The sequence below is a fragment of the Octopus bimaculoides genome, chromosome 26, assembly GCF_046866305.1.
Source record: "Octopus bimaculoides isolate indiv1 chromosome 26, ASM4686630v1, whole genome shotgun sequence".
In the NCBI taxonomy this organism is placed as follows: Eukaryota; Metazoa; Mollusca; class Cephalopoda; order Octopoda; family Octopodidae; genus Octopus; species Octopus bimaculoides.
This window is the reverse complement of record NC_142953.1, coordinates 30,159,035-30,231,123: the sequence shown is the minus strand read 5'-3', so window position 1 is coordinate 30,231,123 and position 72,089 is coordinate 30,159,035. Positions and strand designations below refer to the sequence as shown.

The 72,089-nt window shown below is 40.0% G+C and overlaps 4 protein-coding genes across 6 annotated transcripts in view; 1 reads left to right on the top strand and 3 right to left on the bottom strand.

Moving 5' to 3' along the window:
* LOC149131034 (germinal-center associated nuclear protein-like) overlaps nucleotides 1–8,220 on the bottom strand; it is a 67,783-nt gene extending 59,563 nt beyond the window's left edge. For both annotated transcript variants that reach the window (XR_016238514.1, XM_089342628.1), the window contains exons 1-4: nucleotides 7,804–8,220; nucleotides 7,078–7,235; nucleotides 6,510–6,719; nucleotides 1,293–1,407 (exon numbers count right to left, since the gene is read on the bottom strand). Coding sequence is in view for 1 of the 2 variants with exons in the window: in XM_089342628.1 (XP_089198754.1) it covers nucleotides 1,315–1,407; nucleotides 6,510–6,719; nucleotides 7,078–7,235; nucleotides 7,804–7,912 (570 nt within the window). In the remaining variant the exon portion in view is untranslated. The remainder of the gene's footprint in view (nucleotides 1–1,292; nucleotides 1,408–6,509; nucleotides 6,720–7,077; nucleotides 7,236–7,803) is intronic.
* Nucleotides 8,215–17,747, bottom strand: LOC149131033 (uncharacterized). Of its 2 annotated transcripts, XM_089342626.1 has the most exons (5): nucleotides 14,104–17,747; nucleotides 12,724–12,952; nucleotides 12,263–12,463; nucleotides 9,332–10,220; nucleotides 8,215–8,351 (listed from the first exon to the last, which is right to left on the bottom strand). In XM_089342626.1, the coding sequence occupies exons 4-5, from the start codon at nucleotides 10,180–10,182 to the stop codon at nucleotides 8,222–8,224; spliced, it is 981 nt and encodes a 326-aa protein (XP_089198752.1). In that variant the 5' UTR covers nucleotides 10,183–10,220; nucleotides 12,263–12,463; nucleotides 12,724–12,952; nucleotides 14,104–17,747; the 3' UTR covers nucleotides 8,215–8,221. The 2 variants fall into 2 exon arrangements, with proteins under 2 accessions (XP_089198752.1, XP_089198753.1); XM_089342627.1 differs by lacking the exon at nucleotides 12,263–12,463.
* A 1,287-nt stretch (nucleotides 17,748–19,034) lies between these two features.
* On the bottom strand, nucleotides 19,035–35,114 carry LOC106876720 (uncharacterized). Its single transcript, XM_014925391.3, has 8 exons — nucleotides 34,655–35,114; nucleotides 33,128–33,364; nucleotides 28,949–29,052; nucleotides 26,503–26,663; nucleotides 25,725–25,821; nucleotides 23,810–23,866; nucleotides 21,592–21,711; nucleotides 19,035–20,314 (listed from the first exon to the last, which is right to left on the bottom strand). Exons 1-8 carry the CDS (start codon nucleotides 34,923–34,925, stop codon nucleotides 19,175–19,177), a joined length of 2,187 nt encoding a protein of 728 aa, XP_014780877.2. The 5' UTR covers nucleotides 34,926–35,114; the 3' UTR covers nucleotides 19,035–19,174.
* A 10,401-nt stretch (nucleotides 35,115–45,515) lies between these two features.
* On the top strand, nucleotides 45,516–69,863 carry LOC106876719 (serine racemase). Its single transcript, XM_014925390.3, has 10 exons — nucleotides 45,516–45,750; nucleotides 50,576–50,617; nucleotides 51,671–51,837; nucleotides 53,856–53,940; nucleotides 55,169–55,295; nucleotides 56,360–56,410; nucleotides 57,613–57,740; nucleotides 59,809–59,859; nucleotides 61,422–61,592; nucleotides 69,618–69,863. The coding sequence occupies exons 1-9, from the start codon at nucleotides 45,571–45,573 to the stop codon at nucleotides 61,587–61,589; spliced, it is 999 nt and encodes a 332-aa protein (XP_014780876.1). The 5' UTR covers nucleotides 45,516–45,570; the 3' UTR covers nucleotides 61,590–61,592; nucleotides 69,618–69,863.
* The last annotated feature ends 2,226 nt before the right edge of the window (nucleotides 69,864–72,089 follow it).

Sequence of the window (72,089 nt, the reverse complement as noted above, 5' to 3'; positions counted from 1 at the left end):
AAAGGAAAATTGAAAACGTTGAGGCAGAGGAAGCAGATTTGGAACAATTGTGGTTCAAGAAGGCAGGAAAGGCAAAAGAATATGCTGTAACCACAGTAACCTACATATCTTGGAAGAAGGACTTCCAGGATTAGGGTGGAGAGAATCCCACCAGAAACAGATGTGGCTTGGGTTGTGGCGGCTGTTCTTCTCGGAAGTAAAGAAGAAATAGCCGTCCTGCAGGCCACGAAAACAGAAAATTCTGTATGGAAAGAGCAAACATTGGACCTGATCATATTGGGTATTGGCAGAACCACTGAAAATATGGTGGAAACGGTGACCATTGGAGATGTAGTGTTGAGAGTGGGGGTGGGGGTGGAGGGCAGAACCCCTCGTTGCTTTAAATGTTGCTAAAAAAGGCCTCTGCAGAGGAAGAAGTTAGAAAGGGGCCGGAGAAGGTGCAACAGGAAGAAAAGAGAAACAAAGAACAGTGGATGGTAGCTGAAGGAAGAGGAAGAAAGGACAGATTGAATTAGAACCCCAAGCCATACACCCCGTCCCACCCCGTCCCACCCCACCCCACCCACCTTCTCAGACACCCCCTCCACCCATTCCCCTCCGATACAAAGCAAGAGAAAAAAAAACAAATACAAAAAAACACAAGGCTCAACAGGCTCCCCCTCCTCCCACTGGAAATTGTTTCGCGCGTGTTTGAAAGGCGTAGACCAAGAAAGGATCCTGAAGAGAACAAAATGGAGGACTGCAAGATTTGTGCATGTCGATGGATGGACAAACACTGAGGTGTCCGAAAGCCAAAAAAACGACGAAATATTGAGATTCAGGAGGGGTTATAAGTGTTGGAAGGTGAAATGTGATTTAAAGACGATATCAGACAATATAAAGTACGACGAACTGACCCAGAGATACTCCACAGCCATTACAAGCCTTCAATTCCATTACAACTTTCTCTCTCTCTCTCGAGCTATAGAAAGACAAATACACACGTTATATACCTACAGACATCTATATAAACACACATGTAATAATAAACAGACACGTTTCCTTAGAAACCTTTCACTAAAAAACACATTTTCGAAGGTGAGGGGCGTGACTGCATCCGCACCCTTTTTCTTTAAACATGTTTTATAAATGACATTTGGCAGAAATACGTTTGAAAACAATAATAAACGAATGCTGAAATTATAAAAATTAGTAGTACCGAAGTCTGAACAAAAGCAAAAGCATGTTAGTGTTTTGTTTTGTCTTTATTGAAACAAGCGAAAGCGAATTAAAAGGAAATCTCTTTGCCTTACCTTGTTCGAAAATGTCTGCAATTCAGCAGAAGACATCAGCTGTGAAATGGTTTTGGCTTCTTTTGCAATTTCTGGCGCAGAATTTTTCAGCGAATAACTTGTATTTTTCGATTTTCTGGAGATAGAATTACAGAATAAAGGTGAATTTTGTGGTTTATGCTTTGTCGGGTGTTGAACGAGAGAAATGTTGAAATTTACCTTTTTTTCACACATTCGAATTCACCGCCGTTAATTGGCGAACACACCTGCTATCGCGCACGCGCACGCGAGTCGTGACTAGTCGATCCTACAATAACAATCTATTGCCAATGCATGTATGCACAAAACATGCAGGACGGTTTGTTTTGGTTTTTTTGAACAAAGTAAATAAAACACATTGTAAACAAAACGCAAACACCCTCATACATGTTTTGTGCGTGACGCGCGCTGGAGAGTCGTAGGATCCACTAGTCACGTCTCGCATGCGCGGATGCGCGACCTGGATCCAATCTTCTTGAATCGTACCTTGATATAATGTTTTCATTTCAAAATAAAACCAACAAAAATAATCTCCCATAATCTTTACCTCCGCTGATTTTTACATACCCCGATGACCGATCTAAGAAATTTGGGGAACGATTTACCGTCTGGTGAATGGAACCGAGTATATGCAGATTCCAATAGCTTGCCAAATTGTCAGTCATAAATTTTCTGCAAGAACGTTTTGTCTGATAACATTCTCCAACATCTCTGCACTCCTATCGGGTAGACGTTGAAGAAATCCTTTTTCTGGTTGTGGTGTCATAACATCCAACAACCCAAGTTTTGCGACACATTCGTCGTCCATTGTTCTTCTTTTTGAAGAACAAACTTTCATGGAACTCCACTCTATGGTCCGGACCAGCAATTGGAGTTTTGTCCGGCACCAGTTTTTTGCCAAACAAACATCTCTACAGAACTGGTGCCACTGAACGGCAGTTCTTATATCAATGCAATTTATTCTTGCAGATATCGTGACAGTTAATTCGAAAATGAAAAATAAAATTAAACACTAAATAAAAAAAAAAATTCCATATAATGGCAGCTTGGAGTTTTCTCCAAAGGTTCCTTTCTTGATGGAAAGAGGAATTGTATCTTTTTTACTTTTAGCTCACTTTCTTTTGACAAAATCCCGTCAATAGAACGACTAGAATTTTGAAAATTCATTGAACAGCCATGCTACATGGCAGTGAAACATGGGCTGTGACTGCTGAGGACATGCGTAAGCTCGCAAGGAATGAAGCCAGTATGCTCCGCTGGATGTGTAATGTCAGTGTGCATACCCGTCAGGGTGTAAGTATCTTGAGAGAAAAGCTGAACATAAGAAGCATCAGTTGTGGTGTGCAAGAGAGACGATTGCGCTGGTTTGGACATGTGGTGAGAATGGATGAGGATAGCTGCGTGAAAAAGTGCCACACCCTAACAGTTGAGGGAACCCGTGGAAGAGGTAGGCCCAGGAAGACCTGGGCTGAGGTGGTGAGGCAAGACCTTCGAACATTGAGCCTCACCGAGGCGATGACTACTGACCGAGACCTTTGGAAATGTGCTGTGCGTGAGAAGACCCGGCAAGCCAAGTGAGATCGCTGCCAGTGCCCCTGGACTGGCTCTTGTGCGGGTGGCACATAAAAGACACCATTTTGAGCGTGGCCGTTGCCAGAACCGCCTGACTGGCCTTCGTGCAGGTGACACGTAAAAGCACCCACTACACTCTCTGAGTGGTTGGCGTTAGGAAGGGCATCCAGCTGTAGAAACTCTGCCAAATTAGATTGGAGCCTGGTGTTGCCATCCGGTTTTACCAGTCCTCAGTCAAATCGTCCAACCCATGCTAGCATGGAAAGCGGACGTTAAACGATGGTGATGATGATGATGATGTATGAGCCAATGAAGGAGGCCTCTACATGGTAGCTAGACCTGCTAGAAATAGCAACCAAATCTCCCTCAAAATCACACCCTACTCTCTTATCTATGTATATATGTATGTATGAGCCAATAAGGGAGGCCTCTACATGATAGCTAGACCTGCTAGAAATAGCAACCAAATCTCCCTCAAAATCACACCCTACTCTCTTATCTATGTATATATGTATGTATGAGCTAATGAGGGAGACCTCTACATCGTAGCTGGACCTGCTAGAAATAGCAGCCAATTCTCCCTCAAATCACACCCTACTCTCTTATCTATGTATATATGTAAGTATGAGCCAATGAGGGAGGCCTCTACATGGTAGCTGGACCTGCTAGAAATAGCAGCCAAATCTCCCTCAAATCACACCCTACTCTCTTATCTATATATATATATGTATGTATGAGCCAATGAGGGAGACCACTACATGGTGGCTAGACTCAGGATATGCTGTGTCATGTGGTTCTGGATTTGTTAATGACAGGATGGTCATGGCTGTGATACTTTTGATCATGGATTTTGCTCAATCTGGACTAACCTGAGGTTAAACAACACCAACAACAACAGCCACCACACTCCCCCCTTAATCCTTCAGCATCCTCACAACATCAGAAAAGAGGATGGTGTTCAACCACATTCCCATCTGGCAAACAAAACACTTCACAACCACTTGAAGACAGAACCACAGCGCAGAATGAGGGCAAACCAAAGTGTCGAGTGGTCCAACACCATCTAAAAATGCTGTTGGTCAATTAGGATTGTTCCGATCACTGGAACAGCCTGCTCGTGAAATTAACAAGCAAGTGGCTAAGTGCACCACAGACATTTTTTACTGTTTTCTATATGCTTCAGCCATTTGACTGTAGTCATGCTGGAGCATCGCCTTAAAGGGTGTTAGTCGAAGAAATCAACCTCAGAACTTATTCTATTGCTTTCTTTTGTTGAACCACTAGGTTACAGGGACACAAACACACCAGCATTGGCTGTCAAGGAATGGTGGGGGGACAAACACAAAGACACACATATATGTGATGGGCTTCTTCCAGTTTCTTTCTACCAAATCCACTCACAAGGATTTGCTTAACCTGAGACTATAGTAGAAGACAAGATGCGACTGACATGCATACGGTAGATGTAGTTCTCAGGGAAATCCAACACAGAACACAGAACATGATAAGCTGGTCCACTGAATTACAGGTATGACTCATTTCTGCCAGCTGAGTGAGCTGAAGTAAAGTGTGGGAACCAAACCCACACCCTTACGATTATGAGCTGAATCTCCTAACCAGGAGCCACACACCTATAAAATAACAACATAACAGGATAATCAACCGACATCTAATCCGTTGTCCCCCAGACATTGCCAGGCAACTATTTCAACCCTGGATAAATCACCAAGAAAACTGGTTCCAAAATAACAGACTGCCAAACCCTATCTGATTTCTTAGCAGCAAACCCCATGGAACATCAGACAACTGACCCCGCTACACTTAAACCCACAGAGATATCTCACATGCAAGAGACAAAACTACCAGGAGATACGTACAAGTGCAGGTGTGTAGCTTAGTGGTTAGAGGGCTTAGACGATTACAATTAAACACACGTATATTATCATTTATTAAATTGCATTCAATTTGCCATGCATTATTCGTTTCATTATCCATCATCTTTTCCTTCAATTTTCAGGTACATTGAAGACCCTTTATTTGTCATTGCTTCAATCGACGTGAACAAAGTGTCTGGCAAAAAGTTCTGCTGAGATCGAAAGGAAACTTTATCCACAAAACACACAGAGAATGTGCAGCAATGAAGGCCAAACAGTGGTGGACGAACATAATCCCTTAAAGACTGACACTTTCAAAGGTGGCTCTGCATGTATGTGTGTGTGTTTGTGTGTGTGTGTGTGTGTGTAACAGAGTTTTGTTGAGTTGAAGTGGGATTTAAAGGGTGTAAACGAAGAGGCTACCAAGCGCAAGTTGAACCAAGACAGAATTAACTACAACTGTAGCTATTAAGACTGAACACTATACTATACATTACACAATGTAGTCCTAGATACACTCTGTCTGAATAACAGAAGGGATGGTCATTGCTGGAACATCTTTGATTGTAGAGCTGCCCGGATCAGGACTGACCTGGGATTAAACAACAACAACTGGCCTATACGTTTTGGCTCGAACTGCTAGAAGTAGTAACCAAATCTCGATTAAAATCCCACACAACTACTTCAAGCAGAGACGTAGGAATAGGATGGGATGGTCACGGCCAGAGTGACTTTGAGCACGAGCCTGCTCAGTCAGGTTTGACCCTGGGTTAAATAACAACACGCACACTATAATACAAAAGTAGCCTATACGCCTCTTTTTTCGAACCGACAAGTTACAGGGGCATAATCGCATCAACATTAGTTATACGGCGATGGTGGGGTGACATACAGACACACAAATACATACATTCGTATATATATGCGTGCGTGTTTGTGTGCTTACATATGTACCTACCTACGTCTCTCTCTCTCTCTCTCTCTCTCTCTCTCTCTCTCTCCACACACACATATATATATATATAGAGAGAGAGAGATATATATATATACATATGTGATAATATACGGTAAAACCATATAACCGGAGGAGAGCTTACTCTCCAAGTAGAGAAGTGGGTAAATATAAATAGACCTCGTAACGATACCAGCTACCAAATGGTTTCACGGCGAATTGGGGCCCCAAGTGACCTTTGTAAAGTCATTGGGGAGATTCCCGAGCCGATTATCGAGGTCTATTTAGATTTATATATATATCGTATATTTATAAAGAGGGCAAATTTAGCCATTTCTCCGTAGATTGAAAAAAAAGATGAACAACTGTAATCGATTTCCGAACATTATTGGGTTCTCATCAAACATGAAAAATAGAATTTATGTTGAGTCAGTCTCAATAAGTATAGATTTATTCATTGGAGAAAGTTACATAGTGACTGAAGGTTCGAGAGTTTCGTGCAGAGGCACTTATCAAACTAATTAAATCAACGTTTTCTATATAAAACGAAAAAGCAGGACAGTATCGGAAACAGATATGACTTCTAACCCTAACCTTTAAACCCTAACCCTAACCCCATGTGTGTAAAAAATTTGTGCATATTTAGGTGTGACCTTTTGGTAAGTAGTTACAGGAGAGGTCAGTAGAATAGGCTTAAAAATAAAATGCCCTGAGGTTGACTAAACCCTTCAAGGTGGTGCTCCAGCATGGCTGCAGTCTAATGAGTGAAACAATTAAAAAGAAATGTGTGTATTTACTTACCTCTTTATCATCGTCTTTACTCAAGAGAGGCAGCACAAAAAGCAGGCCACTGGTGCCACAAAACAGTCTCTTATTCTTAATGTGCTGTATGAGGTCAGGGGTCAATGAGCCAGTGACCTCACGGAGACAGAAATGTAACATTGTGTCCCCTTGCTGTCTACCTATGGATGACCCTTCAAGATGACATTTGTAAAGGCTCAGAATAGACATCTGAAATGGAAAAAGACAGAATCTCATTTTAGCGGGGAACAGAGTGATTGTGGTGGTGTATGGAAATGGCAGAGGGAAACTGTAAGGAAACTCAGCTGGAGAAACCATGCCAAAACAGACGATACAGCTCACGGAGCTGGCTCACCAGCTCCTGTCAAACAATGCAACCCATACAAGCATGGTAAACACACATTAAATGATGGGGAGTCATGAGACCATTTTCCCTTTCAAAGTTAAATGGCAGGGGAACCCCCCCCCCCAAGTCCTCACTTGATAAAACAAGTGAGGGTTAGTGGAAGGGAGATCACCCAGTCATAAAATACTGCCTCTCTAATAAGTACCTGTAAAACAGACTTACATTATCGAGATCAGACTGTGGTTTTGCTCCTTTGCTCAACTTAGCCTTCAGCCAGTCACTCAACTCCAGGCTGTACATGGTTGCATTGTCTGTCTGTTGCTCATCTAGTTCTGGTAATGACATTATCAGCTTCCAGTAGAGGGAGCCACTGTTTTGACCTGAAAACAAACAAGAAAAATTGAGATCAAAAGTTACAAACATTATAAATAAATATCAGAAAACAGGTGAAGGTGCGGTAAGAAGTTTGTTTGCCAACCACATGGTTCCAGGTTCAGTTCCACACCATGGCATCTTTAGCCTAGAGCCAACCAAGGATTTGTGAGTGGATCTGATTGGTAGAAACGGAAAGAAGTCCATCTCTCCCTTGGCCAGGTAACCATGTCCCCACCTCTACAGCAACACACCTGTTTCTGCCTCTCTTATGTCTTTATTGCCCACAAGGGGCTAAACATAGAGGGGACAAACAAGGACAGACAAACGGATTAAGTCGATTACATCGACCCCAGTGCGTAACTGGTACTTAATTTATCGACCCCGAAAGGATGAAAGGCAAAATTGACCTCAGCGGAATTTGAACTCAGAACGTAACAACAGACGAAACTGAATAAAAAAAGAACAGGTCAGTTACAGGTGGAAAGCCTCTGGTCATAAGATCTGGATTGACCAGAACACTGACACAGCCCCACCCAATGAGAAAAAAGGATGGACAGTGTAGAGGAATCTTACCTGAATGTATCTGTGTGTCGTAACTGCTGGTGCTGAGAAGGTTTGGCCCAACTGTTGCTGCTAAATCGAGCGGGTACCAAGCCTTCTGCTGTATCAAATGACGCCTCATGTGGCAGAGGGTCAGGGCCAAGGGTAGATAGTCGTCCCGCCGGCTGATGGCGACGGGGTCTCCATGGAGAGGTGAGCGGTTTGGTTGATTCCCATGACCAGCGTGTCCCCTACCACACCTTCATGTTCCTTCCCACAGAGTGTCTTCAGCTGCTTATCAAGTGGAGCCAGTGACGGCCATGAAGGGAACATGGTCATATCACGCTCATGCTGGCGCTGCAATTGTCTCTGCTTCCAACATTCCAGGACTTTATTCATCTTGTAGAGTCGCACACAATGCTCAGCCTTGCGCAGGGCCTCCAGGCGCAGCTCAACATCGTTTCTGTAGAAAGCATGGCCCTCCGTCACGCAGTTCCCCAACCACTTCATTCATGATATCTTCTGTTGCTCTCTGGCAACATTCTCTCACAAGTTGATCATGGAGCTCCTTTTCAATGTCACTAGAATAACAGAAAAATTAACAATAATAATAATAATAATAAAACATACAATACAAACTGAGAGAAAAATTGACTCCAATCAAACAGACACTGTGATCAAGGAATACAGAGGAACTTGTCTGTCCGTCCCACAAGATCAAAATGTCTCAAGAAAGGAATACGAAAAGCTTTCTCATTCTAAAAATCTGAAAATAGAAATCACAAAAATGTGGAAGCTGAGAACTACGCTAATACCAGTAGTAATTGGTGCATTGGGAATGATAAAGAAGGGAGCTGAGAAGTATATTCAGCAACTCCCTGGTAATTCCAATCTCAATGAACTACAAAAGATAGCTTCGATGGGTACAGCCCTTATTCTACAGAAAGCACTCCCCATCTAAAATGGAATAAATGCAGTGATAATTTTAGCTTTCACAACAAAACAAAAGTGCCCTTGCTACTCTTGGCCTCCAGAGGATGCCTGGTACTAAGGAGGCTGAAATAAAGTTATAATGAAAGGAAACAATAATAATAATCCTTTCTACTAAAGGTACAGGGCCTGGAATGTTGGAGTAGGGGAATAATCGATTAGATCAACCCCGAAAAGATGAAAAGCAGAGTTGACTTTGGCAGAATTTGAACTCAAAACAAAGTGACATGCAGAAATCTGAACTCAGAGCATAGCAACGGGCAAAATACCACGAAGCATTTTGTCGAGCATACTAACAATTCTACCTTTGCTAATAAATATAGTTTCAACATTGGGTAATAAGGCCAGGAATTATTAGGAGAGGGTAGGGGTTATTTGAGAGCATCAACGACAGAATGAAAGGTAAAGGGTTAGGGTTAGTCTTCTATTACAATTCCATTGATTTTAAGGATTTTTTTAGGAATATGAAATCTACCCCTCAGTATTTTAAAATGTTTTTCTGATAAGGAAAAAATTAGTGGCATTAACTGTAATAATAAAAGTGGAGTAAAAAAAAGTCCAGTTTCCTCACCTCATCTGCTGACTGACCACAGACTGAACCTCAGTCAATACATGTTCCTCTACCATCTGTTCAATCATCTCTTCTGCCAACCTCTTTCTTCTCTGCTCCTCTTCTGCAGCCACTCTCTTCTCTTCTTCCTCTGCAGCAGCTTTCTCAGCTCTCAGTCTTTCTCGCATTTCTTTCTCCTCTGCTTCACGTTTTGCTTTCAGCAGAGCCACTTGTTTCTCTTCATCCTGTCGCTTCTTTGCTTCGTGTTCTGCAATGGCTCTGGCTCTCATGGCACTTTCTTGTTCACGCATTCGTTCAATCATGGCCTTCTTATATTTCTCCTCCTCCTCCTCTTTCTTCCTTTCCTTTTCCAACTCCTGGGACCTTTCTTCCAGCTCCCACCTCATAAAAGGCCTATCCCTCGTCTCCTGCATTGACAATATCTCTGCTACCCGTTCCTGCCTCTTCTGTTTCTCCTCCACCTCTGCCTGCTTCTCTTCTTCCTCCTCCTCCTCATCATCATCCTTCAATAACTTGGCCTCATCAAATTCTTCCTCTTCCTCTATCTCCGTCACTTCACCTTCATCATCTTCATGACTCAAACTCTTCAGCTCTTTCGTCTTCGCTTGAAGAAACCTCTGCAGTCTCTCTTCTTCATCTTCATCTTCTTCTAGTTGTTCTTCATGTTTTTTCAAATTGGAAACCTGCTTCAGCCACATGTGTTGCTGCCCCATTAGCAGTCGACACAGTGTGCCCTTCCTGTGTGACCTCACTCCAAGAGAAAGGTGAAGATGAGATGAGAGAGGGGCGTTCTTGAATTTCAAACTTAAAACCTGGTTGTGCCACATGTGTTGGTGCTGTTGCTGTACCATCAGCAGTGGACTCAGTGTGCACCTCCTGCGCGATAACACTGCAAGAAGAAGGGAGAGAGGAGATGAGAGCAGGGCAGAGGTTAGAAGGACGAAAGGAAAAATAAGAAAAAATAACAATTAGATATAAACATTGCATTCATGCACAAATATATACGTGCAAACGTCCATGTTATTACATGGACACACAAACATAAACATGCATATATTTATAACGAAAATGAGCTATGATGTGTGTGTGTGTGTGTATAAATATGTGTGTGTGTGTGTGCATATATATATATATATATATATATATATATATATATATATATATATATATATATATATGGGGGCAGAGGTGGCTGTGTGGTAAGAAGCTTGCTCCCCAACCACATAGTTCCAGGCTGTCCCACTGCATAGCACCTTGGGCAAGTGTCTTCTCCTATAGCCTTGTGAGTGGATTTGGCAGACAGAAACTGAAAAAAGCCCATCGAGTGTGTGTGTGTGTGTGTGTGTGTGTGTATATATATATATATATATATATATATATATATATATATATATATATATATATACACACATACACACACACATATACACACACACATATATCTACGTGTGTGCATAACAAATGCCAATTACCACATCTCTCTGTTCACAACATCATCACTCAGACTTCGCTGGACATCGGAGGCAGCATCTCGAAGCTGCTCAGATTTTTGGTAAAATTCCTGTGAGGTTTCTCTTGCAAATGTTGCAATGACCTCCAAAAACAAATCCTTGGCAATTTCCTTGATAGTTTTAAAAACAAAAATTTAATTGGTGTACATTACCATCATCATCATAACCATTTAATGTCTATTTGCCATTCTGGCAGGTCTTGGATGTTAAGACCAGGAGCTGGTATGGACAGGAGAGGCACCAGGCTACTTTCTTTTGGTATGGTCTCTACACATGGATACCCTCGCTAACACCACCTACTTTACTGAGTGTACAGGGTACCTTTTACATGACATGCAGTACACTCCAGAAGGTGGTTGACATTAGAAAGGGCATCCAGCCGTAGAAACCAAACCAAAAGAGATTAGAGCCTGAGGCAGCTCTCAGCTTGACCGTTTCCAGTCAAACCACCTAACTCATGCCAGCATGGAAAGCAGATGTTAAATGATGATACACATGCATACATATAGGTTTCAAATTTTGGCACAAGGCCAGCAATTTCGAGAGGGAGGGTAAGTCTATTACATTGACCCCAGTACTCAACTGGTACTTATTTTATCAATCCCAACAGGATGAAAAGCAAAGTCGACCTCAGTGGAATTTGAAAAGTACAGACAAATAAAATGCCATCGAATTTTCAAAATGCTATCAAATTTTTATCAACCCTTACTGTTCAAGTGGTACTTACCCGATCGATCCTGAGAGGACGAAAAACAGAAGGGTCACCGTGGATCTTTAACTCAGAATGTCAAAATGGATGAAATGCTGCCAAGCACTTTTGCCCAGCATGCTGACAATTCTGCAAACACACACACACACACACACACACATAAATATGATTCTACATACCAGTAACAGTGCTGTTGATTTAGAAGCCTTCTGTTGGTGTTGTTCTCGCAGTTGCTGTTGCCCAGTGACCAGTGCAGGGTCAAAAGATACTTCAGCATTGGAAGCCACAAGATCAGATCCCTGCCATAAGGGCTCCTCTGAGGCAACAGCCAGCTGCATGTTGCAGGGAACAGCTGGCTTCACACACTTATTGCAGGGGTCCTTCAGTTTTTGTAAGCCCTGTAAAAGGACTTAGAAAGTTGACCCTCAAACAAGGCATCTCATAATTCTCTTAAAGCCAGGAACATTTCAGTACCCACATTGTATGTATGTATGTATGTATGTATGTATATATACACTTTGCCCTTCTCTCATACCCACCTTCCTGTTCTGAAATCAAGCCTTGCCCAGAACCAAAGTCATGCCCTGAACCAAAGCCACACCCTACACCCAAGCCCTGCCCTAAATCCAAACTCCATCCTGAACTCAAGCCCCACCCTGAACCCAAGCCCCACCTTAAACCTGCCCTGAAGCAAAGCCCATTCATACTCACCTCACCAATTGGTCGGGTACATTTGGATTCTATGAAGTTCACTGCTCGGACCAGACACGGAGCAACCTCAGGCTCAATAAATGACGAGCGGTCAAGGAGGACGTCCGAACCTTCGACTGTGAAACCGTAATGCCTGCAGAAGCTTCCAGCCTCACTGGTGGACTCAAAACATAGGGTACGTACCAGTTCACTGAGGGGGTACTATAAGAGAGAAAGAGAGAGAACATGGTAGTGGGGGTGGGGGTGGAGGTGTATTGCTATGGTCGTAAGGGTGCACTCAAGGTAAGGGGCCAAGTTGTAGTGGTGATGGTGGTGGTATTGGTGGTAGTTGTAGTGCAGGAGGTGGTGTGATGGTGTTGTTGTTGGTGGTGGTGGTGGTAGTAGAAGCGGTGGTGCTGAATGGTCAGCCAACCACAAAAAAATAAAGAAACAAATAAAGGCAACAATTGTTGTTCACTCACGGTAACGGGTTTCATTCCAAAGGTGAGAGCCTTGCGGAGGATCCTCAACGCTTTACTGCGAACCTGCATGAAATAGCGATGGATGATGCAGGAACTGAGGAAGGTGGCCGTACGGGCCAGTTTGAAAAGCTTGATGTAATAATTGTTACTGTTGAGGGCCGAGTATACCTGAAGAGCAAAGTGGATTTCTGGGGAAGTCCTTACTTCCGGTCAAAGAGTTTGGACTTCTCTGGAAAAGGCAGAAAGAAACAGAAATGAGTTAAACGTATAAAAATGCATAAATGTGTGTGTGTGTCTCTACTCTATTACTTGTTACAGTGATTTGATTGCAGCCATGCTGGATAATGTAGTCCTAGATACACTATGCCTGAATACAAGACGGGATGGTCACAGCTGGAACGTCTTTTATCATAGGTCTGCCTGGATCAGGACTGACCTAGGGCTAATCAACAATAACAACAACTATAGCCACTGGTACTAACTACTATACTATACATTAGATAATGTAGTCCTAGATACACTATGCCTGAATAAAAGATGGGATGGTCACAACAGGATTGTCTGTCTGGATCAGGACCGACCTGGGGCTAAACAACAATTATAACCCCTAATAATAATAATAATAATAATAATAATGTCCATCCATTGTTGTCAATGATGACCAAGGACGTGACATGGGAGAAGATGGGTCAAAGCATGGCTTGCAGTGGACGACCAGGCTGTGTGCTCGGAACGTACGACCACAGGTCAAGCACTTGGGGTCTGCAAAGAATGAAGACAAGCAGTTGGCTCTCGACTTGCACAGCTCACATTTTCTCTGTGCTTTTTCGATCCGATTCTGTTTGTAAGATGTGGCACCTCTGTCAGTGCAGCTAAGCCAGGCAGGGAAATCCTGTGCCTGCGTTTGCCACATGTCAGGATTGATCTGGAAGCATTTCAGTGTATCTTTGTAAACTGGTGGGATGTGTGACTGCCATTGTACTGTAGTTGCTCTTTTACGCAAGTAGCCACGACAGTTACTAGTCATGCAATACCATTGTATCTCTTCGTACCAGAAGAGCAATACACTAACTTCTGTCGTACTATCACTGATAGCTCCACAAGACATTGACTAGAACTGTTGACTCTCGATCCCTTCTCGACGACCGGCCACTGGTCAATTTATAATGGCTAGCTTCAACCACTTTCTATCAGGAGGGATCTACAGTTTCATTATACAACACTTGGAAACACTTTTTCTGCCCACTATATAACAACAACAACCACAAGAACATGATTCAACAAAAAAAGATAAAATTATTCAGTGATAACAATGGACATGTTTCATCCTTATCATACCTCATCATTATTGTATCTTCAGTTCATTCTGCTTTGACTTACCTGAGGATATCGCCCTGATTGAGGTTCATCAGAACCATGTAGGAACGGAACTCTGCCTCTGTGTCGAAGCGTATCTTTTTCTTCTTGTCGAGGTCAGTATAGAGGTATTTAAGGCTCTGCAGGCATTTGATGAGGTTTTCATTGTTAATCTTCAGAGAAAACAAAGAGATGTCCTCCTCACACAGTCGCTCCGATGCAAACACATGGAAACGGACGGACTTCTCGATGAGGGCCACAGCTTCATAACTTTCAGAAAAATGAATATTTTTTAATGAAATTTTCTATGCAAATATTATTTATGATGTAGATTCCGATAATACAACAATTTACAGTGAAAGTGTTTTGGAATGCTGGGTGGGGGACAATATAGACGGCTATAGTAGAAGACACCTGCCCAAGGTGCCACACAGTGGGACTGACCCGGAAACATGTGGTTCGTAAGCAAGCTACTTAACACACAGCCACTCCTACACTTATATATATATATGATGGGCTTCTTTCAGTTTCCGTCTACCAAATCCACTCACAAGGCTTTGGTTGGCCCAAGGCTATAGTAGAAGACACTTGCCCTACAAATATCGCCCCGATCCAGGCACATTTGCCGTACCTGCACACGAGCGATTATCACATTTTCTTGGAGTGAGGACTGTTCGCTCATCACTGGAGGCCAACGCACCGAACGTCCATGTGGCATCTATTCTGAGGGTCTCGTTGCAGCATTCGAGAAGCTCAAAGACTACGCCGTTACACCTATGTCCAATGGCTTGTTTCTAGTCTGAACATCTCAACTGAAAATAAGCCCACTCTTCGCTAGACCCAGCTGCGAGAAGACAGGGTGGCGGACCTTCTCGGATGAGACTTTTATAGGAGTCGCCTGTTGCCAGGTATTCCAATGGGCCGTGACATCTACAAAGCAAAGCAAGGGTTACAGGCAAAAAAATGATCAACGAATAAAATTGTAATTGCTAGTGGAAGGAGGATTCTCAAAATCGCGAACATTACGGTAGAGAAAGTACTGACAGACAATAGACACAGTTCTGCTTCCTATTTCTCTACTTCTTAATCTCACAAACGATGTCGAAACAAACCTTTGAACCACACATCAATAACAGCAGATATCGGAGATATATTCTCCATATACGGCAATGGATATTACCATGTAACCACTAGTCGTTTTCATGATGTAAACCTAACATCTTTACCAATAATGTGTAGCAGGAAATCACTATATCCTGTGGTTAACAGTAGAACTAAATGTGGCCTTCCTTGGTTACATTTCTCCTATTGTAGTAGGGAATGGGGCATGAGTAATAGCTGTCAGACGAACAAGGTGAGCCTATATTGAAGTAATCGTGTACGAAAAAGAAGACAAAGAGACAACTAACCCAATAGCCCTAACCCAAAAGCTTACCCAAACACACACACATACCTACATACACATGCATACATAGAAACGCACAACACACACACATGTACACGCATACACAAGCACTCCACAGACATGCAGATAGATACATACATTATATATATATATATATATATATATATACATCTTTATACACAATTTTTGTGGGGCCGTACGGTACAGCAAAGACTAAATGGGTTCAGAATTTGCCCTTCTCTGATGGATACGTTGAATAGTTTAATTTCTAAACAACAGAACGCAATAGTAGAGGTTGTTTTCCCTTTCCATCAGGAAACATGTTTATAATCATGGCGACAGGTTCAAAGGGAGATAATACTTTGAAAGTGCAAGCGTTTAAGTATTATCTCCCTTCGAAACCATGGTGATAATGGCTTTACAGAAATGTACCCCACCGACTTTGAAAGGTCATAACTTTCAGAAAAATGAATATTTTTTAATGAAATTTTCTATGCAAATATTATTTATGATGTAGATTCCAAAACGGTGAAAGTGTTTTGGAATGGGGGTAGGGGGGACAATATAATCAGCTATAGTAGAAGACACCTGCCCAAGGTGTCACACAGTGGGACTGAACTCGGAAACATGTGGTTCGTAAGCAAGCTACTTAACACACAGCCTCTCCTACACCTATATATATATATATATATATATATATATATGATGGGCTTCTTTCAGTTTCCGTCTACCAAATCCACTCACAAGGCTTTGGTTGGCCCGAGGCTATAGTAGAAGACATTTGCCCTACAAATATCGTCCCGATCCAGCACATTTGCCGTACCTGCAAACGAGCGATTATCACATTTTCTTGGTGGACAGCCATGCACTTAATGTGATTGAGGACTGTTCGCTCATCACTGGATGCCAACACACCGAACGTCCACGTGGCATCTATTCTGAGGGTCTCGTTGCAGCATTCGAGAAACTCGAAGACTACGCCGTTACACCTATGTCCAATGGCTTGTTTCTAGTCTGAACATCTCAACTGAAAATAAGCCCACTCTTCGCTAGACCCAGCTGCGAGAAGACAGGGTGGCGGACCTTCTCGGATGAGACTTTTATAGGAGTTGCCTGTTGCCAGGTATTCCAATGGGCCGTGACGTCTACAAAGCAAAGCAAGGGTTACAGGCAAAAAAATGATCAACGAATAAAATTGTAATTGCTAGTAGAAGGAGGATTCTCAAAATCGCGAACATTACGGTAGAGAAAGCACTGACAGACAATAGACACATTTCTGCTTCCTATTTCTCTGCTTCTTAATCTCACAAACGATGTCGAAATAAACCTTTCAACCACACATGAATAACAGCAGATATCGGAGATATATTCTCCATATATGGCAATTGATATTATCATGTAACCACTAGTCGTTTTAATGATGTAAACCTAACATCTTTACCAATAATGTGTAGCAGGAAATCACTATATCCTGTGGTTAACAGTAGAATTAAATGTGGCCTTCCTTGGTTACATTTCTCCTATTGTAGTAGGAAATGGGGCATGAGTAATAGCTGTCAGACGAACAAGGTGAGCCTATATTGAAGTAATCGTATACGAAAAAGAAGACAGAGACAACTAACCCAATAGCCCTAACCCAAAAGCTTACCCAAACACACACACACACACATACATACATACATACTCATAGATACACAAGCATACATAGAAACGCACAACACACACACATGTAATTGCTAGTGGAAGGAGGATTCTCAAAATCGCGAACATTACTGTAGAGAAAGCACTGACAGACAATAGACACAGTTCTGCTTCCTATTTCTCTGCTTCTTAATCTCACAAACGAGGTCGAAATAAACCTTTCAACCACACATGAATAACAGCAGATATCGGAGATATATTCTCCATATACGGCAATGGATATTACCATGTAACCACTAGTCGTTTTCATGATGTAAACCTAACATCTTTACCAATAATGTGTAGCAGGAAATCACTATATCCTGTGGTTAACAGTAGAACTAAATGTGGCCTTCCTTGGTTACATTTCTCCTATTGTAGTAGGGAATGGGGCATGAGTAATAGCTGTCAAACGAACAAGGTGAGCCTATATTGAAGTAATCGTGTACGAAGAAGAAGACAGAGACAACTAACCCAATAGCCCTAACCCAAACACACACACATACCTACATACACACGCTTACATAGAAACGCACAACACACACACATGTACACGCATACACAAGCACTCCACAGACATGCAGATAGATACATACATTATATATATATATATATATATTTTTATATATATATATATATATATATATATATATATATATATATATATATATATATATATATATATACACAAATGTGGCCTTCCTTGGTTATATTTCTACTATTGTAGTAGGGAATGGGGCATGAGTAATAGCTGTCAGACGAGCAAGGTGAGACTATATTGAACTAATCGTGTACGAAAAAGAAGACAAAGAGACAACTAACCCAATAGCCCTAACCCAAAAGCTTACCCAAACACACATGTACACGGTACACAAGTACTATACACACATGCAGATAAATACATACATTATATATATATATATATATATATATATATATACACATCTTTTGTGGGGCCGTACGGTACAGCAAAGACTAAATAGATTCAGAATTTGCCCTTCTCTGATGGATACATTGAATAGTTTAATTTCTAAACAACAGAACGCAATAGTAGAGGTTGTTTTCCCTTGCGATCGGAAACATGTTTATAATCATGGGAGATAATACTTAAACCCTTGCTATCTTAAAGTCAAGGCAAGAGTTGTTTTTCTTGTTTTGTAAGGGAGGTCATTTGAAAAGACGTCTTGGAACTTTCCCAAATATAAATTGTTATAGTTACTTCCCTTAGAATTTGAATTATATTTTCGAATTCAGCTACCCCCATTTTAACACCGGCATATGCATATGTGTGCAGTGCTTGTGTTAAGGTATGTGTACATGTGTGTGTGTGTTGTGCGTTTCTATGTATGCGTGTGTATGTATATATGTGTGTGTGTGTGTTTGGGTAAGCTTTAGGGTTAGGGCTATTGGGTTAGTTGTCTCTTTGTCTTCTGCTTCGTGTAAATATACGTACAGGTATGTGCATACCTACGTCTACCTGTATGTATAGGTGCATATTTGGGTACAGGACATTGCAAACAAAACGTAGACTTGCCAAACCGCTAAGTTACGGGAACGTATACACACCAGCATCGGTTGTCAAGCCATGGTGGGGGGGACAAACACAGACATACACACACATATATACATATACATATATACGACGGGCTTCTTTCAGTTTCCGTCTACCAAATCCACTCAGAAGGCTTTGGTCAGCCCGAGGCTATAGTAGAAGATACTTGCCCAAGGTGCCACGCAATGGGACTGAACCCGGAACCATGTGATTCGTAAGCAAGCTACTTACCACACAGCCACTCCTGCTCCTATATATACACACACATAACAAAATAGGAAGAAAAAATGAAATTAAAGAAATTGTTAAACGAAGTAATTAAAATTAAGTTTTTATGCAAATAGGAACATGATCTTTTTTTCCTTTATAGACTTCATGTTTGTTTTTTGTGTCTATATTAAACAAACAAACAAAAAAAAAATCCCCAAAATTCCCATCATATTTTGAATGGAACGATTTCAGAATGTTGGCTGTGGAGATGAGAGTACATACAGGTTGTTACTGACACGAGGCCTTATGTGAATGCCTCGTTGCATTGTGTTAATATCTCTCTGTATGCCACCAAACATTATCAGCTCACCGCGACCCTCCACCAATGAGTAAAGGATCGCCTCTTCAGGAATGCAGTCAGAGATGTTTTCATGCACTTCCCTCCAGGTCACTGTCTTTTCAGTGATAGCTTTACTAATGTCCAAGTTATGTACATGCATAAGAGAACGAGGTTCTTTGTAGCTCGTAGAAGAAGAAGTGCTGTTGGTGGTCGAAGTGCTGCTGTTGCTACCAGAAGCCATTCTCTGTCCAGAAGTTCGACTGCGTAACACACCTGAAACAGGTTGTGGTCGATGGTGATGCTGCTGCTGTTGTTGTTGTTGTTGTAACATTTGATTCTTCCTCCAGATTTTCTCTTCATATTGACAGAGAACCTCAAGTTGTTTAAGTCGGTTCTGACGAGAAGAGGGACGAGGGTAAGACAGCAAAGAGGGGGAAATGGCTGATGCTGCACCCTCAGGAGGCATGAGACCATTGGAGGAACCGACAGCAGCCCCACCACCAACAGCTTGCAAGCTTCGACTTGATGCACTGCAATCTTTGTGTTCCCGTTGTTCTGCTTGTTGTCTGTTTGTAGCAGAACTGCTCTCCCCATTGGACGGAGAAGACAGAAGAGGGTTCGATTTTTTGTGCACATTACTGAAACCATACTCAAAGCTATCTGTGCACTGCGAGTGAGACGAGGCAGCTGCTGCGAGTTGGTTTGAGGTTGACAATGAAGACGGCGACCTGTAGGAAGGCACCGAAACCGAAAATGCGCTTTGAGTGTCCATGCTGTCTTGCTCACAGACCGCCGTCTTGTCAGGGTTGTCTCCTTCAGCAATACAACTGGATTGTGGTATTGGGTCAGGCCACGAGTTTGAGGTGGAGGCACAAGGCTCTGTCGAACAAGGTGTTGACTTCAAATGTGATGTAGTAGCAGAGTTTGCGGTGCGATTGGTCTTTGCACTGCCGTACTGTCTTCTTTGATGAGACCATTTCGATCTAGACCGGGGAACCAATTTCATAGTCTTTGAGGGTTTACTTAGAACTACCACCATATCTTTCACCTAAGAAAGAAACAAAGGAAATTGTTAGCAATTTTAATGGGAAAGTAAAACATAAAATAAAACAGTCAAATAATTGCTTCTCTTGGGCACAGTTTTGGCTGTGTGGTTAACAAGTTTACCTTGCAATCACAAGGTTTCAGGTTTGATCCTTATGCAGGGCAGCTTCTATTTTCACCTTAGATTACTCAATATCTCGTTAGTGAATTCTGGTAGATGGAAACTAATTAAAAGCTTGTTGTCTTTTATCTTTTACTTGTTTCAGTCATTTGACTGTGGCCAAGCTAGAGCACAGTGTTGAAGGGTTTTAGAAAAACAAAATGGACTCCCACTGCTTATTTTATCAATATCTTTTGCTAAGTAACTGAGTTACAGGGGGCATGAATTAAACACCCCTAGTTGTCAACCAGACACACACACCTATATGATGGGCTTCCACACAGTTTCCATCAACGAAATACACTCACAAAGCATTGATCAATCTGAGACAATAGTTGAAGACACTCGGTCAAGATGTCATGCAGTGGGACTGAACTTAAAACCATGCGGTTGCAAACGAAGCTTCTTAACCAAACAACCATGTCTCCACTTACAAAAATAATCTGACTGGTTAGTTTGGGGGACATCCGTGTTCCTAGCATGATCCTCAAACCAATTCAAGATCTTCTGAATCGGAGGACTGCAGCAAACTCCTATGTCTGCTTTATATGGCTGGATGGCTTCATTTAGTTTCCAACTATCAAATCCACTTACAAGGCTTTAGTCAGCCTATAACAGTAAAAAACACTTGCTGAAGGTGCTGTATAGTGGGACTGAACCAGGGAGAACATAGCTGGGAAGCAAGCTTCTTAACCACACAGCCACGCCTGCAACTAAATAGATTTAATATGTTGTATAGATCAAACTTTAATAATTATATACACACATAAACACACTCGGAGATAAGAAGCCCTCAGCCGTCCCTCATATCATCTATAGCTCTTCTCACACCTACAGCACTCAATCTTCAATATCTCAAAGTGGAGAGAGTTGAGTGAGTGAGTGAGTGAGTGATAGCAGTGTGAGTGGATTTGTTGAGTGGTAAGTGTGACTCGATTATTATCACATAACTAGTCATGGTTGTGTGACAGGGGCTGAGGATGGTGGTGGGAGTGGCGATGATGATAACAGATAATGGTGGTGATAATGATAGAGATGGCAGTGGTAGTAGTGATGACGACAATGATGTGATGACAGACGGTGGTGGTGGTGGTGGTGATGACCTAACAAGCACTACCTACCTTACATGCAGGATGACACCACAGCTGTGGTGCACTGTACTCCGTCTGCAGTACTCGGATCTCTTCCCAATGGAAATCATCCTGAGATTCCATAACTAACAGCCATGCATCATTGAAGATCTACAAAGAGAATTTGGAAACACTGAAATATGCAGTGCAGGGGGGGGGGCACTCATAAAGATACAGACATTTGTTGGGTGAAGGACGGACACACAGACACCTGTAGGGAGAAGGGGGATCTACTCACACAGAGCTTTCTAATTTTGGCACAAGGCCAGCAATTTTAAGGAGGGTTGGGTTAGTCAATACCATCAACCTCAGTGATCAGTTGGGTCGGAAGTAGGGAGGGGTGCAAACACAAAGACAGACAGACACAATGGGCTTCATTTAGTTTCTGACTGTCAAGTCCATGCATAAGGAGTGGATTTGATAGTTAAAAGTATGAAAGGTGAAGTTGACCTCAACAAGATTTGAGCTCAGAACACAAGGAGTTAGAAGTGCCACTAAACATTGTGCCTGACACGCTCACCACCTAATAATAATAATAATGGTTTCAAATTTTGCCACAAGGGCAGCAATTTTGGGGGAGAGGATGAGTTGATTACCTCGACTCCAGTGTTCAACTGGTACTTATTTTATTAACTCCGAAAGGTAAAGTTGACCTCAGCAGAATTTGAACTCAAAACATAGCAACGGGTGAAATATCACGAAGCACTTTGTCCGGCATGTTAACGACTTTGCCAGCTCACTGCCTTAATGATAATAGAAATAATCCTTTCTACATTAGGCACGAAATTTGAAATTTCACAGGGAGGGGGTTAAATCAATTACATTGACCTCAGTGCATAACTGGTATGTATTTTATGGACCTTGAAAGGATACAGAATTTGAACTTAGAACATAAAACGTAAAAAATGCTGCCAAACATTTTCTCCATTGTGCTAAAGATTCTGCCAGCTTTAACCCCAGTACGCAACTGGTACTTATTTCATTGACCCTGAAAGATTGAAAGGCAAAGTCGACCTTGGCAGAGTTTGAACTCAGAACGTAGCAGTAGACGAAATACCGCTAAGCATTTCACCTGGCACACTAACATTTCTGCCAGCTCACCACTTTCATAATAATTCGTTTATTGGCCACAAGGGCTTACAGAAAATTACATTACAACACAATATAAAAGAAAAAAACAGGACGATGCAATGGGTTTTACGATGAGTAAACAATATAACAATTAAAATTAAACAAATTAAAACTTCCAGTAAGGGAGGCACTTTAAGGACCTCGTGGAAAAGCCCACAAAAGCCAGGGCAAAAACCCTTCTTCTTTTGTTTATAGGGCATGCTCAGAATTGGTCCTTTACCCACCTTTCAACCAACTTGCTTCTCTTTCCATCCTCAACCTCCTTTTCAAGGGAAACTTGAAAAAGTTGAATGAGGGCTTTGCCAAAGAGGAAAGTGCCTGTCTTTAGCCCTTTCAAACGGGTCCACCATACTACCTCTTTCACTACAGCCACTAGACAAATAAAAATTGCCTTCCCCTCATGGCCAAAAGAGGACAGCAGGGCAATCTTCACAATGGATTCAGCTGATAGCTGGATCCATCCTACATGCAACAGCAGCTGTTTGACATAAACCCACAGGTCAGCAATACTGAGGCACTGGACACGGGCAGTTGTTCTGGGCAGGCCCAGCTGATGGCACTTCAGTGCCTGTAAAGCCTGTTCGAAAAATAAATGATGAAGATGGTTTCAAACTTAGATACAATACCAGTAATTTCAGTGGAGAGGTCAAGTTGATTCCATTCATCCCAGCACTTGTCTCGTACTTACTTTACCGAGCTTGAAAGGATGAATGGCAAAGTCAACCTTGGTGGGATTTGAACTCAGAACATAGCGACAGATGGAATGCCGCTAAGCATTTTGCCTGGTGTGCTAACAATTCTGCCAGCTTGCTGTTTTATCAACAACAGCAGCAGCAGCAACAAGAAAAAGAAGAAGAAGAACAACAACAACAACGGCGGCGGCGGCTTCAAATTTCAAGAGAGGAAGTAAGTTGATTACATTGACCCCAGTGCTTCACTGGTACTTATTTTATCCACCCTGAAAGGACCCTGATGAATGCAAAGCTGGACAAAATACAACAATGTATTTTGCCTGTCAGCTCATTACATTAATAATAATACTAATAATAATAGTAATAATGATGATTAATAGAAGTACCTGATTTGGCCCACCACAACCACCAAGGATAAGAATGTGTTTGTGACTCAGGACAATCTGAAATAGATAAGAGAGAGAGAGAGAGAGTGAAGGCACAAGATAAAGATTAATAAATCAACAACTATAGTGATTGATTATTGGGATTAGAGTTAGATATAGAGATGGGATATATCTGATATGGAAACACAAACATTATTGATATGTCTATGATGATAAAAGCAAAATTCTGTCTGTCTGTCCATCTGAGACCCCTGTATCTCAGTCTACATTTGCTCTACAGGGACATATTATTCCCTTTTGGGAATCAGGATGATCCTGAGATTGAAAATCTGCCCTTCATTTGGTTCTTCAACATTGAGCATTGGGATCCGATTTAAAGGATTTGAGTTGTTATTTCTAGTAGGTAAAGCTTGTTTGATTCATGCCATCTTGGTCGGTGTTTATCAGATGATGTCAGAGAACAAAGGGGAGATGAATAACATTTGCTTCATTGATTTTATGTCGAGATAAGAACTTTGGGACAAATTGGCCAACAGTTGGAATTCAAATTGGAACTGGAACAATAGAATGATTACATTACAGAATTAATTCTCATCTGTCCTTAATCTCTTATCAAACATCACAGGGCATATAGTCATTATGGATGTATTATCATCATCATCATCATCATCATTTAACGTCCATTTTCCATGCTGGTATGGGTTGGACGGTTTGACTGAGGACTGGCAAACCAAGCATCAATCTGATCTGGCAAGGTTTCTATAGCTGGATGCCCTTCCTAATGCCAACCACTCCGAGAGTGGAGTGGGTGCTTTTTATGTGCCACTGGCACAGGGGCCAGCCAGGCGGTACTGGCATCGACTATGCTCAAATGGTGCTTTTTACATACCACTGGCACAGGACCAGTCAGGTGGCACTAGCATCGACCACGCTTGAATGGTGCTTTTTACGTCCCACCAGCATGGGTGCCAGTCACCATGGGTACATGTGTATATAAGTGCTTGTGCCTGCCTCCCAACACACACACACACACATATATATATACACACACACACACACACACACATATATATATACACACACACACACACATATATACACACACACACACACATATATATACACACACACACACACATATATATACACACACACATATATATACACACACACATATATATACACACACACATATATATACACACACACACACACACATATATATACACACACACACACACGCACATATATACACACACACACACACATATAGGCACACAGTAGGTGTCTTCCACTTTCTGTCTACGGAATGCACTCACAAAACTTTGGGGCTATAACAGAAGACACTTACCCAAGGTGCTGGATATTAGAACTGAACCCTGAACTACATGGTTGGAAGCAAATTTCCTAGCCATACACATATATATAATCATACAATTATCATATGTAGAAGGCAGCGAGAGAGGTAAAGAAACAGGAGAAGGACAGAGAAGTGTAGCTGCAACTGACCACATTTTAAATCTGGGGCACTCCAACACTTACACCAATGAGGGTTGCAGATGATCCGAGCAACAGAACAGCCTGCTTGTGAGATGAACGTGCAAGTGGCTGAGCATTCCACAGACATGCGTACCCCTTCACATACTTCTCAGGGAGATTCAGCGTGGCACAGAGTGTGACATGGCTGGCCCCTTGAAATACAGGTACCACTCATTTTTGCCAGCTGAGTGGACTGGAGCAACATGAAATAAAGAGTCTTGCTCAAGGATACAACACACCACCAGGAACTGAACTCATGACCTTATGATCACAAGCCAAATGCCCTAACCACTAAGCCAAGCACCTTCACCATATTTTTTCTTTTCTTTTTGTTTTATATTTAAAATACGATGTAAATGGTTAGAGAAGCATTTACCTGTGACTGGCCATAACGGGGGCTCGGTTTCGGTCCACTGATTTCTATCCGGCGCCAGTCTTGTTCAAGAAAGTCAAACAACCAAACATCATTGGACCTGCAGAGAGAAAGACTTCAACATTTAAGTGATTAAGGGAGAGAACGAAGGGGGTGGTGGAGGAAGTAATGTGCTTGGAGAGTATGAGAGAACGAGAGGAGTGTGAGTGGAGTGAAGGACGGAGTGGAGAGTCCAACTGTGAGTAAAGAGTAAGTGGAGAGTGTGAGCAGAGGTGAAGAGTGTGCGCATGGGTGGAGAGTGGGTGAGGTTGGGAGTGACGGTGGAGAGTGGGAGTGAAGGTGGGGAGAGCAAATGAGGGTGGGGAGAGTGAGTGAGGGCGGGGAGGTGGTTGGAGTGTGAGTGGAGAGTGTGAGCGATATATAGAGAACAATGTGCAAGTTTCATAGTAAAAAACATTTGTAAAAAAAAAAAAAGAAGACAATTGTGACAACCGTTGTGACCACTACCAATACAACAATACGTCACAACCACCGCAACACAACTACAACCACAGAGAACAGCAACAATCATCATCACAACAACACAAAGCATAGAAACCAGAACCACCAACACAATCACTGCTCCCACCACAACCAACCAGCCATCAACACCATAGCCACCACTACCATCATCATCACCACTATCAACACTAACACCATCACAATCACCACCACCAACAGCATCATTATAACCAACACCACCACACTAACCAACAACAATAAATGCCACCAGTGTACATACCCAGTTCCAGGAAAATGTGAACCACCAAAGACAATCATCGTGTCCTTTATTATGGAAGCTGAGTGACCAGCGACGGATTGCGGCAGGTTGCGGGATGTTACACATGTCCATCGGTTCGTAGAAGGTGTGTATATATGGAGTTCGTTGAAGAAACAAGCTGCCTGGAGAGAGAGAAAAAAGATATATATATATATATATATATATATATATATATATATATATAGGCACAGGAGTGGCTGTGTGGTAAGTAGCTTGCTTACCAACCACATGGTTCCGGGGTTCCGGGTTCAGTCCTACTACATGGCACCTTGTGAGTGGATTTGGTAGATGGAAACTGAAAAAAGCCCGTCGTATATATGTATATATATGTGTGTGTCTGTGTTTGTCCCCCCAACATCGCTTGACAACTGATGCTGGTGTGTTTACGTTCCCGTAACTTAGCAGTTCAGCAAAAAGAGACAGATAGAATAAGTACTAGGCTTACAAAGACTAAGTCCAGGGGTCGATTTGCTCGACTAAAGACGGTGCTCCAGCATGGCCACAATCAAATGGCTGAAACAAGTAAAAGAGTATATATATATATAAATATATATATATATATATATATATATATATATATATATATATATACACACACACACACATATGTATTATGATTTTGCTGAGGCAGTGATTAGAACTCAATCTACATATGCTTTAGAATATTATTATTATTATTATTATTATTATTAAGGCGTGGGGAGCTGGCAGAAATGTTAACATGTCAGGCAAAATGCTTAGTAGTACTTCGTCTGTCTTTACGTTTTGAGTTCAAATTCCACAGAGGTCGACTTTGCCTTTCATCCTTTCAGGGTCGATAAATGAAGTATCAGTTGCGTACTGAGGTCGATCTAATCGACTGGCAACTCCTCCCACCAAAAAATTTCGGGCCTTGTGCCTAGAGTAGAAATGATAAGAGAGTAGGTGAGTCCAGAGTAAAACATGAATTATTGAATGACAGGAGAAGTAATTCTTGTTCTTATGGCGTTCAATAATCATAAGTTAAGAAAAAGGAAAGGCAAACAATTTGGCAATGCTTGATAAGGACATTTCATATAATTTCGTAATGTAATGAAATTAAATTAAATGTCTTCGTCAAGTCTTGCCAAATTACCTGTCTTTCCTTTTTTTTTTTCACTTTAACCTCTACCTACTGACTACCATTCACACCAGAATTTTACTGGAAAGCCTATTTGAACATTCAAAGCATACCTATTGGTTTGAGCCACTCGGACGAAAACTCCTTGTGTTTTTTATAATCATATTCATATATATGTGTGTGTGAAGGCAAATGGTTAGAGCATCTGGCTTATGGTCATGAGTTCAGTTCCCAGACCAGTCTGTGTGTTGTGTTCTTCAGTAAGACACTTTATTTCACATTGCTCCAGTTCACTCAGCTGTAGAAATGAGCTGTGACGTCACTGGTGGTGCCAAGCTGTATCAGCCCCCTTTGCCTTTCCCTTGGATAACATCAGTGACACGGAGAGGGGAGATTGGTAGACATGGGTGACTGCTAGTCTTCCACAAATAACCTTACACGGGACTTGTGCCTCAGAGGGAAACTTTCTAAGTGTAAGATGATTAAATTGACCCCACTGCTCAACTGGCATTTATTTTATCAACCCCAAAACGATGAAAAGCAAAGTCAACTTCAGTGGAATTTGAACTCGAAATGCAGAGACAGACAAAATGTCATTAAGCATTTTGCCAACTTGCAGCTTTAATAATAATAATAATTCTTTCTACTCTAGGCACAAGGCTTGAAATTTTGCAGGAGGGGGATAGTCGATAACATCAACCCCAGTCCACAGCTGGTACTTATTTCATCGACCTTGAAAGGATGAAAGGCAAGGTCGACCTTCACAGAATTTGAACTCAGAACGTGAAGACAGGCAAAATACTGCTAAGCATTTTGTCCAGCGTGCTAAGGATTTTGACAGCTTGCTGCTTTAATAATAATAATCCTTTCTTCTTTAGACACAAAGCCTGACATTTTGGGGGCGAGGGATAGTCAATTACATAGACCCCGAAAGAATGAAAGGCAAAGTTGATCTCGGAGGGATTTGAAGTCAGAAGATAAGGACAGACAAAATGCCACTAGGCATTTCACCTGGTGTGCTAACGATTCTGCCAGCTCAGTGCCTTAATCATGAACCTTTCTACTGAAGGCACAAGGCCTGAAATTTGCTGGGGAGGGGACTAGTCAATTACATCGACTTAAGTGTATCACTGGTACTTAATTTATTGACCCCAAAAGGATGAAAGTCAAAGTCAACCTCGGGGGAATTTGAACTCAAAACGTGAAGACAGACGAAATACCGAAAAGTATTTTGCCCGACATGCTAACAATTCTGTCAGCTTACCACCATAATAATAATAATAATAATAATGAGGATAATAGATTTACCTGATGTAATGGTGATGGTGTTGGGTGACTCCAACCGCCAAATAATACCAGGCTATCTTTATAAACTACGATAGTAGCACAGGCTTTTGGTGAGGGGTAAACACCTAGAGACAGCAGAAAAGAGAGGGGAAAATATTACAAAAAAAAACAAAAAACATTGTATAAGTCATAAGTCAAAAGAGCAAATATTAATACGGTGTAGATTAGTCATCCTCATTACTTTTTATTTTAGTCATTGGACTGCGGCCATGCTGGGGCACCACTTTAAGGAGTTTGAGCAAACTGGCCCAAGTACCTAAGTGTTTTTAAAGTCTGGTATTTATTCTATTAGTTTATTTTGCTAAACCACTAAGTTACAGAGAATATAAACAAAGCAACACACACACACACATTAGCTTTCATCTTTTGTTTCAGCCATTAAACGGCAGCCATGCTGGAGCATCACCTTCATGAAATTTTAGTCAAAAGAATCAACTGCAGCAAACTTTTTTTTTAAAGCTTGGTACTTCTTCCAGTTTCTCTACCAAATTCACTCACAAGGCCTTGGCTGGCCTAAGGCTGTAGTAGAAGACACCTGCCGAAGGTGCCACGCAGTGGGACTGAACCTGGATCCATAAGGTTGGAAAGGAAATTTCTTACCTCACAGCCAAGCATGCACTTATATATAATTTAATATATGCAAGACTTAAAATCTCACAGGATGGATTCCTTTTTTATTGACCCCACCAATAAGAGAAAAATACACACACACATATATGTATGTGTGGAGGTGCAATGGCCCAGTGGTTAGGGTAGCGGACTCGCGGTCATAGGATCGCGGTTTCAATTCCCAGACTGGGCATTGTGAGTGTTTATTGAGCAAAAACGCCTAAAGTTCCAAGAGGCTCCAGCAGGGGATGGTGGCAAACCCTGCTGTACTCTTCCACCACAACTTTCTCTCACTCTTTCTTCTTGTTTCTGTTGTACCTGTATTTCAAAGGGGCCAGCCTCGTCACTGAATCTCCCCGAGAACTACATTAAGGGTACAGGTGTCTGTGGAGTACTCAGCCACTTGCACGTTAGTTTCACAAGCAGGCTGTTCCATTGATCGGATCAACTGGAACCCTCGACGTCGTAAGCGATGGAGTGCCAACAACATGTATGTATGTATTGGATTGGTGCATAATTATTGTGGCTTTTTTTCAACAAATTTTATTCAACAAAAACAATAACAACATGTAACAAAAACATCTCTAAATCTTTAAATGATTATTCCGGAGCATATTCACCATCTCCTTCAATTACTGCTTCTCATTCGCTTGGCAGACAGTCAGACCGTCATTTAAAGATGTTTTTGTTAAATATTGTTACTGTTGGATAAAATTTGTTGAAAAAAAAGCCGCAATAATTATGTAACAACCCAATATATCATCATCATGATTTCACATTCAGTGTCCATGCTGGTATGGGTTGGACGGTGTAACCAGAGCTGACAAGCCAAGGGGCTGCACCAGACTCCAGCCTTATTTGGCATGGTTTCTACAGCTGGATGCCTTTCCTAACATGCCAACCACTTTACAGAGTGAGTTGGGTGCTTTTTACATGGCACCATATGAGTGCCTTTATGTGGCACTGCACGGGTGCTTTTAAGTGGTGCTGCTAATATCCGTGCAGTGCCACACACACAATGGGCTTCCACACAGTTTCTGCCTACCAAATTCACTCGCATATATAACAGAAGACACTTGTCCAAGGTGCCACACAGTAGAAATGAACCCAGAACCATATAATTGCAGAATTAGCTTCTTAACCATACAACCAAGCCTGCACCATCATCAATATATGAGATAATCATATTAATTAATAATATTGATATATAATTAAGGTAACGAGCTGGCAGAATCATTAGCATGCCGGGTAAAATGCTTAGTGGTATTTTGTCCCTCTTTACATTCAGAGTTTAAACTCCGCTGAGGTTGATTTTGCTTTCACCCTTTCGGGGTCAATAAAATAAGTACCAGTGGAGTACTGGGGTTGGTGTAATCAACTTGCACTCTCCCACACAATTGCTGGCTTTGTGCTAAAATTTGAAACCAATACTGATTTCAAAAATTTCAGGCCACACATTTTAGGCAAGTAGAATGAGGGAGAAATGGTTATTAATCAATTAAATCCACCCCAGTACTTCACTGACTTATATTAGTACTTTAGGTTAACGAACTGCTGTGACATAACAAGAATGTGCCACCCGGGGCGGCCCTTAATCTTTAAGCATTTGAACCAGCCATACTCAGCAAAAATATTCAATTTGTTTTAGGTTGAGACTGGCCGGGTCCTGCTACTCACACTCCCCTACAATGTCATTCTTTTCTACTCTAGGCACAAGGTCCGAAATTTTTGGTGAGGATGGGGGGGGGGGGCAGTCGATTACATCGACCTCAGTACGCAACTGGTACCCAATTTATCAACTCCGAAAGGATGAAAGGCAAAGTCAACCTCGCCAGAATTTGAACTCAGAACATAACAGCAGATGAAATACCAATAAGCATTTCGCCCGGTTGCTCACCGCCTTCCCTACAATGTCATTCTAAAAATAAAGGGTCATAGGTGTGGCTGGGTGGTAAGAAGCTTGCTTCCCAACCACATGGTTCTGAGTTCAGTCCCACACATGGCTTCTATTATAGCCTCAGGCCAACCAAAGCCTTGTCAGTGGTAGTGGTAGACAGAAACTGAAAGAATCCCATCATATATCATCATCATCAACATTTAACATCCGTGTTCCAGGCTAGCATGGGTGGGACGGTACCACAAGAGCCGGCCAGGCTGAAGCCTGCACCAGACTTCTGTGACTGTTTCAGCAGGATTTTTCAGCTGGATACCCTTCTGAACATCAAGTATATATATATATATTTATATATATATATATATATATATATATATATATATATATATATATATATAAATACATGTGTGGGTGCCTGTGTTTGTCTGTGACCACCGCTTTACAACTGGTGCCAGTGTGCTTATGTTCTCGTAACTTGGCAATTCGGCCAAAGAGACCGATAGATTATTAAGTACTAGGCTAAAAAAAAAACCAAGTCCTGAGGTTGATTTGTTCGACTAAAACCTTTCAAGGCAGTGTTCCAGCATGGCCGCAGTCAAATGAATGACACAAGTGAAAGACATCATCAAAATCTCAAAGATCCAAGGTTAATGCACAATCCATTCCATGCAACACAATATTAAATAAGAATTAGATTTGATAGAATAATCTGAACACTAAATGGTTTAGGTTAGGTGCAAGGCCCTCACACGCCAAAACAAGTTTATACAGCAGACCCAAAGCCACGCCTGGGGGTGGAACGCCCCCCACCACCACCACCACCACGACCCCCTAGTTACACTACAAACGACCTGGCAGAGATATTAAAGTGTCGGGACAAAATTTCTTGCAGTACTAAACACGTTTGGCATCGAGATTATTCTGTCAGACAATGCTTATTTTTTGTTCTTTTACTTGTTTCAGTCGTTTGACTGCAGCCATGCTGGAGCACCGCCTTTAGTTGAGCAAATCAACCCCAGGACATATTCTTTGTAAGCCTAGTACTTATTTTACCAGTCTCTTTTGCCAAATCACTAAGTTACGAGGATGTAAACACACCAGCATCGGTTATCAAGCGATGGTGGGGGGGACAAACACAGACACACAAACATATATACATATATATATATATATACACACACACACACACACACGACGGGCTTCTCTCAGTTTCTGTCTATCAAACCCACTCACAAAGCTTTGGTCAGCCCGAGGCTATAGTAGAAGACACTTGCCCAAGGTGCCATGCAGTGGGACTGAACCCAGAACCATGTGGCTGGTAAGCAAGCTGCTTATTTATTCACATTGTTTTGAAATTAATCATGCATTATCTCATGGCTCCACACTTTCAATGGTGGGTTTCTATATTTTTAGAATGACATTGTAAGGTAGGTGTGAGAGGTTGGATCTGATCAGTTTTAACATAAAACAGGTAGAATATTTGGGCTGGATATGGAGGGAATTAAAGTGATGATGAAGAGGAGCAAACAGAGAGGCAATCCATTTCATAAGAATTATTGTAAGAAAAGGATTGATGAAGAAGCCAAGAAAGCACAAAAAGAAAATATAAAAAGAGGGAAAGAGAAATCAATTCTTACCCATGGCCAGGGGTCGCACCCACTGTCGGCTGGCTAAATCAAAACCCCATAGATCATTAAAGGTGGTGTTGGTCGAAGTGCAACCCCCAAAAACGTACAATGACTTGTCATAGTAGCAGGCACAATGAGAATAGCGATCTGTGATTGTGGGGCCATCCCCTGGTAACAATTTCGTCCACAACACTTCGGTACTTGCTATAGCATCGTGGAAGTTCTGTTCACGCTGATAGATGACACCTGCAACAAAAGACAAGAAAAAAATCAGTGATTCAGACAAAAATAAATAGGTACAGGGATGGTTGTGTGGTAAGACAACATAGTTCTTGGTGAGATTTAGCATGAGACAAAACGTGACAAGGCTGTTCCCTTTTGAATTACAAGTACTACTACAACTCATTTTTGCCAGCTAACCACTAAAGCCACATGCCTTCTGACCCTCTGTCCCTACTTTAATCTCTCGTCACCTGGTATAAAGCCACCGACAAATAAAGTGTCTTGCTCAAGGACACGCCGCCGGCAATCGAACTCGCAACCCTACGAACATGAGCCGAATACACTAACCACTAGGCCACGCGCCTTTTCGCACACACAAACACACCACATGCACACATACACTATGTGAAACAAGGAAGGTTTATACATTAGCAAAAGCAGTCCGACATATTCTCTGGAAGTCGGTTTGGTCACAAACTGATCATAGTCATCTATGATCAGGTTTGACCGGTAGCGTGAGTAGAGGCGAAGCGAGGAAAGGGGCAAGGGCCAGTCCTGATCGTCTGTTTTGGGGTCTGCCGAGTCGTGGTAGAGAACAGAAACTCAAGGACTGCCGTCGTCCCCATTGGGGACGAGCAGGGCAATTAAACAGTATTATCAACACCATAACACACACACACACACACACAATGTAGACATAAAATGCGAAAATGAAACTACATGGAGTGACTTTAATGCCTCTTCATTGTACCCCTAAGAAGGGGGTACAATGAAAATTCGACTTCAGTTTCGAAACCGTACAAAGGTTATTGCTCGGTAGATGTAACTATATATATATATATATATATATATATGCACAATGTAGAAACATACACACACACATATATATATTTGGATTTAGTTTTGTTTTTCATTCGCAAAATATGCATTTTGTAAAAGACAGTAAAAACTCTGAAAATCGGCAAAAATAATAATAAAACAGATGGGAGTGTGTGTGTTTGTGTGTATGTATATGTATGTGTGTTTGTGTGTATTTATATGTATGTGTGTTTGTGTGTATTTATATGTATGTGTGTTTGTGTAGATATATATATGTTGTATATGTCTATGTATATATACTTATATATATCAATGTACACATATATTGTGTATGTATATAGACACACGCATATAAACGTTTGTGTGTGTGTATATACACACACGTACGTAAAAAGAAACGGTAGTATAAATAGCTATATATATATATATATATATATACACACACACACAAAGGCACATAAACATGTATATGTGTTGAGTAGATAATAGTCTTACCGAAGGCAAGACGGTACCATTGTCTGGAGACCAACTTGGCAGATTGTAAATCGCGGTAGGGAGACAAATAGAAGAAAATATACTCAATTAATTCTTCTGGGAGGTGAGAGATAGAAACTGGTTCCTTTTGACCATCACAACAATCCTCATCCTTGCTGCTATCGCCATTTATTGTCTCTGCTCTTCCTCCTTCCTCCTCGTCGTCCGGTTTCTTGCAATTCTCGATGTGGTGGCCATCATCTTCGTCTTCCATCACAGCTGGTGCTGACATCAGGACGGGTGTTAGTTTGTTTTTAAGCAGATCTTAGGATATTATACACACTATAATCCACCGATATGTATGCCTGGTGTTGTTTTTGTTTTTAACTCTTCATGATTAAGTATTAAGTCCTCCCTCTTTCAGATTCTCACATGCAACACAAACACACGGCCATTCCACTGCTACTACAACTGCTATGTTAGTATTACCTTACTACTACTACTACTACTACGTTACTATTATGTCACTACTAATTTGCTGATAGAACAGCTGCTGCTACTTCCTTGTTATTTTCACTCTCACTACTACCACTACCACTCTGTTGTTTCTACTCTTACCGCTACCACGCTGTTGCTTCTACTCTATTGACAGTACAGAAGCTGCTGCTGCTGTTTCTGCTACTTCCTTATTGTTACTACTCTTACTGTCACTGCTACTTCCTTATTGCTTCTACTGTGACTAATACTCCATTCCCATTACAGCTGTTTCTGCTAAATCGTTGTTGTTATCGAATTTTGAATAACAATGAAAAGAGGAAAGTAGCAAGTGGTCATGACTTGTGCTAAAAATAGCTGCTAGGTCACCCTTAAATCACACAAAAATCTTTAATTTTTCATAATCGTATGAATATCTGTGTGTAGAACACGAATTCACAAAACTTTTCTGAAAATTCCAAAACGCAAAAAAAGTTACGTGGGGTTATATGGGGTGTTTATACCAGAATTCCACATTATTTATTACTCTACGGCTTCCCTTCTAGAGGGATATATTAATCAAATAGTCTGATGGTAACAACGGTGGTATAGACACCTGATAGTAAGCTCTCGTTATCACGAGACTTCCATTCAAATTACACTATCCTATCAAAAAAAAAACCCACAAAAACAAAAACCTACGTAACTTGTTGCTTTATTATTCTTGCAGAACTATTTTCCTTTTTGTTCTATATTGCTTCATATTTACTAATAAAAATATATTTCTCACAGTCGAGATAACAAATGTGTATTGAATTGAAATTTTAAGGGCCAATAACTCCGTGGAGTTATGTCGAAGGGAAGTAATTCTGTATGATTATTAAACTGACGAACGAGGGGTTGGGGGTGCTATCGACATACTATCTCTTTTACTCTTTTACTTGTTTCAGTCATTTGACTGCGGCCATGCTGGTGCACCGCCTTTAGTCGAGCAAATCGACCCCAAGACTTATTCTTTGTAAGCCTAGTACTTATTCTGTCGGTCTCTTTTTGCCGAACCGCTAGGCTACGGGGACGTAAACACACCAGCATCGGTTGTCAAGCGATGGTGGGGGGGACAAACACAGACACACAAACACACATATATATATATACATATACATATATACGACGGGCTTCTTTCAGTTTCCGTCTACCAAATCCACTCACAAGGCTTTGGTCAGCCCGAGGCTATAGTAGAAAACACTTGCCCAAGGTGCCACGCAGTGAGACTGAACCCTGGACCATGTGGTTGGTAAGCAAGCTACTTACCACATAGCCACTCTTGCGCCTCTACAAAAGTTTGCTTCCACTGTCGATTTTGTTTCTTCTTAACTTTCAGAAAAATTTATAATTTTTCAAGAAATTTTTTATAAATACATTTCATATAGTATAGACTAAGATTATATCGGAGCTTCATGTGAAGATAATAATATAAATGTAAATAGTCATACGAGGGGCAGCGGAAAAGTTCCTGGTTTTAAAGATTGGAGGCTCAATCTACTAAGTTCTTTTACTTACAAAAACTGAAGGCCCGCTGCAATAAGGGTGTGAATTTAAGACGGGAATATGTTGAATAAAATCATAATCCTATACCTTCTTTTAGCCAATGCCAGGAACTTTTCAGCACCTCCTCGTATATACTGATATACACCAGAATTTTTTTCTTTTTTATTTCATTTTGTAGATAAAGATATATGTGTCAGTAAGCAAGTGTGCTTGACCACCATTTTTTTTTTTTTTCATATTAAATGCCAATGTAGTCGGAACGTAAACCATACAGGCACCCCATTGGTTACAATGACCAGTGTCCAAGTTGATCCGATCAACGAAACAGCCTGTGCAAGTGGTTGAGCACTGCACAGTCATGTGTACCCTTAACATAGGAGATTCAGCATTACTCAGAATTTTTAATTACAGGTACTACTCATTTTTGCAATTTGAGTGAACCAAAGCAACGTGAAATAAAGTGTCTTGCTCAAGGACACAATGTGCCACCGGGTATCATGAGCTGGCTATCCTAACCATTTAGCCACGCGTCAAGGGCCGAAATTTTGGGGGAAGGGACCAGTCAATTTATCAACCTGAAAAAAATGAAAGGCAAAGTCAACCTTGGCGGAATTTGAACTCAGAACGTAAAGACAGACGAAATACCTCTGAGCATTTCGCCCGGTGTATTAACGTTTCTGCCAAGCTCACCACCCAAGAAATATGGAGAAATATAGGCACAGGTGAGATTGGGTGATAAGAAACTAGCTTCCCAACCACATGGCCCCTCGGACTAACCAAAAAACCTTATACACATTTTATACATTTGCTTGTACATGTATGTGTGTGTTAGTCCCTTATCATTGCTTTACAACCAGTGTTGGTTTGTTTACATCCTAGTGACTTAGTGGTTTCTGCAAAAGAGACTGACACAAGTACCAGATTGAAAAATAAATTGTTGGGGTTGATTTCTTCAACAAAACCCTTCAAGGTGATATCCCAGCGTGGCCGCAGTCGAATGATATAAATGAATAAACAGTAAAAGATAAAGAGTTGAAAACTTTATACACAATTTTATATTTCAGATCCTCTGATCCCTTCCTCAGGTTTGCTAAACTGAAACACAATATTCATCCTACCCTTCCATCAGTCCTTTCCACACAGTATTCCTGGCTATGTCTTGCTGGTAGAATCCTCAGGCCCTCCCTCCAAAAGGTCTTATCAGAAGCAATCAGCATTACATTTTCCTGCTGGGTTCCTGTTCTGAAAGGATTCCAACCACTCCTCAAGGGACTAAAAAGTGGACTGACTCATTGTTATAAAACAAAGAACTATGAGCGATTGGCAGTTTGGGTTGGTGAGCCGTTCATGTAGAGCAATGAGTCTTGTGTCATAGTAATAGTAGTGCATTGTGTATATACTTTCTTCCCCCCTCCTTTGTTATATTATATATCCAATACAAGGATATAAAGTTCCCAAACATAACCAAATGAGACTATGGATATTATCCAACTACCACTTTCTTCGTCTATTGCTATGTCTGCTTCCAGTTCAGCTCGACTTGAAGAATCTGTCATGCAATTCTTTCCTGTGACATTTTAATTGCATGTCTTTGGTACCAGAGCTTTGACCTCTTAATGTAGCAACTTGACCTGGAGAGACCCCTTGATCTCTGAGCTAAGCTATGAGTGGGTGCTGAAAAGTTCCTGGCTTTAAGGGTATCATGAAAGACCTGGCTAGAGGCCCAACCTTCCGAGTTCTTTTACAAAGATTAGAAAATCTGAAGGGCCACTGCAATAGGAGTGTGAATCTGGGAGGCGGGGGATATGTTAAATAAAATCATAACTGATCCTTTTCAGCAGACAATCATATTCTCAGATATGAAATAAAGCCAATGACAGTGATGACGATGGCTTTAGTGAAAGGGATTGTGTTGGGGACAAGAGAAAAAGGGCTGAAGACAGACTCCTTCTTTGGCTGAACCCTCATCAGCTTTTTCAAGTTTCACTTGGAAAAGAAAGTGAAAGTCAATAAAGACTCCCTCTGTGCATTTGAAGCTACATGGGAGAAAAGATCCCTTACTTGAAAAAGGGAGGTATTAGTTTGCATGAGGAAGGGTTATGCAACATTTCAGAAGAATCCCATTTCAGCCTCTTGTATTCATGATTGTGCTCTATCAAATTTACAGTCTTGGACTTAGTTAATTAACAATTTTTCTTTCTATTCACTTTCTGTTAATGAAGGTCAAGGAAGCAACACATCGAGAGAAGAAGAACTGGACCCAAAATACAATTTGGCACAGCATCGAAAGTACCAGATGCTGCTAAACCAAACCCAGATAAGAGTTGAACCAGTCACTATACAGAAGCAACCAGGGTTGACCCAGTGAGAGCTGAGCCATTTAGAGGAAACTTTGACCCAACTTATAAAATATTCTATCTATACACCAGTTCATTTCATTCCACCAGCCCAAATGACCACCACAAACAAATTATTTCTTTCTTTATTTCCTTCCTTACATTCCTCACACACTCTTTGTCGTTTTTTTATGTATATTACACACTTTGAGCTTTATGGAGACTTTTGGCAATATATTGTGCTTCAGAAAACCTGTCAGGGCAAGTGAGGCCTTAGCCATGGCCTATTCCAGTTCTTCGTAACTGGCACCTGTGCCAGTGGCAGGTATTCTGCTATTTGTTTCAGTCATTTGACTGCGGCCATGCTGGAGCACTGCCTTTAGTCGAACACATTGACCCTAGGACTTATTCTTTTTTAAGCCTAGCACTTATTCTATTGGTGTCTTTGCTGAACCGCTAAGTTATAGGGATGTAAACGCACCAACATAGGTTGTCAGTCAATGGTGAGAGGACAAACACAGACGCACAAACATATAACTCACACACACACACACACACACACACACACACACACATATATATGTGGCAATATGTGTGTGTGTGTGTGTGTGTTTGTATATATATATATATATATATAAAATTATAATTAGGGGTACCTAAGAGATACCACTATGCTAGATATAGCAGCCAAAACTTGACTCTAAAACCACATTAAATGTTCATACAGCACCACGAGAGAAGACAAAGAGACAAAATAAACTACCAAAAAAAAAAATAACTGGATAATTCCAGATCCCGGATTTCTGGCTCTGCATAAGAAATGCTTTGCCTTCATCAGCGGAAGACACTCAGAAAAGCACATAAATACAAATATATATATATATATATATATATATATATATATATACAACATATGATATATTTACATATGCAAACATATACATGCATATATATGCACGTATGCACACGACCAGTTTAAATTGCCCGCCTATAACTCTTCGTGCGATATGGTCAAGATACCAAAATGTGGTTTTAGAGTCAAGTCTTGGCTGTTATATCTAGCATGGTGGTATCTCTTAGATACTCTTCATCATAATTTTAGCAATAATTATACCTATGAGGTTTCTATTCCCATGCCGGCCACCCGATAAGATCGGTATTTTTAATAACGATCTTATGCTGATTTATATATATATATATGTATATATATATATATATATATATATATATATATATATGTATATATATATATATCATCATCATCATCATCATCGTTTAACGTCTGCTTTCCATGCTAGCATGGGTTGGACGATTTGACTAAGGACTGGTGAACCGGATGGCTACACCAGGCTCCAATCTGATCTGGCAGAGTTTCTACAGCTGGATGCCCTTCCTAATGCTAACCACTCCAAGAGTGTAGTGTGTGCTTTTACATGCCACTGGCATGAGGGCCAGTCACGCGGTAATGGCAACGGCCACGCTCAAAATGGTGTTCTTTTACGTGCCACCTGCACAGGATCCAGTCCAGCGGCACTGACAAGGACCTCGCTCGAATGATTTTCTAACATGCCACTGGCACAAGTGCCAGTAAGGCGATGTTGGTAACAATCATGCTCAAATAGTGCTATTTATGTGCCACTAGCACAGAAGCCAGACAGCTGCTGTGGCAATGATCATGCTTGGATGGTGCTATTAGTGCTCCACTAGCACAGGTGCCGGTCATCGAATATGGTTCATCAAATATGGTTAAATTACGATTTCAATTTCACTTGCACCAACAAGTCTTTGCCAGAAGAGTTTAGTGTCTAATGAAGGAGAGGTTGGCATGGGTGCCAGTCATCGAATTTGGTTCGATTTTGATTTCAATTCACTTGCCTCAACAGGTCTTCGCAAGAAGAGTTTAGTGTCCAATGGAGTAAAGATATGAATAAGTGAGCTGGCTACACCCCTGGCAGAGGCCACAGATTATGCTGTCACTTGCCTTGCCGGGTTTTCTCACATATTGCATATTTCCAAAGGCCCTGGTCACTAGTCATTGCTTCACCACCTCATCCCAGGTCTTCCTGAGTCTACCTCTTCCACAGGTTCCCTCAACCACTAGGGTGTGGTACTATTTCACACAGCTGTCCTCATCCATTCTCGCCACGTCCATACCAGTGCAATCGTCTCCCTTGCACACCACAACTGATGCTTATCAGGTCCAACTTTTCTCTCAAGATACACTCTGTCGAGTATGCACACTGACATTACACGTCCATCTGTGCATACTGGCTTCATTCCTTATGAGCTTATGCATCTCCTCAGCAATCGCGACCCATGTTTTACTGCCATATATGTAGGGATATACTTTTCATAATGAGATAAAAAAACCAAGGCTGTATATAGTATAGAACATTTATAAATAGGTCTTACAGCTGTTTCCAGGATATTTATTATATCCCTTCATCGGAGACTTTATTCCTTTCCTTTTCCTCTTCTTTATTCCTCTCTTCCTGTTTTCGATTTGACCCTACTAATGCATTCCCTGCTTTTAGGTCACTTTAAACAGAACCTTTGATTCAATAGCACTGTGTATAAACTCTATACTTGGAATGACCAATTTCAAGGACTATTGGATTTTACTCACAAGGTATTGGAATCTTATATGTATACCATTCTGCCTAAACAATGGATTTACAAATACAATATCCCTACATTCCCTCTCTATTTCCTATCATATCTAAATTAATTATTGCTTAACTATCCTCTCACACCGTCTCCGATGAAGGGATATAAAAAATATCCTGCAAACAGCTGTAAGACCTTCTATTTAAAAATGTTCTAAAATCTACACAGCCTTGGTTTTTTTTTTTTTACCTCATGAAAAGTAAATCCTTATATTCACACGCAGATACATGACCTACGTTGGACCCCTTATTTGCATAATCACCGAACCTGGAACTTAACTATGGTCTATCCATAGCACTTACTCAGCATTACCTGAAACCTCTGGGTCTAATTGACACAACAATCACTCATAACCTATATATATATACATATATATACACACACATGTATTATAGTGGGGTAGGCTGGTTTATGGGGTTACCCTAGATTTCTCATCCATAAGGAGTCTAGCCTTACGACAAATCTTCCGACTCCAAACACAGCTAGCCTGAGACCTCTTTAAAATATGGAGGGGGAATTTCCCCTCCATATTTTAAAGAGATCTCAGGCCAGTAGTGTTTGGAGTCTGAAGATATGCCATAAGGATAAATACACCACTATAATATTAAGTGCTCTACATCTTAGAGTGTACCTTTATGCATTTCTACAAACAATATATATATATATATATATATATATATATATACATATATATGTGTGTGTGTGTGTGTGTGTGTATGTGTGTGTGTGTGTGTGTGTGTGTGTGTGTGTGTATGTATATCTATAGGTATGTATGTGTAATATGTATAATGGCATGAAGATTGTTTTCTTATTTACTTGAATATTCTACATCATTTTAAATACTCGCTTAATTTATTGCCTTTAACCCCCTCTCCCCCCACCACCAACCCTGCAAAGAAATGATTTAGTCTCACCTGGCTAAGAATATATGTAAGTCTGTATGTTTGTGTGAGGTGTGGAGGGAGGGGAATAACATTATAAACATTTCTAGTAGCAGCCTGCTATTAAATCACTTGGTCGTGAATGAATTAAAACGTTTGACGATCAATTCTTCGTCCCAGACAAAAGCTATCACATTACAAAGCAGATACTAAGTTGTGCTGTGAATCACCCTTATGGCTTTAGGGAAGACACCACCTATTAATAGACATGTGATTCTGAACGGACACAATGATATTTTATCTTAAGTATTTTATTTGTTCATTTATTTTATTTATTTAGTTTTTCCTTTTATTGTTTTCTTCTTTTTGCTTTATCCTATTTCTTGACTGGTTCATTTAAATTTGTGTTTTATGAACATAGCATTGCCACGTGTGTTTTTGCTTCTTGTGTTTTAACTATGATATGCTAATCGTATGATAAGAACATCTTCACTCAACAAGGGGTTTATATTTTTCATGAAATAAAAGCTCCGTTCAGCAAATCAATTTGTACATTGGCCTGAAAGGTTGCTTTTTTTTTCTAGTATTGCTGGAATTAAATTTATTCAATGCAATTGTTTAAAATATCATATAATATTTGGTACTTTTTGATCATCTCACCCCCATTAAAAAATTGCCATTAAAAAACTGGGTTATCTCCCCACTAAAATATAGAGTTAACGTGGTGACGAGATTAGATTAAAAAGAGTTAGATCCTTTTCATTTAATACTTCAACGTGTTGTTGATTTTCGGCCTCCTCAATAGGAATCGGATGATTTGTTATAAAAATGTTATCAGATTCAATAAGATGTTTAATTTTTTTTCACTTTTCATGTTTATTAATTTTTTTCATTTTTTTGTTTTTGTTTTATTGAGGGTTAAACAATTTTTTTTAGTTGAGGGAGATAACCAAAAGCAGTGATATTTCTTGTAAAACGGGGGTGGGGAGATAACCCAATTTTTTAATGGGGGTGAGATAACCAAAAAGTACCTAATATTCCAGCAATAAACTTCCAGTAAAGTGTTTGATGAAACAATTGCAGGATTACGCAATAAAACAAGTTGCTTCTGCCAGTCTCCTTGTTAACCCTTTCATTACCAATCCAGCTGAAACCGGTTCTGTCTCTGAGTACAAATGTCTGGTTTTCATAAGTTTTGAATTAAAATCTTCCACCAAACCTCAGTCACAATTTATGTTCCTAACACTAGCTGAATGATAACTAAGTTATTTTACTAAATTCTTTGTTATATTTAAAATTAAGTGAAAGAAACACAGAACATCTCAAAATAAATACTGAAATGAAGGGGTTTGTGTGTGTGTGTGTGTGTGTGTGTGTGTGTGTGTGTGTGTGTGTAACCACATGTGAATCGTTGGCGATTTTCTTCCTCTGTCTTCCTTTCTATTTTACTTTGCTCTATTTCTGAAGAAGAGCGTTGCTTGAAATGTTAAACCATCTTTCCTTCCCTGAGCGTTGGCTAATACTTCATATGTAACATGTCCTCACATTGTTGTTTTTTGTGTTTGATGTTGTTCTTTTTGGGGATTTACTATATATATATATTTACTTTATTTAAAAGCAGCAGAAATATAACAAAAGCTGTTACTCAGAGTTTCACATTCCTGTTTGTTAACAAAATTGTCCAACAAATGGGAACATGAAACTCCAAGTAACAGTGTTTGTTATATTTCTGCTGCTTTTAAATAACACATATTACTCCAACTCTGGTATTAGAGTACTCTTTTTTCCATCTTGTTTCACATTTATGTGCTTACTCCGGTATATATATATATATATATATATATATATACACACACACACACATACATTCATATACGAGGCTCAATACTCGAAAGGTGTTTTTATGCGCCACCAGCATGGGTGCCATTTGCGTGACACTGGTATCTACCACAGCTGTGATTTTACTTGGCTTCATGGATCCTCTTCTCAAGCAGAACATAATACCAAAGGTCTCGGTCATATATAACACATGTGTGTACATACATGGTATGTGTACTGTGTGTGTGTGTGTGTGTGTGTGTGTGTGTGTGTGTGTGTGTGAATAGTGATATATGTCTAGAAATGCATATGCACGTATATATAAATGTGTGTATATGTGTGGGTGTTATCTATGTGTGTGTGTGTGTGAGTATACATGTATGTTTGTGGATGTTGTTGCTGTGGTGGTGAAGGTGGTGGGGTGGGTGGGGTGAGGGAGTATGTGTAGGGGGTGGGGGTGGGGACAGTGGGTATTCTGTGATGAGATATGTGTGTCAGACAAAGAGGTGTAAGCAGAGACAAGGGTGAATGTACTGAAGTGTGTGTGTGTGTGTGTGTGTGTGTGTGTGCTTTCAGTATCTATGTATGTCAAAATGTAATCAGCGACAGCGTGTATATTTTTGTAAATATAGAAACATGAACGTACTAACTTATGTATGTTTATGTACATACGTGTGTATGTGTGTATGTATGTGTGTGTGTGTATGTATGTATGTATGCATGTATGTATGTATGTGTGTGTGTGTATGTATATGCGTGTATGCATGTACGTTCATATATATATATGTCTGTATATGTACGTATACACTTGCATATGTGTATAAATGTACGATATGTTGGTATGTGTGTAGGTATGTATACATGTATGTATATACATTCGCGTGCATGTGTGTATGTATGTGTGTATATGTATGCACACACACATGTATATGATATGTACGTGTGTGTATAACGGTGGGTATGTGTAGATGACTATGTATGTACGTACGTACTTATTATACACGTATGTATATGTATGTGTACGCATTTATCTCAGCATATATATATATATATATATATATATATATATATATATATATATATATATATATATATATATATATATATATATATATATATATATATATATATATATGTACGTATATATCAATGTGTGTGTGTGTGTGTGTGACAGCATGCTTTAATCAGTGTTGGATGCGATAGTAACGACACAATGTTGGAACCGACACTACGCGAGGTGCTCCGCGCCCATGAAAGGATCTTACCCTTTATACGACGCACACCGATATTCAGTAGCCGGACAGTGGACAGGCTTACCGGACTAACTGTCCACTTCAAGACAGAGAACTTTCAGAAAACCGGTTCTTTCAAGGCCAGAGGAGCGTTGAATGGGGTAAGACAGATGGCAAAACGTTGGCTCTTTCGTTTGCTATGTGTGCGTTTGCGTTTGTATGTATGTATGTATGTGTGTGTGTGTGTATGTATGTATGTGTGTGTGTGTGTTTGTGCATGCATACATGTATGAATGTATTGTGCTGGTCCTTGTGGTTGTTGTTGTTGTCGCAGTGTTTGTGGTGGTGGTGGTGGTGGTGGTAGTAACTTTCGTGGTACTTGTTTGCTGACGGTGGTGGTGGTGATTCTTGTAGATATATGATTGGGGCTATAGTAGTAGTAGTAGTAGTAGTAAGGATCAACTGGTTATATCGTGCATGTATTGTAATTTCGGTGTTGGTATGTTGTGGTTGTAGTAGAAGTGGTGGCATCAGTGATTTGTGAGGTAGTAGTTCTTTTTGTTGTTATTGTTGTTGTTCTTTAGCACGCACACACACACACGCACTCACACACACCTGACCAAGGTCTGCCCTGCTCCAACCCTTAGATCTATGCTCAAAGATATCCCCCCCCACCAACCACCACCACCGCCATCGATGAATGTCGAGTCCTTTTATTTATAGGACAAGGTTTATCTAGCAGTTGTAGTCTGAGGGAGATTCAGCTGTTGTCTCTATCCAGTCAATTGACAACATCATCAGAGGTTCTCTTATTTGCTTTGTGATGGCAATACTTGGAGCTGGTATTTGGTCTGGTGGTGGTGGTGGTGGCAGCAGTGGTGGTGACAGTAATGGTAGTAGTGGTGGTGGCAGCAGGGCCATCCCAATGGCATTGTAGGCCTCATTGGGAAATTCACTGCCCTGGGCCCTAAAGTATTTATTTCAGTTGTATAGTATTTATTCAGTTCTATATACCCGTGGGAATATGGCGTGGTGGTTAAGAGCACGAGCTACTAACCCCAAGATTCTGAGTTCGATTCCAGGCAATGACCTGAATAATAATAATAATAACATCGAAAAATACCTTAGGAATGAGAAGCCAGGTTTGGAATTTCCCCAAGACACCTGATGAGGGCTGGAGGGTATATCAGCTGAAACATGTTGACAACAAACAAGATGAGGACAAACATCCGTTGAATGTAAATAAAGTATTTATTTATTCCCAACAAACGACAACATACATAGATCAGCATTGGGCCCCTAAATCTGTGAGTTTCCCAGGAAAAGCACTGGTCCCTAAAGTATTTATTCATTCACAACAAACCACAGCACACGTAGATTAGACTTGGGACCCCTCATCAGTGGAGGACCCTGTATGAGTACCTGGTATGTGTGTGTCTCAAGAGGGCACTGGATGGTGTTCATGGTGGTGGTGGTGGTGGTGGTGGTGGTGGTCGATCCAGATCCCAGATTCAGTCCCGCTGCATGGCACTTTGGGCAAGTGTTGTCTAAGCCGAACTCTAAGCCTAATCCTAACCCTAACCCTCATGCCGACCAAAGCCTTATGAGTGGATTTGGTAGACGGAAACTGAAAGAAGCCCATCGTGTGTGTGTTTGTCCTCCCCCACCCCCCACACTGCTTGACGACCATCATTAGTGTATTTACGTCCCTGTAACATAGCAGTTCAGCAAACGAGAACAGTCAAATGGGAAAGAAAATCTTGCGTTCGATGCATTCTACTAAAGTTCTTCAAGGCAGTGCCCCAGGATGGCCACAGTCTAATGACTGAAACAAGTAAAAGACAAAAGACCAGGGCTCACCAAGAGCTTAACAACAACAGAAGACATCAAGGGATTACTTACACAGACAACCTGCTAGAAATAGCAGCCAAATATTCTTTTAATAGTACTCTACCACCCTAGAAAAATGAAGGACACATTGTATGATGCTGTACACACTTTTTCTTTGACTTGTTTTACTCATTGGACTGTGACCATGCTGGAGCACTGCTTTGAAGGGTTTTAGTTGAGTAAATGCTTGTTTTTTTAATATATTTTTTGTTTTGCTTTGAAGCCTCTTATTCTGTTGTTTCATTTGCTGAACTGCTAAGTTACACGGACATAAACGAGCAAACAACAATTGTCTAGTGGTGGAGGGAGGGGGACAAACACACACACACACACACACACACACACACACACACACACACACACATATATATATATACTAGCAATGCACCGTAGCATTGCCTGGGTGTTATGATCTACAGCCACATTGTATTATTTGTTCCTTTCCTATGGGCAGATTCGGCACACAAGGGGTATGAAACAAACAGCTCTTCTTTATAAACATGTTTTTGGGTCATTTTCTGATGAACAATGCTGCAGTTTCCATCTACCTAATTCAGCCACAAGTCTCTCGTTAGCTTAGGGATATAGTAGAAAAACACTTGCCCAAAATAGTAAAATTTGTTCAAGCAGAGTTGCCTCCCTTAGATAAAGACCTCAAAATTGTGCAACCCGACCTCGTTTTTGAGGTTGTTTTTGTAGTAAAAAAGAGTTGTACGAAAAAATCTACTTTATTTGTCAGCCAAAAGATTACTGAATCTTTTGATACCTCATACGTCAAAATTGGCAACTCAGTTTTCAAATCCATAAGAAAAATATGCACGCGCACACACAGACACACAAACTCTGTTTTATTATATAAGATTTATTACTGGAATTGCCCAATATGGATCTATATTAATTTCTTTTTAGGGGTGATGGGTATGAAAAGTACACATATATGTGTTTATATGCATACATGTGTGTCCGAATGTGTACATTATTTATGTACACATAAATAATTCCCATTAGTTAATGAAATTTTGAATTATTGTGTTTATTGTATAGCGTTTCAAGGAAAGTATATTTGTTTTTAACCATTTTATAAACTTTTGATGTCTAAATGTGCACCTGAAAATATCTACACATCTAGATACGCATGTGTGTAAGCGTACATAAAGTTAATCATAGATATACACATACACACATATAGTCTATATATGCATAAACACACACATACATACACTTATACAGACATATAACACACTCACCGGTCTGATTTCCACTCACCTGTCTTGGAATCTGCCCTTCGTAATATTATGGAGCATATATTTAATATAATGTAAATGTGTGAATAGCTCAAGAGTGGATTTCTTTACTCAGCTGGGTCTAATTGTCTACATACACTGCAAGAATATCATTCGGCCGGGACTTGTGTACCAAGTTTGATAGTTACATAATATTGTTGTGTGTGTTTATATTATTCTGATCTAACGAGGTGCCACAATTTAAGTACCTAATTCAACTGAATCTTACTTATATTTTATATATATACATACATACACAGAGCAGGCTTCAATACAGTTTCTAACTATCATTTACAAATAGGGTGAACACATGGTACAAGACTGATAAATATCAAGGAGTGATGTTTGTAGAGGCCACAGCCCCTGGAGAACTAGCCTGTAGGTTTTGAAAAGCTCTGAAGGAGACTAAATTCAACATTAAGATTATTGAAAAGCCAGGGAACTCCATCAGATCACAACTATGTAGGACGTACCCCTTTGAGAATACCACATGCACCAATGACAACTGCATGGTATGTAGTCTACAGTATAAGGTGCATAGAATGTGCTTGTAAAGACAAGAACATGATATACATAGGTGAAACATCTAGGAGCATTGCGGAAAGACTAAATGAACATTTGAAACAATATAACGACAAAAAACAATCCTCCATACTTTACCAACATGCCAACTTGACATTCGCATTTTATCCAAGCACCCAAAGGACCCAACACTCAGACAAGTACAAGAGTACATTCACATTAATGAAACATCCCCAGGAAGTATACATAGGTGTCATACCCCAACACCCACAGTTATATATACACAGATAGTGTTGTCAAAGGAGTCGTTAGAAATGGCCATAATGGATTGACACCTGTACCTCTACTGTTACTCATTCATATTTTACTCACCTGTCTTGGAATCTGCCCTTCGTAATATTATGGAGCATATATTTAATATAATGTAAATGTGTGAATAGCTCAAGAGTGGATTTCTTTACTCAGCTGGGTCTAATTGTCTACATACACTGCAAGAATATCATTCGGCCGGGACTTGTGTACCAAGTTTGATAGTTACATAATATTGTTGTGTGTGTTTATATTATTCTGATCTAACGAGGTGCCACAATTTAAGTACCTAATTCAACTGAATCTTACTTATATTTTATATATATACATACATACACAGAGCAGGCTTCAATACAGTTTCTAACTATCAAATTCACTCAATAAGCATTGGTCAGCTCAAAGTTATTGCAGAAGACACTTGCCCAAGGTGCAGTGCTGTGGAATTGAACTTAAAATTATGTGGTTGGGAAGCAAGCTTCTGAATCGTATATCCACGCCTCTGATCATGTTGAACAAAAAAAAAAAAAACAATAGAATAAGAGTTGGTCAAGGCAGGAGTGTCTTTGATTTTATGCCTGTCAGTACACTGACCAAGGGCTAAACAACACCACCAACAAGTGTTTCATTTCAAGTGGGAATTGCACAGGTGAGCAATCAGTATGTAAACAAGAAAGATTATTTCTCACAAACTGAGATAAATATATATATATATACGTGTGTGTGTTTATATATATATATATATATATATACGTCCAACCCATGCTAGCATGGAAAGCGGACGTATGATGATGATGATGATGATATATATATATATACACATGGCATGGTACCATAGGCAACAGGTAGAAAGCCTGCTACTCATGTTGGATTCAAGGAGTTCCAACAAAACCTGAATTAAAATAATAATAATAATAATAATAATAATAATAATAATAACACTGGTGATGATGATAATGATTGTTGTTGCTGATTTTTTTTGTAGATTCTGACTCTACTGGAACGGAAACCAACCATAAAAGGAGTGGTCTGTATACTACTACTACTACTACTTTTCCTTATTTTCCTCCTTTCCCTTCTCTCCTCCTAAATACCACAAGGCATTTGCTGAAATGTTACCAATTTTGCCAAGCAAATAACCCATATGTCCTGGTTTCGTGGGTCAGTTTGAGAAGAAAGGGGCAGTCAGCCCTGATGAAGACACTTGCCCAAGATGCCACGCAGTGGGATTGACCCGAAACCATGCAAGCCACTCCTGCACCTATATATATATATATAGGTTGTTAGTGACCTCCAGGTATTGGAGGCTCTACACAGAGTGGTATTGGTGTCAATGAGACCCAGAGGTGTCAGGTAATGCTCAGTAAGTGCTATGGATAGACCATAGTTAAGCTCCAGGTTTGGTGATTAAGCGAATAAGGGATCCAACGTAGGTCATGTATCAGCGTGTGTGTATATAAGGATTTACTTTTCGTAATGAGATAAAAAAAAACAAGGCTGTGCATAATACAGAACATTTATAAATGTTCTAAAATCTACACAGCCTTGGTTTTTTTTTATCTCATTACCAAAAGTAAATTTATATATATATATATATATTGTTGTGTCTGGAGAGAGTTATACTGCCTTAATATCTAACACACACACTGGTTCAATTTCCACTCATTTATTATTTATATTTTTTCTTTCCAAAATTTTCATTGCTTTTGCAACATTGTCAATGGATGTTGACTCTATCCACACACACACACACACACACACACACATTAGGAACTCTTCCAGTTTCCATGTACAAAATCTGCACATGTGGCTACTTAAGGAGCTACACAATGGGAGTGAACCTGAAATTATGTAGTGGGACAGCAACCAATTAAGTAGAATACCAATACTGGGGTCAACACAACCAACTATATCTACCCCCCCCCACACACACAAAATCTGACCCCACCCCTGTGCCTATGTTAAAAAAATCAGCATTACTGTTATTAATTTCTTCCTCTGGACCCCATCATAATCCTTTCTCAATAATCATCAGTATTTTTTTTTTCTCTTGCTTTGATTTTTTTTTTTTTTCATCCAGGTAACACACAGTACTGGTAACCATGGACTCGCCCTCGCCTGGGCAGCACAACAGATCAAACTACCCTGTTCTGTGGTCGTACCCTGCAATACCCCAGCTGTTAAAGTGGAAGCTGTCAAAGCTTATGGCGCCAATGTACAACTTTGTCAAATTGACATACAAGACAGGTATAATTCTTGTGTCTATATTCACACACAAACACAGATGCATTCACACTCACACATACATACACACACAAACTCACACACATGCATATGCACTCACACACACAAACACATACACACACACATACATACTTACATACACAAACTCACACATGCATATGCACTCACACACACAAACACACACACATATACATACTTACACACACAAACTCACACACACACACACGCACACATGCATATATTTATCACCAACATTATCATTTTGAAGTTCCCTTTTCCATCCTAGCATGAGTCAGACAGAATTGTTTTTGAGGGTGCTTTTCCTGTTGCCAACCCTCAAGTGCGTCTATGTAAAAGGTAATATTTCCCTGTGGTTGGACATAGTTTCATAGAAGATTGGAAAGGAACAACCTTGCTTGTATGATGGTGATACTCATTTACAGCCATCATATGAAGTCAAGACAACACAACACACGCACACACACACGCACACAATATGATAGGCTTCTTTCAGTTTCTGTTTCTCCTATTGACTCACAAGGCTTTGGTCAGCCTGGGGCTATAGTAGAAGACACACGCCCAGGGTGTTATGCAGCAGGACTGCAAAGCACCCTGGTTGGACACTCTCCTTTTTCTCCTGATTTGGCCCCAACATGAAAAACACTTGGCTGGGAACCAGTATAACAAAGATGGTGATGATGTTGATAGCTTTTTTGACCAACAAGATGAACGTCTCTTCACCAATAGCATCCAAGTACTGCAACACCAATGCAAGCAAGCTTCTTAATCACACAACACCCAAACACACACACACACATAAAATATGTCCTTCTCTTTAGATTTTATCCTTTCTCTTTAACCCACACTGAATCAGTGCATCATACATACATTACACAATATTCTATTAAATTCTACACATGCATTACATAATACCATTATATATTTCACACATCCTTTGTGATTTTGTGTTTGTATTTCAAGCATACACTTCATAATATCATGATACATTCCAGACATACAAAACACCATAGCATACATGTCGCACATGCTTTGTGATGATAATAATGTTTTATATTCTGGACGTACATTGAGATAATGAAATGTATTCTTAACAAACATTGCAATGTATTATTATTATTACTATTATTATTATTATTACTATTATTATTATTATTACTATTATTATTATTATTACTATTATTATTATTATTACTGCTAAGGCAGCGAGCTTTTGGAGTCGATAAATTAAGTACCAGTTGAACACTGGGGGGGGGGGGGGTCGATGTAATAGATTCATCCCCTCTCCCAAAATGGCTGCCCTTGTGGCAAAATTTGAAAGCATTGTTATTATTATTGCTAAGGCAACAAACCGGCAAAATCATTAGCACACTTGACAAAATTGCTTAACAGCATTTCATTTGTCTTTACATTTTGAGTTCAAATTCCACTGAGGTTGACTTTGCATTTCATCCTTTCTGGGTTGATAAATTCTGATAATAATTTATACATATTGTGGGTGCCCTAGGTATGATAAGAAAGGGACGTGTATACATTGGTACACACAACCATATGTGTACAACATGGTGATCTCATATCAAGGTAAACAGTGCATGACCTCGCAGGTGGGGCCCAGTTAGAATTTTCTTCAGGTTGAGTAGCCCATCGCTCAAATGGTCCTTGAATAAGGGTTGTTTAAGGATGTTGAATGAAACACCAATTTTTCCAAAGGTGAATTATTCAAACCCCAAAGAATTCCTCTCAACACATGGCTATGATGTTCCCCCACTACTTCTGCTCGTGATCAGAGATGCACATATCGTCAGCCACCAAGGGACATGCTCAACTAGTTAAGGTCAAACAACTAACAAGCAAATCTGTGGTATTGAGCAGAATATTTGCAGTAGCCCATCTTTTATACCAAGACAAAACAATGTCCACGATAAGACTTCCAATCAGGAGAGCTACTGCCTGGTACTACATCAAGACATTCATTATTATTATTATTATTATTATTATTACAGACATACATTATGTGAAAAAATTGCAGATGAAAAACAGTTTGAAATCATTGCTCCATTTGACAATGTGGATGTCATTGCCGGTCAGGTGAGATATCAAAATGCACACCTGTTTAAAATAATGTACTGATAGACATGTGGGTGTGTCTGTGTGTGGCAAGGGTGGTGCTGATGGGTGCTGATGCAGGTATTCTTATGTGTATATGGATGTGGTTTCCACTTAAATATTTGTATGAGTGAATATACACACACACACACACACACACACACACACACACACGCATGTGCTCACACACACGTGTGTGTGTAATATATGTCTATGCATATATATATATATATATATCAGGTGTGGCTGTGTAGTAAGAAGCTTGCTTCCCAACCACATGGTTCCGGGTTCAGTCCCACTGCATGGCATTTTGGGCAAGTGTCTTCTACTATAGCTTTGGGCTGACCAAAGCCTTGTGAGTGGATTTGGTAGACGGAAACTGAAAGAAGTCTGTTGTATGTATATATATATATATATATATATATATATATATATATATATATATATATGTATGCATGTATGCATGTTTGTATGCATGTGTCTGTGTTTGTCACCTACCATCGCTTGACAACCGATGTTGGTGTGTTTACGTCCCTGTAGCTTAGTGGTTCAGCAAAAGGGACTAATAGAATAAGTACTAGGCTTACAAGGAATAAGTCCTGGGGTCGATCTGTTCAACTAAAGGTGGTGCTCCAGCATGGCCACAGTCTAATGACTGGAACAAATAAAAGAATAAAAAAGAATATGTATGTAAATGTATGTGTATATATGTCTGTGTGTGTAAATATAAATATACACATGTGTGCTTATATGTATGTATGTATGTATGTGTGTATATATATATATATATATATATATATATGTATGTATATGTATTTTTATATACGAGTGTATGTGTATGTATATACACATATTTTTCTAGAAATACACACATACACACATACAAGTGGCTTCCACATACTCAGAAGTCTGTTGGTTGATTGTGTGGCTATATTAGAAGATATTTATCCAAGGTGTCACACAGTGGGAACACACACAATCTAAGATCAAAGGAGTGGGTTCCAAATGTGACCATCTCATTTTTTGTATATCAGACCACATTGTCCCTTCTGGTGTATACTTTAAACAATTCAGTGAGATTTGAGAGAGATGTGGCTGTTACTTCTAGCCAGCCATCCAATGTACAGGCTCCCTGGTTAAGCAATTTTTAAGCTTTTGTTGAATCCATAAAAACAGTAAAAGTCACAATAATATCTTGGGTACATTACAGGGTACAATTGGAATTGAACTCATGCAACAAGTACCTGAGCTGGAAGCAGTTATAGTTCCTGTTGGAGGTGGTGGTCTCGCTGCGGGGATATCGCTTGCCACAAAGTTAGTGAGTCCAAAGACTAAAGGTAAGATCTTTACGTTGTCTGACTTATTATTAGGCGTTGTTCTTCGAGTCAAAGAGTCAGCATGGTACAGGAGGACTAAAGTACTGGTTTAGTGATCCCTGTGATGGTAGCGATAATTTTGGTTATGGTACCTGAACAAGATACGAGGAAATGAGAAGTTGAAACCAACTCTGAGTGGAACACAATCATCATCATCATCACCACCACCAATTGTTGGTTTATGAATATTTACCTGAAGATTGTTCGTGTAAAACGTGAAATTACTTGTAAAAATACACCAAATATGTGAAAATCTGTTCACACATATATATATATATATATATATATATATATATATATATATGATCATAAATATACAGGGATTAGCATGAGTTGCTTCTCCAACATACTGAAAATTTAGAAATAGCAGTCAAAGAGCTACTGATTCTAAACTACAAATTTTTTCTCTAACGGATGGCGATATTTATGGCACACACAAAACAAAAACAGAAGAGAAAAGCAAAAACAAACCTGCCTTTAGTTAATTGAGTACGACGTTTCACGGTTAAGAGTATGAAGGTACTCTATTCCGATCTTCAGCCCAATATTCGAATAAATTTGAAAGTGTCTATATAACTCATGGGAATTTTGACCATGCGACATCAAAAACACATGAGGAAGGCACTTACAAAACTTATCGTCTAGTACGTTCAAATACTTCACTCCAAAGAATCTATTCCATGTGCGCCACAAATAGTCCCGCATAAAAAGTCCTGTATAAAAGGGTTACAGTTTAACCATTCAATTAGAGGCATCAATATAAATATACAGATATAGGGCAGGGAATCGTCAATTAGTAATAAAATTAATAATTAACAATTTTGCCAAGTAGTTCAGTATGAAAAAACCTTTATCGGTAAAACCATTTATAATCATAAATATACAGGGATTAGCATGAGTTGCTTCCCCAACATACTGAAAATTTAGAAATAGCAGTCAAAGAGCTACTGATTCTAAACTACAAATTTTTTCTCTAACATGTACATATATGTATGTATTTCTAATGGTCTTCTCTCTATTTCCAGTATATATGGTGGAACCACTTGGCAAAGAATTGGGAAAGAGCATGAAAGCAGGTAAGCTGTAGTTACTCTATATTTGTAGCAGTAGTAAATGCAGCAGCAGTAGCAGCAGTTGTAGTAGTAGTAGCAGTAGTAGTTGTAGTGGTAGCAGAAGTAGCAGCAGCAGTAGTAGTAGCAGTAGTTGTAGTAGTAATAGTAGTAGTTGTAGTAGTAGTGCTAGAAGTAGTAGTAGTAGTAGCAGTAGTAGTAATAGTAGTAGTACTAGTTGTAGTAGTAGCAGCAGCAGCTGTAGTAGTAGTAGTAGTAGTGCCAAAATTTGAAGCAGTTATGAAGGAGGTGAGGTGGTGGGAGGGGAATTGTTGATGCCTCACACAAAATGTTTATCAGAATTTCTTCTGGCTTTATGGTTAGAGTTCAATTCCAGGTGAGGTCAGCTTTGCTTTTCATCCTTTCGAGGCTAATGTAATAAAGTACCAGTCAAACCCTGGTGTTGATATAATTAATTAACCCACCCACCCCACCCTGTCAAAATTGCTAGCCCTGTACCTAAATCAGAAACCATTATTATAATTATTATTATTATTATTGTTGTTATTATGAAATGGAAGGTGGTGACCAGGCAGAATCGTCAAGCATGCTGGGCAAAATATTTATCAGCGTTTCATCTGCCTTTATGTCCTGAGTTCAAATTCCACTGAGGTCAAGTTTGCCTTTCATCTTTTGAAATTGATGAAGTAAGTACCAGTGGAATACTGGTGCTCAATGTAATCAACTTGCTCCCCTCCTCTAAAAGTTTTAGGCCTTGCACCTATAGTAGAAAAGATTATTATTATTATTATTATTAACATTAGCTCGCAGAATCATTAGCACACTGAACAAAATGTTGTTCAGGGTTGAAATTCGTCCGAGATTGCCGTTGCTGTTCATCCTTTCAAGGATGAAAAAACAAGTACCAGTCGATAGAATTAACCCTTAAAATTTCAGGCCTTGTGCCAATTGTAGAAAGGCGTATAAATAAGTCATGGGGTCGATTCAAGGCAGTGCTCCAGCATGGCTACAGACTAATGACTGAAACAAGTAAGAGATAAAAGATAAAAAGATTTTAAAAAAATAAATATATCAATACATTGGACACTCCAAGCTGAAGTATTGAGTACTTCATTTTTAAATACACTTCTTCCCAGAAACACATCACAACAGTAGCTTCTTACTTTTGTGTGTCATTGTCTTATTATTCTTTTCTTTTCTGCTGAAAGGGCGCCGAATGTGGGAAGGACCCCCAGCTCGAGTGAACACCATAGCTGATAGTATAGCCAGGCAGCAACTTGGTGAAATCACATGGCCTATAGTGCTGAAGTATGCTGAGAACGATGTCCTGAGTGTAGTAAGTATGTTGTCAGTCCTCAAAAAAAAGCATACAGCTTACCAAGTGGAGTCTATGTGAGTCAAGATGTACTGGAGTCAAGCCAGGCCAGGGAATTTCCTGGACGCCACAGAATGTTTGTATATTTTAAAGATTATGGAGGTATGTGACCAAGTGATTAGAGTGTTGCATTCACGATCACAAGATTGTGGTTTCAATTTCTAGACCAGGCGATGCATTGTATTCTTGAGCAAAACATTTCATTTCATGTGGCTCCAGTTCACTTAGGTAGCAAAAAGGAGTAATCTTGCGACAGACCAGTGTCCTGTCCAGGTGGGGAATATATATATGCCGAGGAAACCGGGAAACTAGCTTTATGAGCTTATGGGTTAGGAAGGACTTGTGGAAGTATGTAGCATAGTGGTTAAGATGTTGGACTCATGATCGTAAGATTGTGGTTTCAATTCCAGGACTGGGTGATGTGTTGTGTTCTTGAGCAAAACACTTCATTTCACGTTGCTCGAGTCCACTCAGCTGGCAAATTTGAGTAATCCTGTAATGGGCTGGCGTCCTATCCAGGAGGGACTATATACACCACAGAACCTGGAGAACTGGTTTTATGAGCCTGATATGGCTGAGGAAGGACCTTTTTCCTTTTGATATTGAAGATTTGCAATCACAAAAAGGAAGGAAGAAATTTTGTGGTCCCTAATAAAAAGATTCCTATCAGAAAAACCCGACATTCAATACATGTGGATTTTACCAGCAACCCACACATGTAGAATCCTACATATAGGAATCCACATGTGCCAAGAATCATACATATAGCTGTCTGCTGGAGTTCCACACATGTAGCAACTTTATATACATGCAAGTATATATACGCATACATACATACATTCATACACATTGGTGGTCGTCCATTTGTGACCAAGGAAGACCATTAGTGACCATTGCCCATGCAACATGTCAGCAATGTCTGTGATTGAGGTTATTGCATGTGCAGTTGGCTGCTTCACCATGGTTCACATACACACAGAGCTTCCATGTGGTGTTCTCCTGCTGAACCAGGCATTGGAAAGTCACGTTATTGATAAGACAGACAGAGCAAGGTATCTGATGCCAATATGGGTCACAGACTCAGGAATGTGGGAGCACCATGAAGTGCCAGCAAAAGATCCCCTAAATTTTCTATGCCATTCCCTTCATATCTGGTTTTATATCAGAGTGACCTTCTAGAGACAAGCTTTAACAAAACTAAAGGATGCCTCACTCCCAGCAGTCTTCTAGCATGCAGGACATTAACCCAGAATTTTTTAGGACCTATGCTACATACAAGCATATGTACATGCATGCATACATACATACAAGCACATATATATGTGTGTGTATGTATTATATATATATGTATATATATATATATATATATATGTATATATATATATATATATATATATGCACCAGTGTAACAAATATTTATTAATATGTGTGTTTATAAATATATACAAATACACATACACACATGCATATATACACAAGCCAGTGAAATATATATATATATATATATATATATATATATCAGGTGTGGCTGTGCGGTAAGTAGCTTGCTTAACAACTACATGGTTCCAGGTTCAGTCCCACTGCGTGGCACCTTGAGCAAGTGCCTTCTACTATAGCCTCGGGCCGACCAAAGCCTTGTGAGTGGATTTGGTAGACGGAAACTGAAAGAAGCCTGTCGTATATATGTATATATATATGTATGTGTGTCTGCTTGTCCCCCCAACATCGCTTGACAACCGATGAGGATGTGTTTACGTCCCCGTCACTTAGCGATTCAGCAAAAGAGATCGATAGAATAAGTACTAGGCTTCCAAAGAATAAGTCCTGGGGTCGATTTTCTCAACTAAAGGCAGTGCTCCAGCATGGCCACAGTCAAATGACTGAAACAAGTAAAAGAGTAAAAGAGTATATATATATAAACATATATATGTATATATCAGTATTTCCAGATACCTGCAAACTCACACACTATCCATATGCGTACATGCAGCTAAATACAATAATTTAGTAAATATTTCTCTGTTTTCAGACAGATCAAGAAATCATTGAAGGAATGAAGTTTGCTTTTCAAACTATGAAGGTAAGCTCTGTGTGTGTGTGTGTGTGTCTGTGTGTAGATGCATGTTGTCATTTAACCTTTAAAACTGCCCCTGATCCAGTCATGCCCATCTCCTCTCATTTTCTATCACAGAGTGTCTTGTCTCAGATTACTCTGTGTTAGCTACTATTTTTAGCAGGCTTATGACCAAAACAATCCAGATATGACCATTCTGTCCTTTATTTACTTATAATTTATCTTGAAGTATTTTTTCTAATATCTCTACTCTTTGTTTAAGGGAGAAGGATGTGACACGAAGGATCTGCTATTTCTAGCAGATTAGATACTCAAACTGAAGCTCCCGCATTGACTTTTCTTTTTGTTGTTGATTATTATTGTTTTTGTTTTCCACCTTTAGATTACCCACCCCTTCTTCATCAATCATACAGGTGAGCAAGAGCACCTACCTTGCTCTGGAGATGAAATACAATGACACAAGCATGGCTCAGTGGTTAAGTTTGTTTCACAAGATAAATACCTGTGGCCATATGTGATGCTTGAGAAGACCCATCAAGCCAAGTGAAATTGTAATCATGGTCAATGCCAGTCTTGCATAACTGGCACACAAAAGCACCCTTACAGAGGCAGTGACAAATGTCCAAGACCCTTGGCAATGTGCTGTGCTTGAAAAGGCTTGTCAAGCCAAGTGAGATCACAGTTGTGGCTGAGGCCAGTGTTTCAGAACTGTTACCTGCGCAGGTGGTGTGCAAAAGGCACACTATACTCTTGTAGAAACCATGCCAAATCAGACTGCTCATGAAATTAATGTGGATGTGGCTGAGCACTCCACAGATACATATACTCTTAACATAATTCCCAGGGAGATTCAGCAGGACACAGAGTGTGACAAGGCTGGCCCTTTCAAATTCTGGTACTAATCATTTTTGCCAGCTGAGTGGACTGGAGCAATATTAAATAAAGAATCTTGCTCAAGGACACAACATGCAACCATGTATTGAACTCACAGTCTTACAACCATGAGTCAGATACCCTAACCACTGAGCCATGTGCCTTCACATATCTATACCTACATACATATGCACAAACTTTCTTAATATTTCATATTCATTCCTTTCTTTATTGTTAATGAAGTTGTTATAATATATATATTGACCCCTTTATCCTTTTACTTTGGCCTTCATTATGTGGAGGAGCATGGCTTAGTGGTTAGGCTATTGGACACATAATCATAAGATTGTGGTTTCAATTCCTGGACTGGGCAACGTATTGCGTTCTTGAGCAAAACACTTCATTTCACGTTGCTCCAGTCCACTCAGCTGCCAAAAGTGAGTAACCCTGTGATGGACTTGTGTCCCATCCAGATGGAATTATATAGGCAATGGAAACCAGGAAACTGATCATATGAATCTATATGACTCAGGATTTTTAGTAATATATGATTCCCTCTTTCCAGCTTGTAAAATATAGTTTATGCTTCAATCCAGTCCATAAGGCCAAATGAGTTTGACACACCCAGCTAGACATGGTTGCTCAAATACTAAAGTTAGCAGCTAAGCCTTACAATTGTTATTCTATTGTTATAGGTGGTCATCGAGTCTGCTTCAGCAACTGGTCTCACTGCTCTCCTACAACACAAGTTTCAACATCTACATACTTCAGCACAAAACGTTGGAGTGATTCTTTGTGGTGGCAATGTAGATTTGGATCAGTTACCATGGCAAACGAACCTGTCTTCAAATAAGGAAACCTGAGAGGTAGGTAAATATTTATAACAGGGATAAATTTTCTCTGTGTAACAGTATATGAATTTCAGGAAAACTTTATATATCTTTTATCTTTTACTTGTTTCAGTCATTTAACGATTGGACAGAATAATTGAAGCTTACCTTTGACTTATTCTATCCAAAAGGGATTTTTTTTTAACCCAATATTTATAGCTTTGTATGTGTTTTGAGATCTAGTTCCCCTGCAAAAAAAGGAAAAACACCTAAACAGATTATATACATGTACACATTGGTACACACACTTTAGCCAGATTAGTGTTGTCTCCCTCACCACTAACCTTTCTTCCTGGTCAATTCAACATGTGAAACCATTAATCCAGACATGTTTTTTTTTCTCCTCTCTCTATATTTTCCTTCTTTGATTTTTTGTGTAGAAAATTGCAAACATGAAACATGAAAGACTCTTCCATTTTACCTGAGCATAAAACTCATACACTTTGTGGTTCCCTCACCAATCTCTGCTTTCTGTTTTTGCTCAATTTTGAACCACACACACATATATATATATATATGGAATTTCTATGCTGATAGAACCCACGACAAAGCTCTCGAAGACATGAACAATAGCTAAATCATCTCTATTTTTATATATTATCCCTTCTGATGCGCTCCCCTTCCACCACCCCCACTCTGTTTTTCTAACTATACATTTCTGTCTTAAATTCATGATTATCTATGTATATCACTTGATTTATCGTCCTCGTCTCTACTTTCTTGAAGTTTTGCTACTTAGCCCAAACCTGACTGAAATTCGTCTCTCCCCGCCTTTAAAAATTACGATTTTAACTCATTTCTGTTACCGATTCAAACATTTAATCTCATGGTTAAACACTGCTGTGTTTCTTTCAACTTTTTTCTAAAAACCCAACGAATTTGAAACCAGCATGATGTCCTGCAGCCTGTCCTCTGTCTCTCTCTCTCTCTATCTATCTATTCTATCTCTATCCCTCTCTCTCTACATCACTACTCTTCCCCCACTTCCTCCTCTCTGACTCGCACGCGACCCTAAACATATAACCAGTTCACTTCCAACTTCATGCCAAATCGTTTTGGAATTTCTATGCTAATAGAACCCATGACAAAGCTCCCTTAGCCCGCGGTATACTGATAGAACCCACGACAAAGCTCCCTTAGCCAGCGGTACGCCCGCCCTCCCACCCCCTCCACCAGTACCGGAAGTTTTAGATCATCTTCCTCGAACACTGCCAGTGACCTTATACCCCACCTAGCGCATAAAGAATGGGTAGTATATGAAGGTTGTAGGTATTGTTTTGTTTATGAATTCTGCCAAATGCAAGCTTTCTTTTCAGGTACACGACACTGCTCACCTCCATCCCAGGGTCACACGGGCCCACTCCTCCCACACTGTCAGGATTGGCACTCTCAACGTCGGCACGCTGAAAGGTAGGTCTAGTGAGATTGTTGAGATGCTTGAATGGCGACGGGTAGATCTGTGCTGCATCCAAGAAGTAAGATGGAGAGGAGGTTCTGCGAGGTTCCTCACAGGCAAAGAACACAGGTACAAGATTTTCTGGGCAGGAAACACTGACGGGGTCGGGGGCGTAGGAATACTTCTAGCAGAGAAATGGGTTGATAAGGTAATCGAGGTAGTTAGAGTATGTGACAGAGTACTTAAGATTAGACTAGTGCTTCATCATAGATTAGCTACTGTCATCTCAGCCTATGCCCCTCAACTGGGGCTACCGGATGGTCTGAAAGACCAATTCTATGACACCCTCTTGCAAACTACCTCGTCGACAAGGGACAGGGACCTTCTCTTTGTGGCTGGAGACTTCAATGGTCATGTCGGACGTCGTGCTGGAGGCTTCCATGGCATACATGGAGGCTATGGCTTCGGTTCCCGCAACGAGGAGGGAACCAGACTGCTGGAGTTCTGTGATGCAACCGATCTTATGGTTTGCAATACCAACTTCAGGAAACCTGCCTGTCACCTAGTCACCTACTGATCCGGCAGACACTCTAGCCAAATCGATTACATCCTCGCCAGAAATAGAGAAAGAGGGAGGCTTATAAATGCCAAAACCCTCCCTGGCGAAGAATGTACACCCCAACACAGATTACCAGAATTAGACCGGCTTGGAGGAGAAGGGTGAGGAAGCTTAAAGACCCTGCAAATGGACAGAGACTTAGAGACAAGTTACTTGAAGCATTTGACGAAATAGAAGGGGATATAGCATCATACAACGTAGAAGACAATTGGAGATTTCTGCGGGACAACCTGTTGAGAGCCACCGACCAGATCTGTGGCTGGTGTAAAGTCCCTTCTCGACCCAGAGTAACGTGGTGGTGGAACAAGGAGGTAGACAGGGCTATTAGACAAAAGAAACAGGCTTGGAAGGACTGGAAGAACGGTGGTAGCAGGGAATTGTACCAATCTGCCAGAAGGGAAGCTAGGCGACAGGTTTATTTAGCCAGAGGGGAAGCAGATAAGAAAAGATTTGCCAATGCTCTGCGCCGTGAGGACCAAAGACTCGAGGTATTTCGTGTTGCAAGACAGTGTAGGAGAGAGAATAGTGATGTTGTAGGAGAGAAATGTGTTCGCATGGATGATGGTACGCTTGCACTAAATGAGGCTGCAAAGAAAGAGGTCTGGAGATGCCACTACGATAGATTGCTTAATAAAGAGAATGAATGGGAGAAAGAGAGTCTGCCGTATGTCGACCCAACAGAGGGACCAGCTATCCGAGTTGACAGTACCAGGGTAGATAAAACAATTAAGAGTATGAAGACAGGGAAAGCCCCCGGCCCATCAGGATTCACTGCAGAGATGCTCAAAATATCTGGCAGTGTTGGCTACAGCCTAGTCACCCGTATTACGAACCAGGTGATACACGAAGGAGTCATACCCAATGGCTGGTGAAGCAGCACCATAGTCAACTGCTACAAAGGTAAAGGTGACGCTTTAGATACAAATAATTACAGAGGCATCAAGCTGTTAGATCAGGTTATGAAAGTTACGGAGAGGGTCATAGCCCAACTAATTAGGGAGTGAATCAATTTAGATGAGATGCAGTTTGGGTTCGTGCCAGGTAAAAACACCACTGATGCCATATTTCTAGTAAGACAGCTGCAGGAGAAATACCTAGCCAAGGATAAACCTCTGTACCTGGCTTTTGTTGACATGGAGAAAGCTTTTGACAGGGTCCCCCGATCTCTTATCTGGTGGTCAATGAGGAAACTTGGGATAGAAGAATGGTTAGTGAGAGCTGTGCGAGCCATGTACAGAGATGCTGCCAGTAAGGTGAAGGTTGGAAATGAGTACAGTAATGAATTCCGGGTCGAGGTAGTGGTCCACCAAGGTTCCGTCCTCAGCCCCCTCCTATTTATCATAGTCCTCCAGGCGATCACAGAGGAATTCAAGACAGGTTGCCCCTGGGAGTTCCTCTATGCTGATGACCTTGCACTAATTGCGGAGTCACTATCAAAACTAGAGGAGAAGTTTCAGGTGTGGAAGCAAGGACTAGAATCAAAGGGCCTTAGAGTCAACCTAGCAAAAACCAAAATCCTAATAAGTAGGAAGGTAGATAAAACACAAACCCCTTCAGGTAGATGGCCCTGCTCAGTATGTAGAAAAGGAGTAGGTAGTAACTCTATAAGATGTACCCGGTGCAAGCTATGGACACATAAGAGGTGCAGCAATATCAAAGGCAGATTAACTACGAAGTTAGTTTTTGTATGTGGCAGATGTTCAGGTGCAATAAACACTGTAAACAAACAGGAAACAACTTCTATCTCATTCCAGGGAGAAAAACTAGAGGTAGTCGATAGCTTCCGCTATCTGGGTGACCAAGTTAGTAGTGGGGGTGGGTGCGCTGAAAGTGTAGCTGCTAGAATAAGAATAGCTTGGGCAAAGTTTAGAGAGCTCTTACCCCTGCTGGCGACAAAGGGACTCTCACTCAGAGTAAAAGGCAGACTGTATGACGCATGTGTATGAACAACCATGTTACATGGCAGTGAAACATGGGCTGTGACTGCTGAGGACATACGTAAGCTCGCAAGGAATGAAGCCAGTATGCTCCGCTGGATGTGTAATGTCAATGTGCATACCCGTCAAAGTGTAAGTATCTTGAGAGAAAAGCTGAACATAAGAAGCATCAGTTGTGGTGTGCAAGAGAGACGATTGCGCTGGTATGGACATGTGGTGAGAATGAATGAGGATAGCTGCGTGAAAAAGTGCCACACCCTAACAGTTGAGGGAACCCGTGGAAGAGGTAGGCCCAGGAAGACCTGGGCTGAGGTGGTGAGGCAAGACCTTCGAACATTGGGCCTCACCGAGGCGATGACTACTGACCGAGACCTTTGGAAATGTGCTGTGCGTGAGAAGACCAGGCAATCCAAGTGAGATTGTTGCCAGTGCCCCTGGACTGGCTCTTGTGCGGGTGGCACATAAGATGCACCATTTTGAGCATGACCGTTGCCAGTACTGCCTGACTGGCCTTCGTGCGGGTGACACGTAAAAGCACCCACTACACTCTCTGAGTGGTTGGCGTTAGGAAGGGCATCCAGCTGTAGAAACTCTGCCAAATCAGATTGGAGCCTGGTGTTGCCATCCGGTTTCACCAGACCTCAGTCAAATTGTCCAACCCATGCTAGCATGGAAAGCGGACTTTAAACGATGATGATGATGATGATTTATATATATATATATATATATATATTTAAAAAGACTTAATATATTTAAAATGCTTAATATCTGATGGTAGTCTCTCATGGTCTGAGAAAGACAATTCTGCAATTTCTTGTTGAACGATCTGCACAAATGATTTGGTTATTGTGATCAAATGCTTGTGCTGTACATTAACACACTCTCTCCATCAAAATGACGTTACCTGAACAGGTGCCAAAGTAATCACAGACTAACGTGAAATGAAGTGTTTCGCTTAAGAACACAACGCACAACCTGGTCCTGGAATTGAAACCACAATCTTGCAATTGTGAGTACAGCACCCTGGCCACGAGGACATGTGCCCTTCATAAATGTTTAACACACAAAAGCAATTTTCATAGGAATAATTCTCTTTTTTATTGTAAACACTTTTTTCTTTCAATATCACATATTTTATTGACAAGAATGGGACAAAAAAATAAATAATTATAATAAATAATATTTGACAAAAACTATCAGTGGACAAAAAAAAACAACAATTAAGTAATGAAATCTCATTCAAGTTAATTTTTTTTTATATATATTATTGATAATATAATTTTGATATTTTTTCTTCAGTCATTTTTTTTTACAGCGTAAGACAAGAAAAATAATCAAAAACTATTTTCTATAAATTTTCGTTTACTGTTTTACAGTCTCCTCCATCTTTGACACAGGGGATGAGGTGGGGGCAGTGGTGGTGGGAAGATCAGTCAGTTTCAATTGGGAGGAAGGGAGTGGGGGTTTATATGCGGATATTCAAATGTTTATTCATATAATAATTTCTTAGTCGTTTTTTTGATTTTATATAATACATTTTTAATAAACAAAAAAAACAAAACACGTTTGTAATTAGAGAGGGAGATATTCATTGGTTCTCTTGAATTCGTGGGGCTGAGATCAGGCAGTGGCAATTCCAAGTAATTTGGGCGGAATGAATACCAAAACATCAATTTTTTATGTTTGAAAGCTGCTGTTTACCGGGTTTCTTACCAATATTCATTTACCAAAAATTTTACATATATGTACATGTATGTCCATGTGTACACGTGTATATATATGTGTGTATATATGTATGTAATTAGGTTTGTGTGTGTGTAATCTTATTTTGCTGCTAATACTTATAAATATTTACATGATTATTTGTAAGCGTAATTATATTAACACAAACACACACAGATGGTTCCTCTAGTGCTGGCAGCGTAAAATACAGGCAGACTAAGAATGCATTTTATGCTGCCATTTGCAAGCGAAACACCATTCAGCAGTACGAGGAAAAAAAAAAAAACCTATGTCCTCCACCAGAGACTCACTCCAGAATTTGTCAGTTTTCTCTTTATTGTCTGCCATGGGAGAAATAGAAGGACAAACCTATCCAACCCACACTGACATAGGAACAAAAAAAAGAAATAACCCTGGAGATATGATGATGATGATGTTATGTTGTAGTTTTTCTTTTTTGTTGTTTGTCTCATCCAAATGTAAACACTTTTCTCCCAACTGTAACCCTGTACTCTACTTCATCTGCTGCTCTTGCAGCAATTAAAATAAATCGTTATTATAAATAATTATAATAGAGACATTGGGCTGACAGAAGAATCGTTAGCATGTCAGACAAAGTGCTTAGCGGCATTTCTTCCAGCTCTTTACCTTCTAAGTTCAAATTCTGCCAAAGTTGACCTTGCCTTTCATGCTTTGTGGGGTCACTGAATAGAGTACTAGCTAAGTACTGGGACGTTGGTGTCATCAACTTCCCTCAACCCTCAAAATTACTGGCTTTGTGCCAAAATTTAGAACAATATTCAATTTTTGTATTTAGTTTGCAAGATTCTTGATGTGAATCGGTGTGTTGGAACCAATTTTGCTGTGTCTTAGGAGGGTCGTTATGCCAATATTAATAACACACACACACTGGTTCAATTCCACTTCTTTATTATTAGTCAGTTGGACTGAATAGGAAAGTCACTGTAAAGGTTGCAAACAGTGACAAAAGAATTTCGACAAACAACCGATTAATTGTTTAACCAGCACATTAAGCAAATGATTAATTGGCCAGTTGGTTACATATTTAACCAAATGTCTTATAATAAAGAAGTGGAGTTGAACCAGTGAGTGTGTATTATTATTATTGGTGTAATGACTCTCCCAAGACACAACAAAATTTAGAACAGTATTATTATTATTATTATTAACAATATTACATTTTTGAAGACTGGGTCTTTGGGTGGTGGCTACAAAGAGACCATTGATGGAATTACAAGATAAGACTACGAGGAATGTAAAGAATGTGATACAAGAGAATTCAAAGACCCAGTCGTCAACAATATAATAATAATCCTTTCTACTATAGGCACAAGGCCTGAAATTTTGGGGGAGGGGTTAAATCAACTACATCAAACACAGTACTTCACCGGTACTTAATTTATCGACCCCGAAAGGATGAAAAAAAAAAAGTCAACCTAGGTGGAATTTGAACTCAGAACACGAAGACAGACAAAATGATAATAACAATAATTTATGATTTAGACACAAAACCAACAGTTTTGGTGGGGTGGAGCCCCTTTTGATTAAACTGACCTCACTACATGAAAGGTACTTCATTTTAACGATCCCTACCCACTGAAAAACAATGAAAAGTTAAGTTGATCTTGGTAGAATTTGAACTCATAATGTAAGGAACCACAACTACATACTGCTAATCCATTGCCCTTTCCTTTATAATAATAATGGTTTCAAATTTTGGCACAAACTCAGAAATTTTAGGGAGACCGCTTAGTCAATTACACTGATCCCCAAAGTTTAGCTGGCACTTATTTTATTGACCCCAAGAAAGGAAAGGCAAAGTCAACCTCAGCAGGGTTTGAACTCAGAATGTAAAGAGCCAAAAGAAATGCCGCTAAGCATTTTTTTCCTCTGTGCAGTAATGATTCTACCAGCTTGACACCCTTGCGAAGATAATAATAATAATAATCCTTTCTACTAAAGGTGCAAGGTCTGAAATTTGTGGGCAGGGAACCAGTTGATCACATCAACTCTAATGCTCAACTGTTACTTATCTTATCAACCCTGAAAGCATGAAAGGTAAAGTCGACCTCAGCAGAATATGAACTCTAAATGTAATGACAAATAAAATACCATTAAGCATTTCGCTCAGTGTGCTAGCAATACTGCCAGCTCACTGCCTTAATTATTATAATAATAATAATAATAATAATAATAATAATAATAATAATAATAATAATAATAATAATAATAATAATAAATTCTATTTTGTTATATTCAAAGAACTGTTTTTATTTTTTTTATATTTTTATGTTTCCCATTTTCAGCAACCACTATTTCACGATTTGATTGTAAAACATGACCAAAAAAGCCTGGCACCAACAGACATCTTACAAGACAAGACCAAAGGCTGCCCTGCATAACAAAAGGTGATGGCGTCACAAAGACTAGCATTATTTTGCAAAACTATTATTCTGTCAGACTCAAAGAATACCAAAATATATATAAATATATATATAAAAATAATATAAACATTTTAAATCATTAAATAAAATACAAATCTAATAATTTGATTTTTATTGTTTACTTGTTTCAGTCACTGGACTGTGGTCATGCTGAGGCATCACCTTGAAAGGTTTAGGCTAGAGGTTTGAAACCATTTTTTGTCTGTGGACCCTTTTCGTTCCCATTTTTACTCGGGTCGACTCCCATAGCCATTTGATGTTTAAAAAAATCCTTTTATACTTTTATAATAAAATATTATAAACAAATGCGCAAAAAGAAATTGTTAAAACATTTTGGATCCTGAAGAAGTATCAGCAAGGGTTATAAGGGCTCTCTAGTTGAGAACCCCTGGTCTCGTACTTATTCTATTGATCTCTTTTGCCAAACTGCTAAGTTACAAAGACATAAACAAACCAGGAGCAGTTGTCAAGGAATAGGATCACATACACACACACAGGGTTTCTGTCTACCAAATTCACTCACAAGGCATTGATCAACCCAGGTGTCAAGCAGTGGGACTGAACCTGCAACCATGTGGTTGGGAAGCAAACCTCTTACCACACAGCATTAAACTATATAATTAATTATTTTTTCAAATAGCAATCAATCTGCAATTAAACACAGAACATTATCTTTTAAAAAACTGTGGATGACAATGTTCTTTAGACCCATGTCACCTATGATCAAAAGAGTTCCATCCGTGACCACCCTGTCCTAAAGAAGTTGGTGGGATAGAATGACATATCTTAATCTCTTTGTCTTATTTTTCTGGGGGTTTTTTTTAAATATTTTTTTTACAACCATATGTTGTAATTCAGTGGAGATTTAGCTGCTATTTCTAGTGGGTTGATGCAGATTTCAATACAGATTTTATAAACTTGCAGTCCCTTGAAAGAACAACTGAAAAGCAGGAATTGGAACTCATTTCATCAATACATGATTAAGGAAGCCTTGAAGTGGTCGTTCAAACCTGCTGAACACAACAGCTAAATTTTCCCTCAAATCACAGCCCTGGTGTCTCAAAGTGTTAGGTCACAGAGACATTGGACAATGCAGGCCTGGCTGCATTATGCTTTGAACAAAGACAGGATGGTCGCAGAAGGAACACTCTTGAATGGTCGGAGAATGCTTAGGGCTCGTTTTGTGATGACACGGGTGGATGATGCCATCACTGCTACCTCCACTCCCACCATTATCATCAGTTTTCATCATCATCATCATCATCATTCTAATGTCTTTTGTCTATGCTGACATGGGTTGGATGGGTTTGCAAAGTTAACAAGAAAGTGTTTCATACTCACTACAAAATTTAGATTAAGATCCACAATGAAATTCAAGAAAATAAGACCCACCCATTCCCCACCTATCACCCACATCAAAGTAGAAGCACACAAAAACAACAACAAAAAAACACATCTTAACCCCTCCCCCACTTCAACAGGTTAGACATTATAAACATGAATCAGTCGTAGAAAATAAAACAAGTTCAAAGATAAAGCTTGAACCAGCTTCCTCAGAATTTACAGTTAATTTATAATTCAAGACTAGATTTTACTCTGCAGGTCCTGACAAACACATACGAACATCAAAGACCCTAACCCTAACCCTAACCCTAACCACTCAGAGACATATCTGGGATTGTTGTTGTTGTTATTTACATACACAAAGATCTTAACAGCTTGCCATTCAAACCAGCCACCCATACAATGTCATTCTAAAAATAAGCAATCACATCATTAAAATTTTGAAGCTACGAGATAATACAGGATTAATTCAAAACAATGCAAATGAATAATACATTTGACAAAGTAATCTGAACGACAAAGAGTTTAACCAGTCCTATCCAACGCAAATGTTCTCCCCATGTTCAGAGCAGCCAGCTCTGGCCTATCACAGTCTCCAAAGATATGAAATAATGCATAATTAATTCAAAACAATGTGAGGAAATAAGAAATACATTCTCAATGCTAAAGAGAAACTAGCTATATCCAGCTCAAAGTAATCTCAATGTTAAACCAGTCATATCCAGCTCAATTAATTCTATCCATCTCATTTTTTAGACCTGCCATATCTGGCCTCTCACAGTCACATCAGTGAAATCTCGAAGCTATGAGATAATACAGGATTAATTGAAAACAATGTGAGTAAATAAGTATTACACATGACGAAGTAATCTCATATCTGGGTGAAATCACATAACAGTATTGTTCACATATCTGATACATTGTTAATGTTGTTATGCGCAGAACTGCTTACACTGGGACACTGTTGCTGCTACATAGGATAGTCATCTT

What these genes read in the sequence shown, in the direction of transcription:
- LOC149131033 (XM_089342626.1), bottom strand. Translation starts at nt 10,182, where the DNA reads ATGGTACAGCAACAGCACCAACACATGTGGCACAACCAGGTTTTAAGT. An exon ending in GTGGTCAGTCAGCAGATGAG is followed by an intron (nt 8,352 to 9,331) that starts GTGAGGAAACTG and finishes CTGTTATTCTAG; the next exon opens with TGACATTGAAAAGGAGCTCC.
- LOC106876720 (XM_014925391.3), bottom strand. Translation starts at nt 34,925, where the DNA reads ATGTCAGCACCAGCTGTGATGGAAGACGAAGATGATGGCCACCACATC. An exon ending in ATGGTACCGTCTTGCCTTCG is followed by an intron (nt 33,365 to 34,654) that starts GTAAGACTATTA and finishes CTTTTGTTGCAG; the next exon opens with GTGTCATCTATCAGCGTGAA. An exon ending in TCACATTTTCCTGGAACTGG is followed by an intron (nt 25,822 to 26,502) that starts GTATGTACACTG and finishes TTCTCTCTGCAG; the next exon opens with GTCCAATGATGTTTGGTTGT.
- LOC106876719 (XM_014925390.3), top strand. Translation starts at nt 45,571, where the DNA reads ATGTTGGAACCGACACTACGCGAGGTGCTCCGCGCCCATGAAAGGATC. An exon ending in AACCAACCATAAAAGGAGTG is followed by an intron (nt 50,618 to 51,670) that starts GTCTGTATACTA and finishes TTTTTCATCCAG; the next exon opens with GTAACACACAGTACTGGTAA. An exon ending in GGGAAAGAGCATGAAAGCAG is followed by an intron (nt 56,411 to 57,612) that starts GTAAGCTGTAGT and finishes TTCTGCTGAAAG; the next exon opens with GGCGCCGAATGTGGGAAGGA.